Below are 72,089 nucleotides of genomic sequence, written 5' to 3'. Positions count from 1 at the left end.
AAAGGAATACATATATATCTGTCAACATGAACACTAGAAGACTGGAGCATTTGAATAGCTTAGAACAGAATGTGGTAACACTAGTTACGTCCTGTTAGACTTGACATGGCATTAGCTTATACAACAGCAAACCATTTGAAGTACACGTTAAATCGCTTTATTTAGGGTGCAATTCCTATTTCTCATGTCCAAAAATTGATATATCCCTACAGTAGATATTTCGAAGTGGAACTATGCCCTACTAAGTATGTGGAGCTGGGCTTTCCTAATGAAGGCCAGCATGGGGGAGAGTACTGAGGATCAGAAGTCTTCAACGTCACAGCCCTGCATGACATTCAAGAGCTGCAGCTTCTGTTGAAAGTTAGTTAGCCCTCTATTCCTTTCCCTTTCTAGTTGCAAAATAATTTAATCTGGCTTTATTGTGCTGTGTCTTTACTAAAGGTCTTTTGTCACCCATTTGGACAGAATGGAAGCATAAAAACACATTCCTACCAGATAGATTAATGGGTTTTTTTCTTACTAACGAAAGTGGGAAATCCGTTCTGTGGCAAGTTGCTGCTTGAAAAGGCAAATATCTCCTTCTCCCAAACAAAACCAAAAATGGACCATTCTCAGGCTATATTTCTAAAAGAAGTCCATTCTCAGGCTATTTTTCACTACAAGTTCAATTTTTTACAGTGTTTTTTCCTGGTGCTGAGGATTCCCCCATTACTTTTTCTACTCCTTCACTTGGAGAGAGCCAACCATTTAAAAATCCCTCAGTCCTGGGACTTTGTCTTGTTTCTGCCTGATCAGATGTGCCTTCTGAGTTCTAGACATATCAGACCTTATATGCACTAACACTTCACAAGTGTAGTGTAAGCCACACACTGTCTTCAAAAAGGCACAAGTAGGTAAGCCAGATGTGCTGAAAGCACAGTATTAATATTAAAACAGTTAAATAAAATTACTATATGTTGAAAGCGCCGAAGGGATTTCAAATAGCTGACAGCTCTATCTGAAGACAAGAACTTGCTAGGAGGAATTCTTTTTGCTTGCTGAGAGACTTTGCTTGCTGAGTTATTATGTTGAGTCAAGTCTAGTACAGATTATACTGAGAAATCTGTTGGATGCACAGGAAGATTAGTACAGTATGGTCTTACGATAGAAATAAAGTCTGCGTGCCCTGTTGCTTCCAATGAAATATCAAATTTCAAAAGATTCTAAATGTAACTTTAAAAAAATTCTTGTTTTCATGGTTGTTGGTAGAATCAGAATCAAGCCCTATGTCATCTTTGTACATTGTTCTTACATTAGTTGTTAAAGTTTTATTTTATTTTAAAAGTTTAAAAAAATTATTAAAGTTTTATTTTATTTTATTTGTTGGGATCCAGGATTCTTCTTTGACAGTATTGGTCAGGCCTGTAAAAAAGAGATTCATGGAGTAAGACTGCAGGAAAACATGAAGTGGAAATTCAGATTGGAACTGGAAGACAGCAAAGTGAATGCAGATGCAAAAGGACAGAGTAAACACTGCGGGAGGAGGAGGAAGAGAAGATGAAATAATTAATGCAGCTAGCTGTGTCCTCCGTTGTGTTGGGAAAAGGTAAGATACATAGGAGCCATTCATAGACGTTATATACAATTTACTACCTAAACATAGTGTCAACACGGACTAAAACAACCTTAAAGATCACAGGAGAATCAGACCTCCAGCTTCTTTCTCTGTTTTTCCTCTGTGCCAAAGTGCTGTTGAGGCAAGGTGATACAGGGGTGCTACAGTAGCTTTCAGCCATTTGAGGTAGTCCTTCCAGGGTATTTCTCAGCTGCTTGGGTGCACCTCATCAGGAGTCTGTGTTGGCAAAAAGGTTCGAAACTTGGGTATGATGCAAAAATTGACCCATGTTTGACCCATATCCACTTGATCTCTTTGGCATGACACTACATCTTACTAACACAAATGGAATTATATTTGTCAGTAATTATCACTGCTTGGCATATAATATAGATCAGGCCAGCCAATACAAACCTGAGAAGGTCCTGGTTAAAATTACACTTTAAAGGTATTCAAAAGTTTAGATATAGGAGGGCACATTCTGTCAGTCAGACATAGATGTGTCCTATAGTGATGTTCTATTCGTCCTGTGTGATTGGGGCACTTTCGTTTTCATGATCTCATTTCCAATTACACCAACTCTCAAAAAGCCTTTAAGCATTCTTTTTTTTCTTCTTTTTTTCACTCATGGTGTCAGTACAGGCCAAATCTGATATATCCTCATGCATCTACATACACAAGCCTTACCATACTGGAATTTATATTTGTGCTTGATTTGTTTTCCATGACCTGTTGCAGGGGGTAAAAAAAATGGATAATTGTTGGATGGCCATAAATTAGTGTGCATAAGTTTGAGTAGCTATACAGTTTGGAGGCTTCTTTTTCTAGAAAGTTCTTATTTGTGCCTCTGGAAAGTGCTTATTTTCAATATGCAAGAAGACAAGTCTCAGAGTCAGCAGTTTTTCTGGGCAGCAAATGTATCAGAAGGGCTTTATAGGGTGAGATATGTTACTGAAATTTTAGTATAAATATTTGTATAAACAGGTGGAGGTCAACTGCAAAGGCAACCTTATTATCTGGCTTAAAATTATTACCTGTAAAATGTTGCAAAAAGGTTCTCACATTCAGGCCTAATCTCTTATTGCTCACCATTAGGATATAGTTCATTGAAAGTGCTAAGAAATGTATGATTCAAACATAATTTCATTATGCAGAAGTAATTTCATTTAGTGCAAAAAGAAGAGCAGAGCAATTGGCAGTATTTATTTATGAGAGTGTACGTGACCTCCATTCCAGCTATTTATGTCATAGGCTGGCATTTCATCTGTGTACTTCCAAAGTAGATCTGCTGTAAAAAGATGACCTCTGTCTTATTCATGGGGGGAACAGAGGTGATAATGGTGATAATGCTGAGATTCTGATTTCCTAACGTTTTTATCAACCCCAGTAATGCATTTCATCTGGAAAAAGCTGAAGTTATCAACACACAGTTTTTGGATAGTGTGTTCCTCTCTGATTTTCTGAAATTCAGCATTTATAATTGTTGATTTTATTTATAAGGAAGCCTGTTAACACCACATATACTGCCTCAGCCATTCCCATACAAGGATGTAATTCATCCATTTAATTTTCAAGAATCTTACTATCTTTTCATTAAATGGTAATTTCGTGTATCAGAAACTTACTGTCCTCTCTAATTGTAAGGTGGTATTTCAAGAACAGAAAATTATTTATTTTTTATATGCTAAGTGGATATTGAAGTTTGGCATTCAGGTAGAATACACAACTCAAGACGTTTCTTATTGCTCTTAAATTTTTACTTGAAGTTGCTTGCAAATTAATACTTTGACATTTTCATCACAAAATGACACATTAAACCTACTCCTTCAGCTGTGGAGAAAAACATTATTAAGATTACAATGTTGAGCTCTCAGAAGCTAGGGGGAAAAATGGCATAGTGTCTAAATTGCGCATGGCTAACTTAGCCTTTACCTTAGTTGAATGCATTACAATATTACCTTTAATTATATGAAAAAGTCTATTTTCCCTTCATCTTATTTAATATCCAAAGTAGATCTGTTTTGTAGATTAATTAGAATTGAGTAATGAAGAACTACTCAGTTGTATCACAGAAGTTGGAAGGTATTTAGCAAAGTTGGTTGGGGATTACAGGAAGAAAAAGTTTGTCTGTGTTACGACCATTGCAGTTTGCCTTGGAGAGATGGATTCCTCTCTTTCACCTACTACAGTATTTCGGGACAAGTTAATGGAATCAAACTTTTAATAGATGGTCACTAGTTTCCTTGTTGCTCACAATCATTACAAATATTCTGAACACTCAGATTTGAAAGCCAGGGCAATGGGATCTGGGCTTTGAGTGCATAAAATGTTACACAATAATTTCACAAATGGGATGCCCAAAGCGAGTGTGCATATTTGACCTCAGTTTCTTTGAGCCTACATTTCAAGATGTGCCTCATATCTCAGGATATTTTGAAAGTAAATTATACTGTAACTTTCAAGGATAACAAAATATGCATGCAGTAATTTTGTTCTCAGAGCAGTGTTTGAACTATGCACAGCAAGAAAGCTAGAGATACCTACTGAACAATGAGGGCAAAAGAAATAGTTACTCATTATATGAAAAGAATCCTCTTCCACTGCAGCGTGCAGGTGCTATACAATCAAACAGAAAGTTAAAACTCATTGAAAAAACCCATAAGGATACCCATACTGACAGCTACATAATCAGACCAGAAATACTTAAAATGAGAGTTCTCAGGCTATAGTATGTGTATCACTAGTGCTATGAAAACTATTTCAAAGTGGTCTTTAAATAAAATCTGAACATCTGAGAAGAACAATGTCTCCCCCTTTGTGTGAACTCCTTTTATTGCCTTCCCACAGGAAACCCTGATGAAGATCTGGAAGTATGCATATAGTTTAATACATGCCACGTTTCCACCACCATCACTAATTTGGTAGCATGCAATTCTTTCTCCAGAGCAAACTTAAAATGGTTATTCCAGACTTAAAGTATGTCTTGTTCAACGATAGGTCACAGTAGCTCAAAAATGTGCCATGTTAAATACTTACTGCCCTCCTCCAGCTCTTATTTAGCAGGGAAGATGAAGTCAAGTGGCTTTGTGTCCTTCCAGGAGTATCCTTAGGTGCACTTCACAAGCTTTTGCCAGGTAATGGAACCAATGAGAACAAACAGGAGTAGCTGCTTGTCTTGTATAATTTCAAAGTAATTTGCTGACAGCTAAAGAATGTGTGTACTAAATTCCGTCTCAGGCTTTCTAGTACATAAACTATAGCAGAGACTTTTCCTACCTGGTACTCTTCAAATCTGCCCTTGACTATACTTATCACTAGCTTTCATTCTCATCTGTTTATTATTGTCTGGCATTCACAGTTTGTATTCCTCGGGCTTCTCACAGCTCCTGCCTCAGCATGTCTAAGGTCCTTGTCCTAATCCCAGTTATCTCCATCGTTTCCTCATCCCAGTCTCCCCATTCATTCAGCCACAAATCCCATCTTCCCTCATCTTAGTCCAAGTCTCAAGTTTTGTCTGCATGTTAAGGCTCTTCATGACTAAGGCATAGCAGAGTCTTTAGGGTTTTACTACTCAAATATACATTTTCAGTGAGAAAATATTTCAAAGTAAGTTTTTCTGAAAGTGTCTAACTTAACTGGGTGTTTTCACTGTAATGCTTGTGATCCTTTCCTAATCCAAAGCTCCTGTTACAATGAGTTTGCTGGATAGGAAATCCCATTTAAAAACTATATTTGAGTACTTTATATCATGGTATAGCCTTTAGCTATGCAAGCAACCATATATGTACATAAGACTATATAAACTAAAAGTATGGATGTAAGCTTAAGAAATGTTGTGTAGGTGACATCTGAAAAATGAAAATTTCTTAATTTCATTATACCCAAATAGTAGTAAACTCGTAATTAGTCATGCTGTCGTGAAATAATCATTTAATTAGGTTAATTAATATGTGACCACGCATTTAAGAACAAAATTTGAACTAAAAAACATTTTAATGATAATATTGCAATACTATTTCACTTGGAATATTTATTCATCTCAACTTTTTTTCAAACAGAAGCAAGTATCCACTTAGCATCTGAAGATACATCATTATGTATGAAGGTACAGTGATTTTTAGATGGATACAATGCATCAGAGTTAATAGTGCCAAGTGGGTCCTAACCAACGTATTAAATTGAGTAAAATAACTCAGTATTTTCAAAAGAATGGGAGGTGACAATTAGTCATTCACAACCAATAAAGGAAAAATGTGTTAATGCTTCCTACTCAATATCATATAAAAGTAAATTATATGGGTGTACATGTTTGAATATATAGTTACAAATACACATACATGTGTATTAATTTGAATCTCATAGAACAGTAGTATTACAGTGATTGATTAACACAGTACAATTTAAAAACAATTTTATTGGGCAGTCAGTGCTAATGGATTTACTCTCATACCAAGTAATCTATAAACTAGTCATTGACTAGTAGAATTATTAAAACTAGTATTCATTCTTATAATTTCAAATCTAATACACTAAGGTAATCATCATTGGTGATCACTGGCTTTCATAAGTAAGCTCTTTTGCCATCTTGGAACATATATGGATGTTCAAAACTGTACAATATATATTAATACATTGTATCTTGACAGAGTCCCAAGCTGCCTGCAAAGTTATTGCACTTCAAATATTTTCTAGTACTTACAGATGTATCTGAATGCTTCACTTTGCTGCTGCTTTTGAGAAGAGAAGAAAAAAGAATTGGGGAAAGCCTGTTGAATATTTAGGAAAATATTCTGCTGCATAACTGAAGTAGTAGGAGATCCATAAAAACAGTCCAAATAAATGCTGTGTGGTTTATCAGCCTGTAGTGAAGGTGAAAACTTCCCCATGGTTAAATCACTGTTTTCGTTCCATTTTTGGTATTCATGCATAAGCTGCAGTCTGTCAGCATACATCATCTTCCACAAAGGATCCAGAAAATAATGTGTTTGGTAAAGCCAATTCGGTGCAGGATAGGAAGGACAGTGTCCCCATGGCATGAAATAATTCACAGCAAGGCAGTGCTCTAGCTGCTTTTGATGCCCTCGCTTTCGTGACCTTCGATGTTGCCTGAAGTCACCGTGAAGAAAGTCATTTAAGTTTGATGGGTGGATACTCCAGTAGTTTCCTTTGCCATCCTCACATCTTCCCACCTTGATGAAGCAATCATTTAGCGAAAGGTTGTGTCTTACACTGTTCCTCCAGCCTCGACCTTTGTTCCTGTAGAAAGGAAAATTATCTTCAATATATTTGTAGATAGCAGCTAAATTCAGTTTATTTGCAGGGGAAGAAAGAATTGCCTTTGCAATTAAGGCTATGTAAGATAGGGGTGGTTTTTCCAGAAATCTTGCTTCATCCACAGTCACAGAAAGACCCTTCTTGGCATGTATGGGAGAGCTGAGAATTCGATGTGGAATTGTGTGAAACAGTTTTCCTTCCTCTTCTGCTGCTGTACAGGTGTTTAGACTTCCTTTATTGTTTTCAGAAAAGTCTTCAGTCATTATAGCAGGACAAAGTCTAGCATTTATTTTAAATGTCTTGATATTTTACTGCAAGTAGTCAGTTGAATAATTGGTCGTCTGAAGAAACGAAAGTTAGACTTCAAATGTGCTGCTCTCACCTACCCAGATTACTGTTTTATACTCTGTTAAGTCAACACCCTTAACAATGAGAACTAAACTGCCTATATTTACAAAAGTCAAAGTGCAAGTCCTAGTTGAACGAAAAAAAATACTAAATAATTATAGTATGTTAAGTATGAAGATAAACAGACCATGACGTTAGCTTCTCACTTCATTACAATCTAAGAAAACACCCTTCAGTGTTTCCCATTGAAACATAATGATTAATGAAAAGTTGATGGTGGCTAGATAGAGTTGTGAAAGGATTAGACCCTCCAGTGATATGCAGAACAAATTGAAACCCACATGTTGGTTCCTGTGTCCTACACTTAGTCAAGTGTGTTGTATTTAGTACAATAAACATTTATTTTACGCCCTAAAAGAATACTGTGTGAAATGAAACTTCCTATCAAATATGGTAGCTGCAGTGTATCTATTCTTGGTGAAACTGAATCAAAGCACAAAAAAATTTGCCACAAATTTCTCCTTGTTTTTATTCTTAATTCTCTGATCCCAATTGTGCAACTAGTTTTCATACAGAGTATTCATGTGACTGGTCTTGCTGACCCAGGAAACCACTTGAGGGAGCAAGTACCACTCAGAGCAAGTGAGCACTGTGCTCTGGGACCCTCAAAGCATGAACTGTCTTTGACATTGCCCTCAGCCTCCTGAGGTCTTAAGGATAAGATAATAATCTCATGTGACTAGTCAAAGAAAGTAATTAAGTGTTCAATAAAATGGTAGAAGCTTTAAGAGATGTTGTCTTCTTTTGGGTCACTTTTGATGTTCAAAATATATAATCCCAAATGAGATGCATGTTTCTCAGCATCAACAAAAGCTTTGAGGATTCAACCTTATGAGACTGAAGTTGTTGTTCAGGCTCTGGTGGATTATGAAAGCAACCCTTGGTTGCATCCTTCAGATGGTAATTCTGTTAAAAAGAGAGAGAGAGGGAGTAGGGCACCCATTGAACTGATCTCTTTCCCTCTGAGCTTCAAGTTCACATTCCAGGTAATTATCTTGATTTTACACTTGAAAGCATTTTCTCGGTCTTTCAAATCCACCAGTCTACATTTTGGTTGGTAGCCGCAATGTTTTTAGGTCAAGAAATAAGATTCATAAGGTAGTGCCTTAGTTCACATGGTTAGATTGTTAGCAATGCAGCCTTCCTTTGACAGACAGAATTGCCACCTACTTGCTTGCAAGATTTAAAGGAGGAATTTTCCAGTAACCATTGTGAATGAGATGTACCTGATGTTATAATAACCTTGGCTGTTGAAAAATTCTAGTGATGACATAATAAGCTACTTTTTTTCCTGAATCTTAAGTCTCAGCAATGATGTGCTTTGAAGGCATTCATTTGACCTGTTCCATCCTTACCAGAAATTCTCTGACTAGCACATACCAAAACTGCTATAATCTTTCTGGTAGCTTTTCATAACCTTCTGATGACTGATTTACCCAGTTTGTTCTCTTCCTTTCTTATTTGCAGCAGAACAGTTGCCATATCATAGCACAAATTGTTGAGGTTAACTCTGAAGTGTGTGATCAGGCACATCAGACTCTTTATTGAAAAGTATTTCCATTTCTGTTGCTGCAACTGTAAGTAGGCTATGCATAAAGAGGTTCCTAAAATAATAACCTCGAAAGTTTGATTTCAATTCAAAGTACCATATTTACTCTAGATTATTAAGTTATTTCTACTGATATTTGTGCTTTTATGGAATGCTGCAGTTGCAAACTGCAACTGCTATTTTAGTAACAACTTCATGAATGGAGAGAATACTCATACACCCTCAAGGAAATATTTTTCCCCTAAGGAAAATATTAATCCCATAATCCTGGGCATCTTGTTTTCCCCTCCATTCTCCACATTATTTCTGGAATTTGATATACCCCTTAGTCCTATCTTTAAATGTGAAAGGGTGGAAATCTCTCTCTTTCCCCAAATCAAGATTCTTTCTAAAAAAATATAAGGCAATTTCCCTGTTTTATCCTAATTTTTTGTGGGAATCTCCTTGTCATTGCTTGAAATGTCTGCAAAGGTTCCAGATTAGAGGAATAACCACCTTTATCTGAATTGGAGGCAGGGAGAGCACACTATCCACTCTTTTTATACAGAATTCTATTCAACCTGGAGGGATAAGTTCTTCTTCAAATATCCACGCATACCTTATTAAAGCAGCATTTTTGTTACTGCATTTTCTACAGTGCTGCTAAAATTGTAGAATCGTAGAACAGTAGGGGTTGAAAGGGACCTTTAGAGATCATCTAGTCCAACCACCCTGCAGAAGCAGGGCCACCTAGCAGGTCACACAGGAACGTGTCCAGGTCGGTCTTGAAGACCTCCAAGGAAGGAGACTCCACAACCCCTCTGGGCAGCCTGTGCCACTGCTCCCTCACCCTCACAGTGAAATAGTTTTTTCTTATGTTTAAATGGAAGTTTTTGTGTTCCAGCTTCATCCCATTACCCCTTGTCCTGTTGCTAGACACCATTGAAAAAAGGGATGCCCCAACCTCCTGACACCCACCATTTATATACTTGTAAATATTAATAAGATCTCCCCTCAATCTCCTCTTCTCCAGACTAAACAGCCCCAGTTCCCGCAGCCTTTCCTCATATGAAAGATATTCCAGTCCCCGATCATCTCGATGGCCTTGCACTGGACTCTCTCCAGGAGTTCAAGAGTGCCCTCTTGAGCTGAGGAGCCCAAAATTGGAAGAAGAGGCTAGTGTTATCAACCAGACTAGTTAAATTGGTTTTATTTTTGATTTTTCGGTAAATTAAATGTTCTTGAATAGAGATGAATGGGGAGACTTGAATATTTGGAAATTCTGTTACAGCAGTGTATTCTGTTCTGAATTTTCACTGTGCAAAAATTGTCTTTACCTCTGTCAACTTTTGTCTAAACTTAGATTAAAGAGAGTTTTTTCAACAACTTAGCTCTAATGGAGTGAATGTGGGCTATCTTCTTAAAACAGTACTAATGTTTCTCTTTTTTTATTATTTATAGATTGCAGTTTTTCCACTTGGCACTGTGAAAACAGCATGAATTTTAAAGAGTGGTCTGAGTCACAGAGCAGACCAGTTGCAGTCATAGGACAGAGCTTTGTGGAAAAATTCTCATGGTGCATACAATCTTTAACTAAAAGGAGAAAACAATAGAAGGTAGTTTTTGTCCTCACTCAGTATTACTTACTGATATTTGACTTTAATCATGTGTAAGATATGTCTTCCATAAGTGAAACAGTATGCTTTCTTCCTTATCTCTACATACTTTAAGAATGAACCAGTGTTTCAAAAAACCCCTCACAACATGCCGGCAATGTTTTGTTTTGGTTTTTTTCTAAAGGATGAAACCTTTAAAATCTTTCGTCTGCCTCTTGTTCAGCACTTTTGAGCATTCAACAACTAGAATAGTGTTCTCTAATTTTATGTCTTATCCTAATGGATTTATTTAATAGCAGTGAAGTTAGTAATACATCTCATGCTCTCAGCTGAAGAAGTGCTGTTTTCTAGGGCAGTAGGGAATATACTGTTAGGAAACCAAGTGGAAGCGGATTTTATACTTCTCATCTTTAGTCCACGCTTAAGACATAATTGTTTTTCAGACTTGCAGTTAAGGCCAAGAAAGATCATCTGGCCAGTGCTAATAACAGATATGCTAAAAACATAGGTAAGTGCAAGTATTTCTAAATTGAAGGCCTAGTTGGCTATTGCTTTTTTTTTTTTTTTGCTTTACTCTGTGTTTTAAGTCCCAAGGCTACTATTTCTGTGACATTCTTGTCTGTAATGTTTCCTGTGCTGGTCAATAGACAAGCTGTCCCATATAGAGGTGTCATACGTTCTACACCCTGTTCCTTTATTTTACTGATTGTTTCCCCTGTCATTTAAACAGCATTTAAGAATACCTGGAAACCATTTATCTTGATTCAATATTTGAATTTTATATGTTCAAAATCAGTAAAGATGATGAAGCTTTAGACAAGAAGTGATCAGAGTAGTCTCCCTATTAAAATGTCCCAAAATTACCTGTTACAATCTGAAAGGAAATAGTTTCTTATCTTTCATTACATCATTGTCATGGTGTTCATGCAGTTCTTATTTGTATAACTATGCTTGCTTTGTTGCAACCGTCTGTATATTTTTGGGAAAATACTTGCACTGTCATCAAAAGTTTACCTAGTACAAACTGTCCAGGACAAACAAGTCCTAAATCAAGTGGAGAGACCTCTACCTTTCTGTGTTGACGATGAAACATACAGATAGGAAATTGCTTTTCAAAAGAGTGTGATCTTCCTCCATTCTCAGCTATGCTTGTTGATCTCCACCCTTATAATCACTGGTATTTCCTTCTTGTTCAAAGACAGAATATTTTCCATCTTTTATACTTTTTATTTCTTATACATTTTTCTATTTCTTGTTTTAACTGATCTTACTAAGTATATGCTACTTCTCTCTAGATAATGGCATGAGACAGTAGACTTTGTCACTCAGTGGTATCACTTAGGCTAAACTGATAAATAACTTTTTGATTCTCAGCTCCAAGGTTTCTTGACATCCAGGACAGAAGTAAAGGATTTGAACTCAATGAATATCATGACAGTTGCACAGGGTAATCTGTGTCAATGAGAATGATTGATATTGCTTGATTTAAAAAAATAAAAATTTTTATACACCTTAGTTTTAAGAATGTCCTGCAACATTTTTCATGGTATATAGAGATTTATTTGATGGATGAGGCAGAATATTTAACATAGTACCTGCTGCAGCCAATGGAAAAGGTCTTCTTGACAGAACTGGTGCAGAACTGGGTTAGGAGAAAGCATTGTTTGCTTTTAGCAATCATTAAGAAAGCAAAAATTACAACAAAAAATAATCAACAGATCAAAATTCTCTTTAACTGAACTTTATTTTTGTACAGTCTAGCAGCAATACTAGTTTCTATGTTTTTCCTTTTTTCTGCTCTTCTCCTCAGCTAGAAATGAACCCATTCTTAAAGTGCTCCTCAGTCTGAGATACACCCTTCCTTTCCCTGAGTGCAGCTGATGGGCAGTGCTCCTCCTTCCTGCACTTCTTACTTCCATGACCCACCAGAGTCCACCTGGGATATTAGTCCACCTGGGATATTACTTCTCCATTAGCATTTGTCTACATAGCTTTTTGTGAAGAAACATACAGAATGAAAAAGAGAAAATGGCTGTCATGGTTTTGCTCAGCCAGCAATGAAGCACCACAACACTCTCTTGCTCACTGCCCCCCATCCACCCCACCCTCCTTAGGATGGGAGGAAAAAAAATAACCAAGAACCTTGTAGATCGAGACGAGGACAGAGAGGACTCACTGACAATTATAGTTTCGGGTAAAACAGACTCCACTACTCGACTTAGAGAGGAAAGTAGGAAAGTTTATTCTACTACCTACAAGAAACAGAACAGAACAAAAAGCAAAACCAGAACAGGATGATGAGAAAATGACAACTAGTACTTTAAGATCTCCCTCCCCCATTCTTCCTTTCTTCCTGGGCCCAGCTCCCGATATCTCTACCTCCTCCCTCTTCAGTGGCTCAGGGGGGCAGGGAATGGAGGATGTGATCAGTCTCTCACAGATGGGCTCTGCTTCTTCTCTCTTTTCAGAGGTGGACGACTCCTCATATTCTTCCCCTGCTCCAATACAGGGTCCTTCTCACGGGACACAGTCCCCAACAAACTTGTGTGGATTCTTCCCAACGGCTATGGCTTCTGGCAATACAGGGTCCCTCACATGGGACATGGCATTATACTCTGGGCATAGTCATAACCACTGGTGTGGAGTCTTTTACAAACTGCAAACAAATCTCAGCTTCACCAGTCCTCTCCATAGGATGGTGGGGAGTCTCTGCTCCAGCACACCTCCCCCTCCTCCTCACTGACCTTGGAGTCCGCATGGTCACTTCTCTCTCCTCCAACTCCTTTCACCACCACCAGGAACAGGAAGAACCTGCCTCTTCTGGTTTCTTATTCTAAAAAAGTTATCTTGGAGGCACTCAGTTGGCTCAGCCCCAGAAGTGAGCCTGACTCAGAGTTGGGTAGAGTTTTGAGGAACTTCTTACAGGAATCATCTTTACAGCCCCTTTCCCCTTACAGAAACAGCTCCACACAAAACTATAACAAAGGCTTTTCACATAAATAGGTGTAACTATTAGGGTAACAGTGTAAAAAATAAGTTGTACTTGCTTATATAATAACTACACTAATATTTTCTTACATTATATTGTCAGAAGAAACTGTCATAAAAGTAAAAGCCAAATGCTAACTGATTAAATTGATTGAGAAGACATGGTTTCATTTCATACCATGGGAAAATGTCCCACACAAAGATTGAAAACCCTTTAAATAGTTCAGTGTTTTTTTTCCACCTGTTTGTAGCTGTTTGGCACAGGGTTTGTGTTTTAGGGTCAGCTGCACAAGTTAATTCTGCAAGTTGCTTCTCTCTCCATTCATCTGGATGATGCTAAATGCAGTCTAGCACTAGATGATTTAATATACTAATTAGTGGTGAATTCAGTTATTTTTACAATGGTGCATTACAAGTGCGTCTCCACTATACTCACATCAATGTAGCATTACTGGTTCATTTCAGTAGTGATGGCTAATCTTTACCTAGAAAATGCTGACACAGTCCTAGGATTTGGCCCACTGAGTTATCATGGTTATAAAGTCAGGGCAGAGTGTGACATTGTACTTTTAAATCTGAAAACATTGTAAAAAAAAAAAAAAAAAGTCATGAAAATACATGCAGGAATAGTTTACAATATGGAAACTATTTGCTGTTCATCAGACTATTTACTATTATTTATGAAGTGTATGTCCTGTAAGAGGTGAATAGCTCTTCTTTTGTGCAATGTAATGAACTAATTGTGCAACATAAGCTGATCATCTAAAAATACCTCCATTTGTGCAGTGTAACAATGCAAAGAAGTTAGCGTTTGAATGCTATTTTTCTTGGAGCCACATAAAATATAGGGAATGCAAAATTTGAAATATATATCATTGAAATTGTAATGCCCAATATTGTCAGATGGACAACAGGACAACATAGCTTACGCACCATAACATCTATTAATAGACCTGACTCCCTTTTGCAATGTCAACTGTAACATTAATCCTTGTTTAAAATCACAGAGTCTCAAATATCAGCTGCTACTAGTTGTAGAGTTCTCTTTCAGTTTATATCAGAGAGCCCAATGGAGTCTTTTGAAGGACCTAGTCGGAGTAGCAGGGCTAACTTTTTAGAAGTCCCCACGGTAAATGATTTCTCTTCAGAGGATGAAGATGTTAAACTTGACATTAAGCTTCGTTTCTCTCCACTTCCCCGAAGGCGGAATTCTGATTCTTCAGATGAAGAGGTGCCAGACACCCTCACCACCGGTTCAAGAAAAGTTTCATTTGCTGATGCATTTGGGCTTGACCTTGTGTCCATTAAAGAGTTTGATACCTGGGAAGTTCCGAGTACAGGACAAAATGATGACATAGAAAATGAAGTTTTCCCTCAGGAGGAATATTTTTTCACTCAACTGTTTACGGTACCTGCTTCGCAAGAAGAACTTTTGCAAAAAGTGAGAGAGCAGAAAGTAGCATTGGAATCAGTTGTGCTCCTGCCGGGGATTACCTGCATGAACGGCATTATACGAGTCCTCAACGTGTCCTTCGAAAAAGTGGTGTATGTTAGAATGACACTGAATAACTGGTTGAGTTATTATGATATCTTTGCAGACTTCATGCCTAATTCTTGTGGTAGTGAAACTGATCAGTTCTGCTTCAAGATTTCTTTAGTACCTCCTTACCAGAGAGATGGAGCTAAGGTGGATTTCTGTATACGCTATGAGACACCGGTCGGCACCTTCTGGGCAAACAATGATGACAAAAATTACACACTGATTTGTCACAAGAAAGAAACTGTGCCCAAGGTGGAAAATAAACCACAGAAAGAGGTTGCTGATAGACATCTTAAAGGCTGCTTAAAGATGACAAAAACCAGGTGAGGTTACAACTTAACTTTTCCTAATTTCCTAATTCTAACTTTACAGGTGTGCTTACTGAAGCTAAGATTGCCCAAGCTGTTTTCTTCTGTTGTGGGGTTTTTTTTCAGTGATAAATTAGATCAAGACTTGTTTTCAGTAAATCTCTTGTGTATATCAACCAATAGTTTTCTGCAGAGAGATTGGTTGTAATATATATAATATATGGCCTCCATGCCACTCATTTGAAATATAGTGTGGGAGTCTGTAAATTATGGGCTGCATATCGGTTTTCATCTCTGTAGTTTATAAAGTGAGCTGACATCAGTGAGACCTTTGGTCCAGACAGGTAGCTTTACAGTTAAACAGTTCACATTCACTTCCTTTGTAAGTCAACAAAAATATTAGAGAAAAACAAATCCTGAATTTTCACATTCTTTATTTCATGATGCATGATCCACATGCAATTATTAAAACACAAATGTCACTGGTGATTCAGGAAGCTGGTAACTCAGGGAAGGATCCTATTGCAGTTAGAATAGCTGGTATAAACTTTTCTGCAGGTGGTTGGGCTATCCCCCAAGTTGTATATTGGTGTAATAGTTCCTTTTCTTGCCACTGGTTAATGTTTATGTTTCACAAATGGTGAAATTAATGATGATTTATAAGGTAGAATTGGTAATATCTTTAAAAAAATATATGGAACTTATATATAAATTTCTAATTACATACATAAAAGTACTATGCTAATTATAAAGTGGTAGTGGGTAACTTATAACTTAATATCACTTTAAGAGATACACTCAGGAATAGTAACTTTTGGCTTCCTGTTCTGTTTTTAACTTCTTTCTGTAGGCAAAACAATATTTCTCATGAAAATCTATTTCTCAAATTTTTTCTCATCAAATTTGCTATAAATCAGTTGGAGTTCTGCAGAACTGAATGTTATTTTACCTGCAGTGTGCTTTGCAATCCTTAGATCCCAGAACTGAATTTGTAATTAAGTTTTAATTTCTATACTTTTTCCAAGTAAGTCGGTGCTCTTTGATTTCCTTGGTGCTCTTCCACTGGACTGAACTGATAGAGAAAAAGAAACAAAACTGTAGCGGTGGTGAGAGCTTAAGAAGAGAGACAGTCAGGGCTTCCCCTATGCAAACCCTACCTTCGTAAAACCCAGACTTGCTGTGCTGAGAGCCTGTGTGAATGTCAGCCCTGTTAGAAGTGCACAATGTGGCTTAGTATCTGCATCAACATTGTGATGCACCTCAGGGTTAACCTGTGGCCCAATCCATAACCAGTTAACAAATCTCTCCTGGTTAAGTGTCCCTTGGCCCAGCTCTTCAGCTAGCTTGATGATGCTTTTGTGGCCCAACATACTGGTATGTCAAAGCAAAGGGAACAATGCCTTTACCTACCCTGTGGTCAGATCCTGACATTTGTGCCTGGTTCTGTACATAGTTTGTGTCCTTCAAGAAGTGTCATATGACACATTCTGGGTAAATAAGATAGCCTGAAATGTCCCTGCAGAAGAACCATAATATCAAATACCACAGACACACGCAGGCAATGTGACTTCAGCCTGAGTTGAGGTAGCCCACATGGAGCACTTGATGGACATGGAGAGCTGAGTCTTAATTTAGTGAGCCTTGGGCTTCCAGATGCTTTCAGGACTGACCTGCAAATTTAGATGCAATTGGGCTTCTGAGGCCAAGTTTAATTCCTTGAAGTGTCCTGTGACATACCTAGTGCTAGCATAAGTTGTAGAAGTGTTTCTTCTGGGGAATTATTTTATACTTGGATATGCTAAATGTATTGTATGTAAATCAGACAGAAAAGTATTTTTAAAAATGGGAAAGGAGATAAAATATCTACTCCTTGACATAAAACTACCATGCCTCTAATCTGTGTGTAAAGTTATCTCCCTCTATTTCAGGCTGCAGAGGAATATATGTATATATGTCTATATGTATATGTACATATGTATACACATATATGCATAATTTTTTGTATCTATGTACCACATGTATATCTGTGATATTAAAACCAAAATGGACAGATTCTTGTTTACATTAAGATCTGTTATACATTTTTGTCAAAGTTAACTGATGCATGTTTCCAAGATGTTCTTTAGTGGCATAAGGATGTAAGGAGACCTTTCAGTAAATGCAGAAATAAGTGGAAATTATTTTTGGAATACAGTTTCAGTGGTCGCCAGGGTTTCTGAAAGACAGTTCTGGCAGATTGTAATCCAGGACCAATTTTATGCTACAGGGACTTCATTGACTTCACAGGAGTTACAGCTTTCACCAGTGTAAATGAGGTCAGCATTAGGGCCTTTCGTTTCAAAAGAACTAAGATGCCAACCTCCATTGCTCACTTGTTTTTCAAAGTGTCTTTGTACATGTTGCCCCTTTGAGTGAGGAGGAACACCCTGCAGACATCTTGCAGAAGTACCTCATTATTCTCCTTCAGACTCTCATTAAAAATCCTCTGCTTTGATGTCTAGAAAAAAGTGCAAGAAAAACAAACCCTCCAAAATTGGCAAAGTGAGGCAGCTGATGTGCTATGACTCCTTCATATCATGTAGAACAGTGCTGCCTATTTCCTGGCTCTCCTCCACCAGCCCATCTCTCTCTCACCTCTTATTTCATGTTCTGATGATAAACTCTGCAGCATTTATAAATGCTGTGCTGGATGTTTACAGAACATTAAGCAAAGTAGGGGTCCTGGACCATAGCTAGCTTGTCTTAGGTGCAGCAATGCAAACAGATATACACAGAAATAACATCAGCTTTATCTACTGTTCACGCAATAAATATAAAGGTAAGATTATTGCTATCCATGACCACAAGCTGGATCTTAAATTAAATATTTCTATATAGTAATCTGAATAGAAGGATGTTTTAACAGGATATTTGTTTAAGCCTCTTTATTTCAAATTTAGAAACCTGTTACAATTTTTTTTTCCCAAAAAAATCTTGGCTCTGCGATATGCTTTCTCTTAAAATGTGCAATGTACCTCTCCAGTTAAAAATTAGGACTGTTAAAGAATTATACTTTTTAAGCAGAGAGTCTGATCCACTCCAGGGCATACTTGCATGGCTCATTAAATGTCATTAGTGAGGATTAGTTGTGTTAGTTAAGTGAAAGGAATAATATGCGCTTTCAGAGGAAGTTACTGAGGAAACACAATATGATTGTGTTATGTTGCTCATAAGAATATGAGCCAGGACAAAGTTGTGTGAACAAAGGCAAAACAGTGTCTTCTGACAGCATTATTGAGAGAGAAAATAAAAATGGACTTAACTCTCAAAGTTACACCTGGAAAAAAATTATAGTGAAAAGCAGAACTGTGTGGAATAAACAATGCTGAAAACTGTCCAGATTTAAAATCTAAGTTAGATTTAAAGTCTAATTTTAAATCTTGCCTATTCATTCCATGTTTCATTTGCTTTTGCTTCTGTGTCTAGGCATGAACAAATAATATTCTCTTAAAGTTTCATAAAATATTTGTTTCTAATAGTGTTTTTCCAAATAAAAACCCTTTCTAACATATATTTGAATAATTTTCATGTTTCTAAAAAATCTTTGGAGGGATTCATAGGCACAAAATATAGTTTGAAAAAATGACATTCAAATTAATTTATTTATGTTTTAGCCTGTCCGAAAATTTGCATCTAACTTATATGTTTCGATAAATATACCTTGGGGGAAAAAAATGGCTCCTAAAATTTTAAGACTGTCACTGGAAAAGAGACAGATTCTGTCAGTGGACAGCCAGGATTTCTATCACATACGCGAACGTATATCTAAATATTCAGGAAAATGTAAATTAATTCTATCGGCTCCACTCTTTTCTCATTTTGTTGACTCTCTTGCTTTTGGGACATGCATGCATAATAACTCTGGACACAGATTCCTCCTGGTCCTCAGGTTTGGGCCACATGATCTTGTAGACCCCAGGGTCCTGCATTGGTCTGATCAGACAGGGACTGGTTGTATGTTGTGTGAGGCAAACATGTAGACTATGCTGCATGACACAGTGATAATGACCTGCAAACCATTTCCCTCATCTCTGGTGAGGCTGCACCCCATTTCTGTGCTTGGTCCTGATTTGCCATCTGTCGAGAGAGCAGTGAAAGCAAGAGTGCAAGGAAAACAGCTGACGAGCTTGAGACTTGTTTTATGAGAGGGTAAAATATGTATTTGGACTCCTGTCTTCTGACAAGGAAGGAGGAGACTAGTATTTTTATCATAAGTGTCAGTTATCCCCCTTTTAGTTCTCTGAGCATACAAGTATCTCACTCTGAACTGTTGGTCCTGTGCTTTTTCTTCATAATTGCCAGACTCTACCTTTCATTGAATGGTGGTGCATCAATTCACTTTGTGATGCTGCTTTAAAACTGAACACAAAATCTGGTGATGTCTTGTATAAGAGCTGCACTATGTACAATGTGTGATGAGAAAGAAGAGATTAAAACCCCTTAGTCTGTGGGCCATCAATGCCAACTTCAGCAGTATAAATACTGAATGGTCTCAAAGCAATTGCAAGTAAGAAAATTTCTTCTCTCTCTGAGTACTCTCCTCTCTTCAGCTGCTGTCTCATGACCTTTATGACGGAGGGCAAAGGAAGTAAGTTGCTGAAGATGCAGCCTGTCAGGACTGCACTGTGCTCAGTCAGTCTTCCCCAGGCAGATGGCAGAGCAGGGCCTAGGTGATCCCTAGAAATGCAGTTCTGTGTCATATCCTCCCAGCTTTTCCCACAAACTCATGAAGTGATTAAAAAAATAAAAGACTTCTGAGGAAGATTCTTGGAAATAGCTTCTCATGTACTTTGCTGTGAGGAACAACTACATTATTCCCAGCTGGTCCATTTAAAATATGGCATTTAAATTACCTTTTTAATTCTCCTTCTTTTGATTATTGCACATCATAATCAGAACAGGAAAAGGAGAGCAGAGAAGGTGTTAAAACACATCTTTGTATACTGCTATTTAATCTGCTATTTAATTTAATGTTTCTGTCATCTCAAGTCACAAGTTACACCTTGATCAGCATACAGATATGGGATTTGACTAAAGTTTATTACTATTATTAGGAAGTGACTGCAGTCACTTTTTTTACCAGGAGAGCAGCTGCTAAATAAGCTAGCCATTCACAGGGAGCCAGCTAAAAGCAGCACTCCTCCACTGTTCAATACAACCTAGTATTCCCAGCCCTGGCCATTACAAGTCTTTGTCAGTTGTAGAAGTTGATAGCATTGGCACCAAAATAAGACTTCTCCAGGTAGCTGAAGTCCGTGATTAACAGTATATATATATATAGATATATATGTCAGACTCAGAATAGTTATATAAGATGATCTAAAATGTATTATTCAGACAAGTGGGGTAAAAGCAAGTTGTGAAACTGAGGCTGAGTATTAGGAGTACTTCCTTATAGTGACTCTAGCACTACCTTGTAAGGAAATTGCTTCAGTCTTACTCTCCAAGGACATTTAAAATAAGCTGAGAAACCACTTGAAAAAAATTCTACAGGGAACAATCCCACTTGACCAAGAACTACACTCAGTGGTCTTTTTTAATATATGCCTAATCATAGTATTTAAAAATTTGGTCATACTTGCTATTTGAAACATGAAATATACTAAATCCACTAAAGATAGACTTCTAAGTTGATGACATAAGGCTTTGAATGTTATTACAGAAACGTCAAAGAAACACGAGGAAGATATAGATGAGAATGACATGCACAGAGCAATCAGATATCTGCTAACCATAGTCCTAAATGGAGAGTACTTAAAGACTGAAAAACTGTCTTATTTTTGCTTTCAGTGATTATGAACTGTGCTATTCTTGTCCTGTCTGTTTATTGCACTGGAAATATTAAAAGAAACTTCTAAACTTTTAGATAACAACATATTAAAAGATCATGTTGCTTCTATGGCAAACTTAGCATATCATTTACTCTGGGTCTTATTAGTATTGGTGGTTGCTCATTCACTTCCATGATCTGCCTTAGAAACTGCTCTTACCAATTTTATGGGACAGAAATTTGTGCTCTAATGTGTGGGAAATGTTGGCTACTACAAAGCTTTTTCACTTGTTTGCATTAAACTGTATAAAACTGATACTTTGCAATCTGAGTATCCTTTCCCGACCACATGATAAGCATTTGTAATTATATGTGCATTGCTTGTTTTTATGCCTGTAAGATATATCTTTTTTTGCCATTACTGCAATTTCATCAGTTTATTTCAATATTCCAATACTGTAATGCTATTACAATTGACTCTTAGAGCTTTTTAATGCAGCAACTGTCTTGATCCTGCAAAAGGAACAAGAAATCATTTTATGAGCATCGGAAGTCTCACCAAACTTTATAGAACTCTGCATGTGTAAAACTATCCTTGAATATTAATTTACAGGATCAAGAACCGATCAAGAACTTTCAGACAAATAGAAATACATTGCTAAATGAACTCCTGCATTTCATTGCTTAATGTTTTGTTTAGGGAAATATCTGTTTTGCAAATTGAAACAGGCTGTAAATGACAATTCCAACACTCTGTCTCCTATCCACTATTCAGGTATTGCAGTTCATAAATGCTCAGTTAGAAAAAAAATTATTCCATTACACTCACTGTGACTTAGCTAAATGTTAGTCTTGAAAAGACTTCTAAAGTCAGTGAAACATTAACTGAGAACATTGGAGTCATATTTAATCAATGCATTCACTACCAGTGTCATTTGATCTGTTTATTCTGATTATGAACTTTAAACCATAATCCAGTCACAACATTGTAGCTCTGAAATTAAAGCAATTGATTCAGCTACAGTGTAAGTCCAAGGAACCAACTGCCCATCATATTTCAAAGTTGAAATAGGGATTATCTCTCAGTTAGGAAAGGTAGAAAAAATAGTCCAAACAAATACTTTGCAAGTTAAATGCAGTCCCTGCCTTAGGGCAAAATAAGACATAAGACCTTTTAAGCAACACAGGAACATGTCAGAAGTGGCTATTTGATCCCTAGACCTTCAGTGACACACAAGAAAATTCAAGTTGATATGCCAAAGCCTAATGGGGGACTTGGTTTTCTAACTATCTCTCTACTCTCTTCCTGATCTATGAAACCAACTGATACTCTGACACTAAACCCAAAGATTTATTATTGCTGTTTACTAATAACAGTCCTAAAGAGCTCTGACGAACACTGAGCTACACACTTGAATGTGAGTTAGGTTAAGCTGGCAGATTTTTCTTACCTTGCACTTAGGTGCGCCAGGTGACTTGCATTTACATTTTACTTTAATGCATAATTATTGTCTGTGCAATAATGTTTATGGTGGCTGGACAGTAAGATGTTCAAGTCTGGATCACTTAATATTGTGATAGAGGATTGGTGAGTTTGTCGGTTGTTCTGTCTTCCCGTATACCCTAGTAACTCTGCACCAGCATCTCTTAGATTTTATTTCAGGTCTTCTTGATATAAGTATTGATATCTATCACACAGATACCTTCTTGCTGTGTGGAAGTAAGGTAGGATGTGAAAAGTTTATAAAAATATCTTCTTGTTATGATAACACCTGGGGATTGTATCCTTATGAGATACTTACTGAATTTACAACTGCTTCCAAGTTTTAAATCATAGTTGTCCTCTCTCAAGAATGACTGACTAAGGCTTTTTGTGGTCAACCATTCTGTTTCTCCCCCCAGGAGTGTGTCTTAGTCTCACCTGACTTCCATCTAGCTATCCACAGTCTCTCCACTCCCCATATGAGATCCAGGGAAAGACCAGGTACCACATAGGCTAAGGGTTTTTTTTCCCCCCTAAGTTTTTTTTTTTTCCTCTCAGATATATGCAAAATAGACACAACTTGAGAGAAGTGCAAGTCTTGCTTTTCTCTTCTTCCATCTTTTAAAACAGTGGGGGAAATAAACAAGAGAAGAACAGAGGGGCTCTACCCTCAATTCCTGCCTGTAACACCATTTTTATATTTGATCATGCCCCTTCCAGACAAAATAGCAATTTAAGAAGCTTATACTTTGACATAAGGCCAAGCCTAGCCCTCAGGAAACCTGACTCCTGACTCACCTTTTCCTCTTTTTGACCCTAGAGATAGGGATGCCAACAATAACGTCCTGAATTGCTAATTCATGATGGAGCTGTCAATAGATCTTTTAGTCCTGTCCAGAGGAATCTTTCCTAAAGAAATTATCTGTTTCTGAAGTGGTTAGCATATTCTGTCAAAGGAATATGCCATTTTCTGATCAATCTGTGTGTAAAAAAGCTGTGTAACAAGACTTTTGAACTGGTTTCTTTTCAACATTGTTATGTCACTATCGTAACAAGACATGACAATTGTGATAGAGATGTAAAATTATCTGAAAAAAGTTGCAATCTTCCTGTTCATAACTGCTGTAGCTTAATTGAGGTGTAACTGACTTACTATGCATGGGTTTTTCCACAGCCTTCACAGCTATAATCATGGGATTTGGGGTTAGGCAGGGCTATATTAAAGTTTGAGGCTGAGACTAAATTGGTATCAAGCTCCTGCTTCAGACTGTATGTTGCTAAATTTTCAAATGGACAGATGCACGTGTATATTTTTTAAAAGCATTGTACGAATGTTTTACCATTAAAACTCAAGGTCTTTTTTAATGAGCTAGAAATAAAGACTAATTTCTTGGGACTCTGTTTGCTTGGAGGCTATGATTATTCTCATCCCAAACCAGGCCAGTGCGTTTTGTTCTGTGCCACCTATGTCCCTGCTTCAATCATAAACTAAGACAGAAAAATGAAAATATTAGTAATTGGAAAATATAATCCTCTGGATAGCACCAATCCAATAATATTAATAAAAATAGGTTTATTACAAACATTGCCTGAATCCTGCTGGGAATTGTCTTTTCAGGAAAAAAACACTCAAATTCCCTCACAGCTGCTCTCTTGATCAATTGTCCCCCTTGATACTGCTAATCATCATACTATATACCGCTTATTCTGAACATCTTTTTTCACTTTGCTTTTCAAACTTTCTTTCCAATTTCTCCTTGTTTAGAAGCTACTGAAATTCCTTTACAGTCCTTTTGCAGGCCCACTTTTTCTCTTCTTCTTATATCAGCCCCTTTTCTTAGATATGATGACCAAAACTAGGGTAAATTTCCTCAAGGTAGGGAATATTCTCTTCCTCAGATTTCAGACATTTAAATAGAGGTATCTTGTGGCTCTAATTTAATGCAAAATGTTTGTGAGGTTGCTAGACTGACTCTCCTGATAATGCAGTCTTCTATTCACAGTGTAGTTTCAAAATGGTAGCTGCAGTGCAAGCCTCCATTGCTATGCCAGAGTGCAAATATCCTCACTACCGCTCTAATGATGAGCACGTCACTCCATCTCCTTGCCTCTGTCCTCTATTCTGACTATCAACAAGGGAGCTAATTAGTGTCAGTCCTGTTTGTTTGGTGACACCTATTTACTAAGAACTGGATTGAGATTTCTTTAACACTGCTGGTAGTGGAAGGTCATATAAGAAAATTAGTCTTGCCTTGATTTGTAATAAGGGCTCTAATTTTACTTACAGCTTCATTCCAATAGGATCACTTGCAATGGCACAATATTTTAAAATATTATTCAGTAATTTCTGCTTCACACAGCTAGTCATTTATGGCTATTGATTTTCTTTGCAGTTTCTGGTTTAATTTCAGATTTTTTTCCTGGGTAATCTCAATCAGTTTGGAATCTAATAATTCAATTTCTTTTTTACTGAATCATTTAAATTATTTTTCTGTTGTGCTTCTGTTTTTTAAATACCTCTCAAAAATAATAAACATGTAAATAGAAGGCAATGATACTGACACACGTTATTTGCTAGCAACTTCGTAGTTCAGGCATATGTGATGTGACAACTCCACAAGGATGGATCATTTGAAGCCAAAATGCTCCTAGGTAGGAGGTGGCTATCTTTTCAGCTAAAGCCCTCTGGCAAGTAGAAATTCAGGTATACATGTTAGGTGCTCAGATCTGAGGAGGATAGTAGTTGTTGAGCTTCAGTCACTCTCTGCTTTGTTGTCAGCATGGGCAGTGGTTCTCCACACTGTGCTCATGCTGCCCTTTATAGTCTTGGTCTGTCCATAGTTTGTGTAGCTATTGGTTTCTGCTGTACCTAAGCTGTACTTCCAAGGACTGTACCTCAAGTTCTCATAGTTGGCAGTTATTTCAGCCCAAGGACACAGCCAGCTGCCTAGGCTCACAGCCCAGCCACCTCCCGAACTCTGCTCCCCAGCACCTCCCTGAACTTCATCCTGGCATCATGAATTTCCAACACAGGTCTGAGACTCCTACCTCACATTAAGTTCAGCTTCTCTTAACAGTATGTAAAAGCTTGAAAATGACTCAGAGCATTTCCCTGAAAGGTGGTACAGCTGAGTACTTAGTTTCCTTACAACTTTCTTTCCGAACCACTTTACTGCTTCCCCCCCACTCTTGCTAATGGATTTGGTACTTCAGAGTTCACACATGCTGCAGTGTTGACACCGATCGCCTTTGGCTGGTTGCAGTCTTTGCTCTGCTACTCACTTTATCCACTCCTTCAAACCCTGGGAAAACTCCCTCCAGTTCTGAATTTATGTGCCCTTCTCAATCAGTTATAATTCTATGTCCAGTTGTTTAGTGCTCTCTCCAGGGTCTAATATTTGACTTTTATTTAATTGGGTTTTATCTCTGTGGCCTATCTTAAAAGAGGAGAGAACCATTTAATTTTCTCATGCAGTAATGTAGTTTTTTATTTTATTTTCTTCATCTCCACCATAGAGTTTGACGACATGTCTTTTTGTAGGGTGCACATCTTCTTTTATGCACCCTAATAATCCTATGCTGCAAATCTGGTTTGAATGTTTGAAGTTCTTGAGCAATTCTAAAAAAGCCTTAGTCTGTATCTAGATGATTCTCAAGAAAAAAAAAAATTGCATTCCCTTAATTTCCAGCAAATTCTTATCAATACCTTTATACACAAATTGTTACAAAGATAAGCTATTCTTATCTAATGGTTTCTAGGAGTTTAAGACTGTCTCAGCAGGAGTTGCTGAGGGATGAAACTTCTAATGATGATTTAAAGCAGTGAAGTGTGTAGGCTGAAACTGAAATAATTATTGCTGTAACCCTCTAAGCACTCTAAGTTCCTCAAGAGAAAATACTTTGTTCAGAACAGACATTGAACAACAAAATGCTAAAAAAGTAAAATAATAATAATAAAAAAACCCAACCCTGGGAGCAGGATGATAATTTAGAACTAGAATCACTATAATGTGAGAATGTTCTCAACAACTGCTCGCAAATGCATCAGACATCACAATTAAAAAGGAATAATAATTATGGCCCCGTTCTAAAGTATGTAATATTCTATTCCATTCAATAAGCCATGAACACTTTAAAACCATCAGTGTAATCCACAAACCTATATTTACAACATTAAACTGGATGTTCTGCCTTTTCAATAACTGTCATCTCATCTCTATTATTTTCACCTCAGACTCTAATTGTTTCTTTTATAGGAGCTAACCTACCAGTGTCCTTGGCAGTACAGTTTATGGCTCGTGCATTTACAGTAATTGTTTGGGCAATTTGCCACACAGTATAACAATCTTCACATCACAATCAGTTTTTATAATAAACAGCATTAGTTGCAAAAAATCCAAGTGATGCATGATTCTTATGGTAGATAAAGGACACTGAAGATGCCCTTTAGAAAAATAAAGGAAAATCTTCAAGCCTTGAACTGCTTGGGAAAAATACTGATGTCACAATAGAGCTAATTAATTTGATGGTACAAACAAGAGAGGGAAAGGGTCTTGCATTCATTAGTGTCAATTCTAAATGAGAGCATACCGTTCATAAAAATAATATTCTTCCTTCGTTTAGACCAAATGCATAGGTAAACAAATCAGAAATAAGCAATAACAATGATTTTGTTCCTTAGCTTTCTCTCCTTTAGCTGCAGTGAGCTCAAAGCCTGAGCATGTAAATTTTGCAGGCAGACCTCCGGACAAGGCCAGACGCTGCTGCTCACCAGCCTGGCTGTCTGAGGCACTGCCGCGAGCTGGAGTCTGTGCATAGTACCTGTCTAGTCCCAGAAAGCTGAGCGCTGCTTAATGGCTTCTCTCTGCAACACACAGGAGGCTGCACATACAGGTTTGCCACCACACGTGGCTCTGCTGAAGACATTTTGTAGTCTGTTTATAAATGCCCAGAAATAAGAAGTCAAGCATTACTTGGTGAGGAGGCTGACATGCCTCCATCAGTTACAATCTCCCATGTTATAAATTCTCCAGAGGAGAAATAAAGTATATGTCCTTTTACTCCAGTGCACAGACAGGTAATATTCAGCCTCCCTGTCATCTCCACGACACCTTACAGGTCCTCTCTTGTGCTTAGGCACAGTGAGGTGAGGCCCTGGAAATCACAAAGGTGGCTTCAAGCTAAGCTTGTAACTTCTCTTCCTGAGCTAGGCTGTGAATTATCCGTTAGCGCCAGGGCTTGAGACTAATATTTATAGGGTGCTGGAATCGTGTGTGATTGAAAATCATTAAGTGATTGTATTATAAGACTATAACTCTAACAGTCAATAACATGGGCATCAGTGTAAAACATTGGGAGACTTGTCCCTATAGCGAGTTTTGGACTGAGCCTTATAGAGGCAAATAATGAGTTTGTCTTTGCTCATTAAATATTTATTTCATATATTCAGTGAGGAAGACAGTATAAAATAGAACTAAGGAGATCCTACCATAAGAGAACTCAAAGGCTGCACTTTGCAGATCCATACACCAGGATCCTTGGCAGATCCTGAACCCTTTTCACAAGTTGTTGTATAAAGACAGAGAGGTCAGGACATGATTTGGATCTAGATCCTAGATCCTAGGGTGGGATGTGTCTTCACTGGAGGTCTCATCATGATAATGAGACTAGAATCAAGCTTTTCACCTTTTTTTTTTTTTTAATAGTACCAGTTGTTTTTTTTTAACCTTCTTACATTTTCTTCTGTCAGTGAATTGGTTTTGCTGGTTATTTCCCTCCTTATGTCACAGCTATTTTAAGACCAGAATAAATAGAGCAATATTTTAAATGTGATTTTCCAGTGAGCCAACTGTTCAGGGAAGATTGTGTTAGTTTAAAAAGTGTGTTGAATTCTTACTCTACCATGTCTTACAAACAATTTAATGGAACTTTAAAGCTCTGCTTAGAACTTTGTACATATGTAGTCTTTCTTACTACTTTCTGTAGTTCTTTCTTCCTTGGAAATTTATTTTTGTCATACATTCATGGGTTTTGAATGACATTGCATACACTACTACTGAAGTTCAGAACTATGTGTGGGAAATCCTTTATGTAGTTGCTCATCAATGTTCTTCTAACCCAACTTCTCCAAATGCTTTGCAGGCTTTCTGCTTGCAATGTACACTCAGTTTTTAAAAAATGACTTGTTATTGTTTCGATTTTCTTAAGGATATGTTACTATTTCCTCCTCTTTTTCCTTTTGACGTGACATCTGCTACTAATGATGAAAAAATAATTACAAGTTGCCAGCCTTTTCCTCCCCATGCTCCTCTTCTCTTCCCAGGCAAAAATAATGACAAGTTGCCAGCCTTTTCCTCCCCATGATCCTCTCCTCTTCCCGGCTTGGTGGTGTTAGAGTTTTGTGCTAGGTGCCTGTTTGGCTCAAGAGCCACTTCAAACCTGAACACTTACCTGCACTCCTTTACTTTTTGCTCTTCTACTTCTCAGTAAAACTTTGCTGACACAATTAACTAATTCTTTTCAAGGATCTTGTAAGTTGTTTACATCCCAGTGGCATCATTTTGCAGCAAGGCTGTCTATTTTTGGCACTAGATCCAAAACCACTAGTTGTATTGAAGGTTGTCACTCTCTTAGGCTCCTCTTAGTTTAGAAATCTGACCTGAAATTAAAATAGAATTACTGTTTGGTTCTCAGCTTCAGCTTTTCCAGATCCATAGGGTATTCTAGCTTTACCTCCTCTTCAGAGTAGAAGTGAATTGTTTTGCTTTTGAATCCATCTTTAAGTAAAAAACAGAACCATGAAAGATTCTGTGTTCTTAAGCCTACCCAGATTTTTAAATAAAATTATATTGAAAACTTTTTTCCTACTTACATGTGTTTAACTACGCATTTGAAAAATATATCATTGAATTCTTTGGCATTCCTGTACTTCTCAAAATTTCAGACTAAATAATATATTCCCATGTTTCTTTTAAATATGAGGTTGATAGTATAAAATTGCTCAGAATGCATTAATTTCAAGAGTTTTACAGGTATGTTTTCATTTTTCCATACTCTATACTCCAACAAATTTAGCCCTTTCCCATATTCTGTAAAATGAAAATCTTGTGATTTAAGTAGTAAGATCTAGCATAAGAATATATACATAGTAAAAGGTGCTGTGGGTTACACAAACATATAGACACAATTTTTATAAAATATTGGTGTGTGAATTAAAACTACTGCAGCCTATAAAAACCTCACACATTATGAAGAGATTAGTAGCTCCTGGCTATAGTCTCAAACCTATTTCATACCAGAGCAAAGCACCTGCTGTTCCATAGTGAAATGCATGCTCCTTAAAGCATAGCTCTCGGGGCATGTAGCTGCATAGGAGCATTTGAAATAGGGTTGGACTAACACTATGGGACTATACTCCTTGGGAAGTGTGTTGCATAATCCTGTTCACAAAAATATATCTATGTTTCCATACTGAGACCTTCTCAGTTTCTTGTGTCTGGTACTTGCATTGAAAAATTACAGGATATCCTTTTCTAATGCTAACAGATCTTTTAAGTTTCCACAACAAATGTTTTTGTGAACTCTTTCTATTAATACATTAACAGCAACTTGGTGCTTAACATCTTTTCTGCCTTCTCAGTATTTGCCCCTTTGCTATATTAATAGAGGACATTTATTTGTCCTCTTGGACTTTATTTTACTAGGCTGAAAATAGAAATACTCAATTTGTCTCTTTGGTTAATATAGATTTTTCAACATGACAGTTTTCGCGTAGTCCTCTTTTGCCCCTTTCCAATTTGAAATAATCTCTCTTTAATACCATATACAAATGTTCCAGAGGAGTTCTTCTTAGTTCCTGGTGCTGCAACATGAATATTTCTTGGAGACCTTTCATTGCTGGCAATACCTTCTCCAACACATTATTGCAAAACTCCCCCTTTTGCCATGGCCATCTCACAATGGTAACTTGGAAACATTTCCTGACCAAAAAAACCCTCAGATTTTATTTGTTTGCCTGTTTTTTTTCCAGTTTCCAACCCCTCATTTTGTGGCAGAAACTCTTTCTAGTCCCTAAATGTATAACCTGGCACTTTATAATTTTGAATTTCATTCCTTATCTATTATTCTAATCCTCCAGGCATCCCGTTTCCGTCAATCCTCCTCTGTGTTGGTGATGTCTCTCACCTTCCTCTCTGCCACAGATTTAATTTAACTTTGACTTTTTGTGCCTCGGTCCATAATAACATAACCGAGTGAGTCTGATTACACAACTGGTCCTCTCCAATTCCCCGGCGATGTCTATGAGCTCTGTGCAGCCCAGCTCATGGGGCCCTGCTTGGCACCAGGCCCCTCTCCCACCACCCAGCTCTTGTACTCAAATCCCTCTTCTCCAGTTTAATTAATAAATTTCCCATGTGGCTGCACAACAAATGCTATAATGAAGTCCAGATAGACTAGATAACTGATTTTTAGACAAGGGAAATACAGTAATCTTAGCAAAGATAGATATTATCAGATGAGTCTGGTATTTTTATGCCACTTTCTATTCATATGTATTTCTTCTCTCATTTAATCTTTGTTCTAAATCTATTTGGAAAAATTCAAAGACATCTGGGCCCGTTGTTGACCTGACAATACTTCTTTTTTTTCCCTCCTAAAAATAGCTACTACTTTTCCCACTCTTCTGATAGTGTTACAGTAGTATCAAGACCATTTTGAATAGATTTGAATGGAAAGGATTTTAAACCAATATGCAATTTCCTCTGTTGGGTGTTTCAGTACTTTGAGTTGGGGATTATCTGCTTCTCTTAATTGGGGCATATTTAAATACTGAATTCTGCTCTCAGACTGGATGAAATGTAATTTTCTATATTTCTCTTCCTGTCCATGTGCCCTGTAAGATCTCTGTTCCTATAAGATTATGCTCCACTACTAGCACTGTAGTAGACAAGTTTGGAAGTCTTCTGATTGTGAGGTTATACATAGATTATCTGAAGTCTTGATATCCTGAGTTATCAACCTCAGTTCTAGAAAAAAATCCTTTTTAACTTAGTAAGAGTAATTCCAAAGCCTTGACATGTCTTATTTTATCCTAAGCCTTTCTGAAGTCAAAGAAATATTGTTTCTTGACTATTTTTTTTCTCTCATCACTTATCTTTTTCTATCTACTCCTCACATTTCTATGGTTCAAGTTTAACATTTATTTTCTCTCTTTGAGATGCCAATTCCACATAACTTTGGTACTTCTGAATGCCTTCAAGTGATGTCCAGTAAATTTTTAGTCTTCTCGATCCTACCAAGCAGTCACTGAACTTTCCATTTGTTCTTTCTAAATGGAAAATTTTAGTGATAACCTGTTTTCATTCCTGCTTTCTTTTATCACTCAGTCTAAGGCAATGATAATTCCATCAAGAATTAATCATATGAATCACAGAATCTTCAGGATTAGAAGGGACCTTGAAAGATCATCTAGTCCAACTCCCCTGCCAGAGCAGACCACCTAGAGTAGGTCACACAGGAACTCGTCCAGGTGGGTTTTGAATGTCTCCAGAGGAGGAGACTCAACAACCCATCTGGGCAGCCTGTTCCAGTGCTCTCTCACCCTCACAGTGAAGAAATTCTTCCTTATATTTCTTTGGAACCTCTTATGTTCCAGCTTGTACCCATTGCCCCTTGTCCTATCATTGGACATCACTGAGAACAGCCTGGCTCTGTCCTCCTGAGGTCTGTCCTCCTTTGTGGCCCCTTGCCACTAAGTATTTTTTTTTAAACTGGTTGAAATTCTTAAGTTCCTGATATATGTGCCCCACTCAGCTGAAGGAGAAAATGCAGATAAGCTTCTGCAGCTATAGAGGTACTTAAACTGGTGGGGAACTGCATACACTGATATATTTTTCTAGCTGGCATTGTTGTCAGAATGCTTGGATCACTTAGAAATAAAAGTAAACACATCACAAATTTTGTGTCTCTCTCTACACAATGTAGACACATTTAGACCACCCTCCACAAGACACAAATTAGATAATTAATATATAAGACAAAAATTAATACTATAAATAAAATTCTGCTTATAAAATACTGGTAGTGAGCTAGGAACTTCTCAGAGAAATATGAAGAAAAAAACCCAATCAGTCAAAAAACCTACTAACTAGACAATCACCTTCTAATTGCTAGTGTTTGATGAGGGGGCTAATATTGGCTTTTAGGAAGTATTTCTGACTTTAAGATGTACATACATGTTTGACACCTTTCTGTAGTTCATGCATCAGTAGTGTCAGTATCTTCACATCACAGCAATCTATTCTTTATGATCTTAGTGATCCTAAAAGACTGCAGTATCAGTATCCTTACTTTAGGTTAATTTTAGATTTCCTACTAGAATAATGAGGACAGATATTTATGATGTAAAAGTAAAATAAGGAAAATAGCTGTTACATTGAATTTCCCTGTACTTGGGTGTTTGAAGGACAGATGTGGATAAATAGTGGACTATAAACCAGCAATCTTTATAAAAGTTCACATGGAAGAAGTTATATTACAGGCTCTGCACTGTGGATCCAGGCTGTGAGGCTGTATTATCATTGCTATCTATTGCCTATTTTGTGTTTGTGAAAAGAAACTTGTGCAGTAGAGCTCTAGATATTACTAAAACAAGAGTTAAGGACAAATTTAACTCTAATCACAACAGAAGTCAAACTGAGGGGCTCAGGCCACACACTGTTAGAGCTCCAGCCACTAAAACTCAGTATCTACATTCCAGTTTGAATTTAGAGTTACAAGGTGAGATTAACCCATCTAATTTAAGTTATGGTTCTAGCCTAAGATAGTCCCTGTAGGTTCCCTTTATGGTAAGTCAGGCAGAGAAGCTCCTTTGAAGGATATGTCACTCCATCTCACTTGTGATGTCCATGACAGAGGGAACAAATCTCCCTTAGGAAGCACCAGTCTCTGTCCACTGATGACAAGGATAATCTACACAACTGTCTGAACACATACGCTTAGAAAATTATGGCTAGATAAGGTAAACCCCATCCTGGCACATTCCCATAGACATCTAGCTTGATACATCTCTGTACTTGTTCATTTAATGATTCCTAAAACTAGTACTCCTCAGCATCCTTATTCAAAGACTACGCTTACATTTTACACTGAAAAGGTGGTAGTCACAACCAAAAAATAATCACTGAGTAGGGAACACAGGGGACAGAATCCGGTTTTGTTTTTCTCCAGATAGAGTAAGGGTCCTATTTGTACATCCATCTTCAAGAGCAGTAGGAAAATCTGCTCTCCTGTTTCTCCTAAAATGGTCTGAATTCTAGTAATTTGGGTACTTACTCGGTGTGTGTGCAGTGTGGTTTTTAATCTCACCAGGATGTGATAGAAGTTAGAAGTGTCACATCATCTTTGATGAGAGGTCTAGCTGCCAGTGCACTATTACTTTAGACATGGATATCAACATCTCCCCTTCTTCCAGGAATGCTTCTTGACAGAAAAAAATATGTTAATCTCCATTCCTCTAAGAAGTAGATGAGGGCTCCTTCTAGCAGCAAAAGGTGCTATCCCACTTTCCCAAGAGTTGCACCCACCTGATGAAACCCTGCAGGTAGCCATCTACATTCAAATAAAAGCTTTGAGACACTTTTTTTTTTTCTCCCACTGGGTAGTAGTAGAAGGTTCCCTGCTGTACCCATGTGGCTTTGGGATCATTACTTTGGGGTGACTAACTCAGCACATACACTATACGTGTCATGACTACTACTCTGGGGCTTTTGCAGACACGCTATTAGCACCCAAAAGCTTTAATGTGTCTTTTTCATGGCTAAGCCCCTACCTACATAGTGTCTAGGCTTATGGAAGCAGGAGGGGGAAAAAATGCAAAAGGGCAGAAGAAAATTTGGAACAAGATGTAACACTAAGTCAAATCTTCAAACAGTAATAAAATACTATTTGAAGCAGTAAAGATTTACCTTAAAAACCCCATAGATTTACTGAAAACAAGGACCTGGCTCTAGCAACATTTTCAGGATGAAATGCAGGTTTTAGCAACTGCTGACAGGGGAAAGTATAACTCGGTGTGAGTAGAAGAGTGAGAAGTATGCAGAGGCTATGCATGTACCAGAATTCAAGAGTGACATGACATTTATACAGATAGCAAGAATATTCAGCATTTTTGCAATTAACAGTGAAAAAGAACTGTTGGGGGACCGTTAAACCTTGTTCTTCAAGGACAGCTTCTAACAACAAAAAGCTAAGAGGAAATTTAATAGGGCAGTGTAAATTACCACGAGTATTTTCCTAGAAGAACTTTACATTTTTCGCTGAAGTATATAATGCTGGCCAGTGTCAGAGATCAGATGCTAGACCAGCAGGATCTTCTGTCTGGTTTAGTCTGACAATCCCAATAAAGACTGAATTTTAAAAAGTTGGTGACAGTTGATGTCGAGGTTCTTTTAACAGAGTATAAATTTAGCATCCTCCTTCTGAATTAAGCATTTAGGCGGCAGAGATAATGTTATATCAATTCAAATGAAAGGCACGGGAAAAAATAGAAGGGGAAAAGATTAATATTTAAAAATGAGAAGGCAATTTGCAGTAACAGAGGTGGACGACTGGTTCAAAAACGCGTAAATTAAGACCTACAGAAAAAAATTGCTCCTTATAGAGAAGTCATTAGAAGTGATATAATAATTCACATTTTAAGTAAGTGACATTCTTTTTAGATTTTTCCTGTCTTCCCCACTAAAGGCTATAAGCACGCAATTCAAACTACTATCAGCTTGCATTGATATGGATGAGATCTGTGGGCACTCATTGTTTCTCTGCAGGTGTTTGTTGTGTTGGACCTGGCCTTTGTTTTCACAGCCAGTAAAGCGACAGCAAAAATTGCACTGGCTACAGGGAAGCAAAGTTGCTTCCTGACAGCTAGGCATAGCTTAGCAACAGGATTTATGTTGTACACACAGAGGGAGAATCATTTGATTTATGACGGGTAACAAAGATGCCTCTTTCCAGCAATCTCTGTATACATACAAATATTTGAAAAATATAAGCAAGAGAAATGCCCAGTCTCCTGAACACATATAGCCTTCCAGACCCTTGTCTGACCCCAAAGTTACACTCTCCTGTCACTGACCCACCTAATCACCTTTGTGCCGCTTTCTCAGAAGAGGCCTGGGAAAACTCATCAGCTTTGCAATGTAGTTTGAAGGTCAACACATTTTCATTTTCTTCGACAATTCTTTCTTTGACCAAAACTTAGTATCAGGTCACTCAAAAAAAGCTACATTTTATAAAGCTGCTGTTTCCAGAATTTCAGTGTACAAAATTTCTGTCATTTACCAGAGCTCTTTATATCAGAGTATAAGAAGAATTATAACAATAATTTTTGGAGAATAACACAGGAACTTTCTTTGTGTTTAACAGCAAAGAAGAAACATCGACAACGTCTGATGATGACACATGGAACAATTCAAGGACTCCAGGTACAACATCCGGTTTAATTAGTTCTTTACTGCATATGTTAATTAAAAAACAGTATCACGAACAATGTCATGGAAATTACTCAAGTACGTTTTTATTAACTCTTCAGACACAAACATCCCAGAGATTGTTTATTCAGAAGTAGAAGACAAAAGCAGCAAACCAGCTAATGAAAATATGGAAGACAAAAATACAGAATATAACCAGAGTGATCATGAAGATGATGAAAAAGAATTAGCGTTACTGGTAAGTGTTACACAATTATATCTACAGTATTAAGTGATTTGAATCCATTTATGCTTCAAAGCTGATGAAATGCCCCCTTTTAACAGAGCTGACTGATGTACTAATTTACAAATGTAAAGCCTTGGTCTGTACTTTCATTGAATCTCTAACTGATTCAACAATAGAAGGTGCTTTGATTTCAGTACAGTGCATCAACTTTTTCTGGTCTTAAATTAATGAATTCTCCCTTTTACTTCTTTACCGGAGGCTCTGAGTGACAGTTTTAAGGAATTAGAAGAGTAGCATTAAAAATTCTCCTCTCATGGTCTCTCGGATGGGAATATTCTTAAATAAATGCTTTATATTTGGTAAAATTCTTGTATTTATGGCACTTTTGAGGTTTTCAAAGGAAAACTATGTAGCATGCTCTATGAGAAAAATGAATATATGTATTTAAATTCACAGATTTTTCTATATCACTATTTGACATTAATTTTTTTTATCATAAATTTCACACACAGTAGACATTCAATCTATTTGAATTTGTGTGTGTGCATGTGTGTGTGAGGTTTGACTTGTATTTTTCCGTATGAAAGAAAAAGTGGCAATAAATGAGACATGTACAGCAATTTATTGTTCCCAGTGTCTGTTCTCAGCTCATATCATTTGGGTGCATAGATTCATAATCATAGATTATAATAGCTATCACCTGTGAAAACGTGAATGATGAATCAGACAGGAGAGGAAGATGAGAACCATTCTCTTTTTTTTCTTGTTGACAGAGAACAAATAAATTCCTTTTATTAGAATATCAATTTTTCTTGCCTTTTACTTAGGAAAGTTGCAAATTGTTGCCTATTGTGGTACCTTTCACTGCCTGAAAGTCAGTGTCTCTTTTTTTTTTTTTTTTAATTCTAATGGTGAAACAGAAAAAGGAAGACCTCTGAAATGCCTTGTTGTTCTCAGTCCACCCTGCTCCAAAAAGCAAGATCAAATGTAACCGTTTGTTTATCAATTGCCAGGATTGTCCGTACAATAAATGAAGGGGGAACTATAATTTAGATGTTAATTTACACTATGCGCTCTTTAATGAATTAAACAATGAAGGCTTATAATAGATGGAAATACAACCAAATCTTTGAAACACACAGGCATTGGCTCACAAGACAGCTGTGCAGTTGACAAGTAACATGAGCCTTATGTGAGAAGAAGGGGAAATCGTAAGATTTGCATATAATTATTGAGATCATGCAAATGTCAGTTATGAGGAGGGGAAAAAAACACAGGCATCTCACTGTTAAATCCTGACAGTTGGCATCACCGAAGAACTCAAATACACTTGAGCATTGGTTGGCAGAGGGTCATTAAAACAGAATTTGCAGAGACATTAGCTCCCTCACTTTTCTTTGAGTGACGTTTTACTATTAATAGTTTGCAGAGGCTTTGCAGAAAACATATTAATAAGAGAAACTGTAATGGAGGTATCTACAGCAAGTGCAAGTGCATAAAGGGCTGCCCAAGAAGCTAGCCTCTAATTGATCAGCCAGTGCTATCAGTGTGACTATACTGAAGTGAGAAGGGAGTGCAATGACAAGCAGGCATAGCTGAATAATACAATATGATATTTGGGAGCTAGGAGAGAGTGATTAGTTTCTGGTCTTTTACTTCACTAATCTCATTTCCAACTCATGTCTTACCAGATTGTCTAAAAACAGTCTGGTTTGAAGCCTGTAAAATGGTCCCTGAGAGAAATGAAGCACAGATAATCCTTACAGTATTTGTCAGTGTGAAATGTGTCTTTGTTTTACTGGACAATACTGTACATTACCAGGCTTTGATGTACTGTATCAATGCCTCCATTTAAGCACCAGTCCTCCCCCCTCACCCCGTGCCTCCTTCTCTCCAAACCTAGAACTGGATGTATAGAGAATGAATTAGCCTGCCTTTAAGAGAATATTCTCCTCAGATTTAATTTGTGTAAAATGCACTAGCAGCTTACTGAACTCATGAATAAAGAGAGAGGGTTCTGAATGCTATTTTATTTCCCACTCCTTTCAGCACCAACATAAAGCTCATTACTTATGTTAAAAAATACATACAATGCAAATTTTACAAATAGTTTGGAATATGTTTCCTTAAAAGCTTTGTTACTGAAAATAAAACTTCCCATAACAAATTTCTGCTTCCTTCATTTGGCATATTTTTGCAAAGTACTTTTTGATCATTCTTTTCTTTTCTATTGTTTCAGCTAAATCAGCACTTCACGGGAGCTAGAGGTACCTCTTCCAGAGATGAAAGTAATTTATGCACAACAGAACCAGTAAATTTTCTAAGTGAAACTGAAAGACTGGAGAAAAATCTAACCTGTATAGAAAGAAGCAGTGCCTTGCACCCTGTGCCTATCAGTTCCTCATCTGAAAATGTTTCACAAGAGCTAGGAGGAAAATGTAAAGATAAAGTTAAGTATTCCTTAGGTGATTATAATAATCCACCATCAGAGAAGAAACACACTGATGGCTTGGTAAACAGTGATGAGCAGTCTTTGGGATGTACTGGTATCAGTGAAAGCCTTTTATCAGCAAAACCTTTTCCTGGGACAAAGCAAAATGAGGCTATTGATATTACGGCTACTGTCTCAAGTCGACAAGGAGAGAGCCACACAGATATTTCAAAAGGCGATAGTGCCTCGGGAAGTAAGATGACTGAGAGGTTATTCATCAGTAAGGATACTGCTAATATCTCAAAGGAGGCCTGTGAAACACAACCAGAAACAATTTCTCCAGACCATGATGAATCTATGCAATTAAATGCATGCATTGCAGGGACGCTGGATGGCAATGCTAATCCAGCTCCAGAACACCAGGCACTGCAAACGTCTCACCAAACCTGGGATTCATTGTTGTCAGATGCTGACAAAAATGAAGGAAAAATCAAGATGATTGAAAGTCAAGTTCAGATACATTTAAGAGGAGATTTATATGCCGACACTTTCGCACACGCTGATGTCTCAATAGATTCCACAAAAAGCCAATATACACCAAGAGAAGGAATTGGTGAAGTGTCAGGAAAGAACTATAACACTGATGTAGAGAAGGAGAAGAAAGTCATAGAAGTAGCAGACTTAGCACTAATAGGTGAGGAGGAAGCACCCAAGTCTTTCAAGTCATACAGAAAACACACCGCCAAAGTGTTGAACACAACACCTCTGTCAGCTGAAGACAACAAACAGACACCCAGGCCCGCAGACGCAGGTCCCCTGGCATCCTCTCCAAGGGATGAAAGGATTGCTGAAGATACTTTGGAACAGCGAGGATTCATGAGATTAAAAGACAGAGCAAAGTCAGACAACACAAATAAAGAGAGATGGATAGGAAAGGAAAGCGAAGCAAACCCCACACAGCAGATGTGGCAAGAAAAGGGTAGTGAGGTTCGGTGGGGAGCTAGTGGGAGCACAGGGCCTTGGAGTACAGCTTCCACAGAGGAGTTATTTACTTGCCAGGAGGCAGAGAGTTGTAAAAAGTCTTCTGTCTCTGAGCAGCGTATTACAGAAAAAGCAGAGGCAGGTACAGCTTATATAATTAAAACAACATCAGAAAGTGCTCCAGAAAAAACGTCTGCCAGTGAAAAAGCAGTAATTGCTAAGCTACCTCAAGAGACCGCACTAAGTGACAGGCCCACAGAGGAAAAGGAAACAGCGTTTGATACACATGAAGGGAGAAATGATGGTTCACATTATGCTCTTTGTCAACTCAACACAGTGGGTGTATTATATGACACTGAATTTGAAAAGGAATCAGTTGTAGGTATTTATAATGCAAGCATACATGAAACATTGCAAAGAGGAGCAACGTCTGTATGCAGTAGCTGGGAAAAATGTGCCAGCACACAACCAGACAGTGGCAATATTCGGCCTGTAGGAGAAGAAGTAAATGCATCTGCTACAGGAAAGAAGGAAGCTTGGCAGCAGGGCTTATGTTCAGAAGCATCTAAATGTCCCTTGAGCAGCCTACGCAAGGAGGAAGGAGAAAAGCTCTACAGGGAAGAAAGCCATGTTGGTACACTTTCCTATTTACATGCTACAGCTGAAACAAAAATGCCACATTCTGGTACAAATGCTGCGCCCAGTTACCACTATAAAAGCTCTTCAGTGGCATCTTCTGAAGAGTCCACCATGGCAGGAGACATAGAGCATCTGTATAGACAATCTGAATTCAAAGTCATTGACAAGGTTGCTGCTGAGTCAGGGTATGATTTCAGTCTACCGAATGAAACGACATTTATTAATAAAAATCTCTCTCCTGAAGCTGGAGAAAAAGAAAGACCTTCCACTTCAGACAGAGCAATTTCTAGAGAAGGAAGAGGAAGGAATGTGGGTCAATGTTTCCATCAAGCAGAGTTCAAACAAGAGGAGTCAACAAGCCCAGGGGCTTTAATTAGTAAGCCTACTGAAGCAGTTGGAGGGACAGGCTCTCACGCTGACCATTTAATAACTGAGGGGAAAACACTAAACTGGCCTGACGATTCACAGAAGGAAAGATGGCACATTTCTGATCCTGCAGATATATCTAACCACAAGAGCGAAACACTTAAGTTATCTAGTGCATCTCCAGGTTTAAAACATATTGCTTGCAAAGTCATTTATTTCTTCTTCTTTCTTCTATTTGCTGCAACACTTTACCACTATGATTTGATGTGTTGTCTTGCACTCTACCTGTTCTCCTTGTATTGGCTATACTATGAAGGAGGAAGAAACAAGGAGTCTGTCAAGAAGGAATAACATTATTTGATTGTCAACTGTGCTCAAGATCCACAGTCAATAGTCTTCAAACCCTCCAAAGCATTTTCACTGTTAAAGAGCTTATTCATTGTTAAAACCAAAGCAAGTTTTCCACTGAAGCATCTTTTTAAAAGATTGCATATGAAGCTGAGTCTTCATATAAGTAATTATATTATATAGGACCATTATGTTTGGATCATTAAATGCCTATATGAATACGAGTTCCGAAGCACATCTAGGTTAAATGAAGTACAGCTGTTGCTCCTTAGCAGGATATGAAGAAGCAGCACTTCATATCTCTTTAGTAGTTAAAAACACCACTTTCTTGCCTTAATTTCATTTGCAGTAAAGCTTCATATTTTTCTGGGGGTCTTTTTCTAAGATTTTAAGTAGTATATAATAACACAAGGGATGATATACAAGCTAACTCAGTATTTTGGTACTGATTTTGCAGTTGAGAATCTGCTAGTGTAATTGCCAAATGCTCTAATAAATATGATATCCATTGATAGGTCATTTTTTTTTTTCAAAATTTTTATTCATAATTTTAACTTAAAGCTCCAGTGCTACCCTCGTTTGAAAAATGAGAGGCTTTGACTTCAACAACATCATGCAACTTTTGGGATGTAACTGCAAAGCAGAATAGATGTGCAGTTTCCACCCTGAAGAGACTGAAGGCCACAGCAACAGGCCTTTTACCATTCACTCATGTGCACAAACGTTTTTGTTTTTTGTAGTGCGGACTGTGTAACGTGGCTGGGAATTTCACTGAGCTGAGTGTTATTCCAAACAAAGCCTTCAAATGTTATTTTTTTCATCAGTGTTGCTTAAGCATATCTACAAAGCATTAAATAAATTTTACAAAGGAGTGCTATGACTGTGCTGAGCATGTCTGAATTAGTTTTACTGCTTTTTCTATGGCTTATTACATAGAGCTAATCAAATACCATGAGAAAACACAGAACATAGCCCCGGCATTCAATGAAGCTGCTTTGTGTGGTTTGGTTGAAGCAGAAAAGCCTGATATTTGCCCTAAGGTGATCCCAAACAGCAGGAGTCCTTCAGGGCAGGCACATTGGTGAATCCGCTGCTCCAACGTCATGAGTCTCACACATAGGGTCATGCCTCAACTCTGTGTGTCTGCAAAAAAAGGGATGGACGGATGAATTGTGTTGCACTTCGGCTGTTTTTCAGGTGATGGTCACAAATGGTACCATAGGCATTTTATTAAAAGAAGCACCAAGACTACCTAATGTACTGGAGCCTAAAGCTGAAGAGGAAAAAGAATTGTTTTTAAACTGAGTTGTTTCTCTCTCCTCACTGCCACTTCGAAATACCACATCAATCATAAAAGACTTGGTCACAATCTATGGCTGAAGCTACATAATACTGAAATTATTTAGTTGTTAGCTTAGCTCTGAAATAAAATCTTTTACAGTCCATATAAAACTTCTTCACATGTTTCAGGATGTTAGGAGACTCTGCTAGAGGAAGCACCTTGGCATTTCTGTTCTCCATGGGAACAAAACTTTGGAGCATTTGGGGAGCAGTGCATTCAGTGAGGTGAGCAATTGTGTGAGTGATCTGCTGATGTGTGTGCTGCTGGCTGGATACCTTCAGGACTTTCAAAAGCAATCCCTGAATGAGTTACAGTGTTGGGCTAGAGGCAATGAGTGACATGGAAGGCTGTGCCCAGATGTTCAAAGGTGTATTCAGGAGCAAAATGTTCATTGAGATAAATAAATTCATTCAATAGGCATTAGGAGCCAGATCCAATAAAAAGCTTAGGCTTACACTTAAAGTAGGATTGAGCTTGAATCTTTGTAATTCCAGTGATCACAAGCTCTTTTTTACCTGGAGCCCACAAATGCTGAAAGAAGCTAGCCCTTTCGTGATGTCTATAGGCACTTTTTAAAGCAGCATGTCATTCTCTTACCTTTGGTGGTTTACTCTCTGTAGTCTGACAAGGCCCAGGTCTAAGTGGTTCAGAATCTCAGCCTCACTGGGACAGCAACAGGTATTGCTTTGCTTCCCAGTACAGTGGAAGCTCTCTAATGAAAGCTTTCACAGTAGAAGTGTCTAATATATTTTGACAGGATTGTGGTCTTCAGAGGACTAAAAAGGTGAAGAAAGCAACTTATATCTATCCTGCTGAAACTGTAACTGTACAATGAAGTATCAAGTCCCTGAGGTGAAAGAGAGCAAACACATAAGACACCTTTTGGTCTCATAAATGACCATGACAGAAAGAAGACTGTTTAGATTCAGTTCCCAGTTCAAAGCTGTCTTCAATCTATTTTACCCTTTAACTTTTAAAGCAAAATTCATAAAATTCAGGCTTCTGTCCTGTAAGGTGAATGCTGTATTCACCAAACCACAGTATCCAAACCCATATTTGAATATCTTCAGCTTTATCAAACCTGAGCCTTCCATCCAGCAATTTGTACGTTAAACATTGGACTACTACTATTGTCAGGAGGATTATATTTCTCAGGGTTTGGAGGTACCTCTGTGCATAACTGGGTTTCTACATTCTCAACTGAATGAAGCTGAAAATGGTTCTCTGCTCAAAATAATAGCTACTTTACATTTCATTTCAGGATAGAGACTTTCTTTTGCAGCTCACATCCCAGGAGAGTTTTCTTCTCCCAGAGCTTTGGTTCTAAAAGAGATAAGTAATGTCTGTTTCTCAAAGAAATCTAAATCAGACATAGTCCAAGTGCTTAAGCATCTGAGACAGCTAAATAGCTCAAAATATCTTGGATACAGGCCTCATTGCAAGCAGAGATGAGCAGTTCAGCCACCACAGAACTGAGAAAGGCTGGTTGCATAGTCTATCAAACCTAGAGGACTTCAAGATTGTCCTGTGTATGTAATGTGCAAGTTGAGAGTGGTTTCCCTCATTTGTTTCAGCTCAAAATATTTAGTCAGTTGTCAAAGATTCAATTCAGCTGACTGGACAGTAAGAAAAGGAGTCAGGGATAATTGATGGGCCCAGAACTATGGGTGGAAGAAAGCCATTGGATTGAGTCAGTCTCTGGAGAACATCAGAAAAATGTTACGGAGAGCCCAGGAGAGTCAATATGACCTGCAAAAAGAATGCAGGGGATAAATAGAGAGAATCTATTAATACAGACATTCATTAAAAATTAGTGGGCTTTTAGTATTTGTCAAAATCTATTTAAATCAGCTGCTAAATATCAGCTAAAAATTAGCTAAATTACTTCAATCTCTACAGAAAACTTGCTTCAAACAACTGTATTCCTGTGTCCAACAGGTTAAACATCTGGGTCTGCCATTTTAACATGAACAGTCATTCAGAGGTGGAATTTAGGGTAAATATTTGAATGTTAGAATAAGTGCATTTCATCTACAAACAAGTGGAATACTGTTAGCATTTCTCAGATTTTGAATTAGATTTTACATTCTATATTTAAGATATTTAGTCAGTATATCGTACCTTATGATTGCAAAACGGGACTCTAGACTGATATGTGAACACAGGTGCCCAAACTTTTAAGTACTTATGTACTTAAAACAGCAAAGTTAGTAATTTTATCCTTTTTTATTTATCATTTGATAAGCTACCTTTTAAAAATCCTCTTACTTTTGTTTGTAGTATGGAAACAACACTTTTATAACGTTGGAAAAATATTTGGCTTTTACTTATTTCAGGGAATAGTGATGTGTTGTATTTTTGCAATGATTCATATTTAGCTTGCCTACTAGGCCTCAGTAACATATTTCTAGTTAGTACTTCCATTTCTAGTAGCTTCTAGCTATTTCTTCAGGCTACACAACAGAAAGAAGGTATGATCCTATGTGGCAGGCCTGTGGTCATGAACGGCTCAACTCTGATATAATACAGAGATTAAAAATACTATAATGGAAAAAGTCTTGCTTGCATTAGTGCATATATACGAGGGATATGCATCCCATACCATAGGATGTTACTGTCTGAACTGTACACATAAAAAATAAATTAATTTTTCCTATTGCAGCACCTATAATCTGTTGAATTTACTTAAATCCACATTCAGAGCAGCAGGGAGAGGGGTGGATATCCAGATACCTGGCTAGGACATAATGAGAACAAGCTACACCATTAGTGCCCCAAAAATTTGTTGCTGCTAATTCCTTACTGATTATCCACCAATGACTTTTGGCTCAACAGTAGAGAGGCTATGGAAACAGGATACAGCCCTTAAAGGCCTATTTAATACTGACAGATTGTGAACAACATCGCTAAAGGAAGGTTAATATTGAAATGTTCAAAGTCACTATACTAAATATTAGGTGGTAGCTACACTGCTGAATAAAGCACCTAAGCTCTCTAGTCATTGAATCTATGAATAGGAATCAAAACAGATAATGTGTTAAGTATGGAGCTGCCAAAGTCATTCAATAAAATCTCTGATGACCAAGTTGGGTTTTACACCCTTGCCTTGTCAGAGGGATCAAATATTTAATGTTGGGTTGCAGGGACACATTTTTATCAGATCAGGTTTCATATCCTGCTGCCCCCTTGTACACTGAGGTACCTAAGCTGCTGCGTTCAGAATCAGAACACTTTACAGAAAACAATCCCAGAGTTTTGGGACTGGAGAAAAGAAAATGTTTAACCTCTTAAAGAATAGGTTGGGATATTCATATAAGAGGGGATATCTGGATATAATCCCTGTTCCAAGAACAACTTGAGTATTTAATATGAAATCCTATTCAGATAGAATACAGAACTGACAGCTCCATGCCTCCTCAGTGAGGTAAACTTCTTCCTTAGTCCTTAGCCTATGAAGTCAGTCTTCCAGGCCTGTACCTGTGCGTCATGAGCAAGGACTGGAGAATTTTTCTAGCCATGAAGGTATCATAGGAAAAGGGGTAACATCTCCAATAGCTAAGCCTATTGTGCTTTTTGAAGAGCGTAATCTTGTAACTGTACTTTGAGGTCAGTACATTCCTGATTGAGCACAGTCAGTCTCTTTCTGCTCAGTTACGTAGACTGGATCAAGGAACTGGACTGGTAAGGTGTCTAAATGTCTATAGACAGGTAGAATTTGCGGATTTTTGTCTTAGATCTACAATGGTGCTTAAATCCCAGCAAAGTCCCAATCCAGGTGATCATGCCCTCAGATGAGATTCCTAAGACCCGTAACTCTTCTGAGAGCACTGTCTGCAAAGGAGACCATAGAGGTACATAGATAGGGACGGGACTCAGCATGCTTCACTGATCTAGGAGATCTTGATACTGTTGAGGTTACAGAGTTGAGATGGTAATCCAGAGATCTGGTCTTCTTTGGCTATCAAGGGAGATTTTTTTTTACCAAAACTCCATATGCCTAAGCAAAGACAATATTTGTGAAACAGGGTAGGTAGGTTGAAAGGATTTATAATTTCTGCATTCTGAGCAGGCATGAATTAGGTGAGCTTAGTCATTTAACAAGTGAGGTGTGTATGACTTGGTGGTACAGATGAGATATGTGTGTGCATATATGTGTGGGCGGCACTAGGACAAGTGGGTGGAAAGGTGAGAACTAGATTTCGTAGGTGAAAGGAGAGGAAATAATAAACAGAATGTGTAATTGAAAAGTTTCGGCATAGCCTTCTCTAGAGACATGAAAGTTTAATAAGTTCTGAGTAGGTTGGACAGATAACACAAATACGGTATTAGCTATATAAAGTAGTAAAAATTAAAGTATATGCTAACTTCTTTCTGTAACTTATCAATTAACCACATAATAGAATTATAATGGAGAATATCTTGCCCTTGACCTTAATTTTCGATGATTCAAGATCAGAGCACAGCTCTGAGGACCAAAAACACAGGCTCCTCAGGATGCTATAGCCCTCCAGGGAGGGACAGCCTCCAGCTGGAACCACAAACCTGCCTTGTAGCCACTTATATGGGTCATTCCCCAATGGTATGAAGCAATTTGAATCAGGAGAAAACAAAATTATGTGTCAGCCTGTGGTTATTAGTGCAGAAATATAGAACTATCTGTAAATAGTTAATTGCAAATTAATTTCCTGCAATCCCTGTATTGTCTAGTATAGTTCAGATACACCTAGGAGCTTCTTTAATTTCTTTTTGGTATACATGGCTGCAGGAAGACATTCAGTTTCACAGGGACCACAGGGCATTAGTGTACCTCACATGTATGTGATGACAGGGAGAACATAGGACATATAGACTCATATGAACCACCATATTGGTTGTACTTATATGGAAATTTCTTCACTCCACTAAAGGATCTTTCTGGGGCTGGGTCTGGCAGCTGCTTGTGCTCCTGGTAATGCCTTCTCCTGGGGAGGACAGAAAATAGTTCCATAGTGCCGTACTTCCCTCATGTTTCTGAAGGGAGGATGAAAGCTGCCAAGGGATAGACAGTGAAAGAGACAGCTTACTAATTAAGGCCCCTTTATTGATGAAGAATACTGTCTGCTCCCAGGGTAATCAAGGACAATTAGGAGCAGACTGAGCTCTTTAAATACAACAATAGTGACCTGTTTGGGGGAAGGTGCTGATCAAGATGCTCAGAAATTCCATATTGCTTCATATGAGCTACGTGCCTGTCTGTCCCTCTGTGTTATGGGTGAGCCACAATCCGATCCATAGCTGATAGATGAGTAGGGTAGGAGGCCTCTTGTGTAGATTTCTTAGCTTCTTCAATGATCTAAGCTGTGAAATATCTTTAGTAGTTAGACACACTAAGCAATGCCTTGACCATCCTCAGAATTAAGCAAACCTGTGAGACACAGGGGCCCTTGGTTCGTATCCATAATAATTTCACGTTATCAGAAACAAAAGTCAGGATTTTGTAACAGATAATGTGTGAAAGAGAAATGCTGGTTGATAAACCACTGCTCTACCCATACCAAAGTTTTCACCTAATAAAAGGACCTCCAAGTGCTAATTGGAACTCTTTTACACAGCTTTGTGCTGTAATTTTAGCATCTAATCCTTTCATATAATACAATATTTTTGTAGAATTACAGCAGAATTACTAATAAAACTTACAAAGTAGAGGTAAGAAAGGAAGGAAAAGAGAGAGAGCTGGAAAGGAGGGAGAAAAGGCAGGCAAGAGTGTATCTGCATGGTTCCATAGAAGGCAAGAGATTCTGAAATAGAGTTAAGTTTAGGTTGAGCTCATGATCAACACATCACTATTCTCTAAGATATGCTACACTTCAGGAAGGGTTACAAACTGAGACAAGCTTTTTCACTCATATATCAGTAATAAAAAGCCACTTAATGAAGGCTTTATTCCTGGGGCAAAGGCGATGCCTCTGGTACCCTTGCAGGTGAGATGGACAGGCCACTGTTTGGATGGTGTGCCTGGGGTGTGCTAACAGCCCACTCTGTTGGGAATCTGCTTCCATGTTTCACATCCACTCGTGTGACCATTATCAATCACTGAAGCCACCTATGTCTTGGAGCACAGACACTTGCCTTCAATCTTACGCTAATGTGCATGGTAAACTCCATGAGCAGTAATGTACTCTTCAATTAATTACATTATATATAATTTGGTATAAATCATAAAAAGGTAGGGGTTGGAAGGGACCTTTATAGATCATCTAATCCAACTCCCCTGCAGAAGCAGGTTCACCTGGATCAGGTGACACAGGAACACGTCCAGGTTGGTCTTGAAGACCTTCAAGGAAAGAGACTCCACATCCTCCCTGGGCAGCCTGTGCCAGGACTCCTTCACCCTCACAGTGAAATAGTTTTTTCTTATGTTTAAATGGAACTTTTTTTGGTTCCAGCTTCATCTCATTACCCCTTGTCCTGTTGCTAGATACCATCAAAAAAAGGGATGTCTCAACTTCCTGACACCCACTGTTTAGATACTTGTAAGTATTAAAAAGAGATGTTTAAATAAGTTATTACCTTAAAATTATGAAACATTGCAAGACATACAGTGCAAGAAACTCAACACTAGCAACTGCAGCTGTGACCTTTTAGACTAGCTGATCTGGACAGACTTACACCTGTAGCTGTACATCATCTTTTAGTATAGACGTATCAAGTGAGAAGCAAACATTATGTTTTTTTAAGTGTGTCTTCTGGTACTGCATAAGGTAATAGCATGACTTGCCACATACTTTCCTTTTAGTTATACTAAAGTCTGGAACTCACACATTCAATAAACATTGATTATAAATTAGATTCAAGACAGTTGTAATCTCATTAATTGTATATTTAATAAACCAGTGCTAAACCATATTCTGTTGTGTGGATACAAATCTACATTTTTTTGGTATACACTAGGCATCACAACATTCATGTTTATTTATTCTATGGGATATTTAAGCCAGTCATACTGTTGTGGGCAAGTTTTCCTCACAGTCCACGGGGTCTGACCCAGTGAAGGGCTCAGGTGTTCACTGGCTGGCAGTGAAACCCAAAGCCCCCAAGTAAGCCTTCTGTGCCCTCACCACTCCTCTGTATATCTACTTTTCCTTCTTCAAGGTCACTGAGAAGAAGGCATAGCAGGTACATGTCAGGTGTCCTGATGAGTATGAACAGAAAACTGTATTTCGGTGCACACTGTGGATTCTGCCTTACAATGAAAAGCCATCATGAAATACTGAATTGCAACTTTGGTTTTATGCAATTCATGTCCACCTAATTCCCGTTTTAAGCACCCAATACCTTTACTGAATATAGGCTAAAACTATCCAACCTCAGCACATGAGAAGAGACAGTGTTTTGAAACAGAATTTAATGCTACCCTTAATTAGATTAGTGATAAACATTTGCAGATCCCCATCAATATCTACCTTGTTTTTTTCTTGACAATATTTTTCCTCCTGTCTGGCATCACAGCTATAGTTAATAGAACTTCCTTTTCAGATGCCCAATTCATTAATACTTATGTCCTTTTAAATGTTCATATTCCATGAGTGCTCCCATTCAATTTGACGTTATGGAGACTGCATTTGGCATTTCTTACTTCTGCTTAACACAGAGATGTATTTATCCAAAGATGTAGCAGATGCACTACTCATATGCAAGTAAAAAATGTAGGATTATTTAATTTATTACTATTACACTAGTGGGAAGCAAATCCAGTCCCAAATGCAAGATAGCCTGATGCTGGCAATCAAGCAGGTAGAGTTCTGCTATGGCGAGTCTACAGAGACCTGACTGCAAAAACAAAGTCAACCTCACAACCCTTCAATGTCTACTGAATGGCTTCTTTTCCAAAGGAGCAAGAGCTCATCCAGTAATACAGATGCAGATTTCAGGGAGAACCTCTCTAACCACAACATTAAAATTTGTGACCCCCTCCCTTCAAATACCTACTTTGCTGTGTTCACAATATTTTTTTTCTCCTATTTGGCATCAAAGGCAAGGCTGTTTATCAATAATGAGGTAATTCCCCCGTCTGGCATGAAGGCTCCTGTAAAAGCTGTGCTGTGGCTGTAGTTTTATCTAAATGGTACATAGTAGGCAGGTGAAGGCTTGATCAGCTCATACTTCGGGTCAGCATGGGGCTGCTCTCCTAATGGGCAAAAGTGGGTAAGAGTGGGCCCTCCCCTGGGATGAACTACTCTGAACTCTTCAGATGGGAAAGTTGTCTTTGGCTGGCTCAGAGTATGGCACAATGAACCCACGTCTGCTTAGAGGAAAGGAAGAAATAGCTCATGTTATTGACTAATACTGATGTTGCTGAGGAACTGAATGTGACTGGAGAGGATTAAAGTCATCTCAAGCAAATTATTTCACAGATCCCAATCTGAAATATATGAACCTTAGACAATTTCTTCACCTAGTTTTGTTCATAACGTCTGATGAATAAAGAGTATAAATTGTAAGTTTCCTTGTGGCATTTTGCAATGCCATAAGAGCAATTTAAAGCAACTGATGAAAATTTTGCATTGATACTTAGAATTAATTCACTCAAGGTATTAGTGGAAAGCAGTATTAGTGCAGCAGGGGTGGGAAATACTGAGGGTAGGAATAATAAAAATTCTGAGTTGGAGTGGAATTTGGCTCACTACTTTGCAGCAGGTATTTAAGCTATTCATGTCTGGAGAGCATTCAGTTTGGTATTTGAACATCTCTTGGCACAAGGTCCAGTTTTTTAAGTCTAAGAAGTAATAACTGTGTTTTTAAAGGTAATACAGTAGTGAAATCAATTTAAGGTAGTTAAAACATCTCTTATTTAAGCTCTTGCATCTTAATAAAACATGCAGGATAACTTTTTCTTTTGAAAAACATTTTCAGATCAATTATGATATTATTTTAATTCTAATAAGTAAATAGATCTCAAGGTCAGGTGAAGAAGGGTAATAAGGGCAATGTGAGGGATAGAGACCAAGGGGGTACAGATATCTCTAAAACTTGCTGTCTGTTTCATCTGCAGGAATGAGAGATTGCAGGCTTATGGTAGCTGACAGGAGCCAGAGCTCAGGGATGTGGTATATGAGTGTCCTGGGAGCCAAAATGTTCTTTGACATCTGTGGCAAAAAAGGACCATCATTATTATGGTCTCCTGCATAGCACAGATTGTGCAACTTCAAATAACGATCCCAGGATAAGACTTGCTGGCTTTTAAAAACAGACCTACTTTTGATTTAAAGAGGGTGAACAAGAATTCCTTATATCCTTTGATAGGCTATTCCAGTGGTTAATTATTCTCACTGTCAAAAAAAGATGTCTTTTTTCTTGTTTGGATGTAAGCTAATTTCAAACAGGTGTTTGGTTTTGATTGTGCAATTAAAACACTGTGGAGAAATCTACAAGGCATTTTAGACAAATGGAAATTCTGAATTTCTTCTTTATTATAAAACTTCACAATTATATAATTATGATAAAATTGTTTTTCACCTCTCTTTTTAGATGGCTTGTAAAGATTTTAGAAACAATTTTGCACTTTAAAGCTATAATTAGGAAGTAAAGATGTAAGACATTTTCATTTCTAGAAAATAAATGTAGATTTTAATTGGGGAAAAACACTTTAAGTCAGTATTTTGTTACCAGCTTAACTTTTATAAGGCCACAGCTTTTGACAATCAAAATAGGACCACATGAAGTGTGAGATAAGCCCTTCCCAGCCAGCCCCAAAATAAAGCTAGTCACAGAGTATCACTACTCAGATAATAAAAAGGAGAAAAAAAGAGTTATAACAAGTTAATTTCCCTGTGCTGTTGCTGCACAGAATAGAGTCATGGCGCTGTCTAACTTATCTCTCTATGGCTTATGATACCCTTTCTCCACATCTGTGATTCTTTAGGACATTTTTGGCCATCTGGGAATGTGTTCTGTGAGCTCTTGGCACTGATGCTGCTGCCTGCCAGCACACACCACACACAACCCTTTGCACTGCCTACAGCTGCATCCAGCTCTAGGAAAAGCAGCAGCTGACAGGAACCCTGCTTAAGGGTCTGAAGTAATTGTGAAGATCAGTCATGTGTTGGTGGTGAGGGTAGTGATTCAAATTAGAGCCTGTACATAGCTGGAGTAAATACAGAATTGCAGAATCTTAAGGTCCGGAAAGGACCTCTAAAGATCATCTGGTTCAACTCCCCTGCCAGAGCATGACCACCTAGAGCAGGTCACACAGGAACTCATCCAGGTGGGTTTTGAATGTCTCCAGAGAAGAAGACTCAACAACTCATCTGGGCAGCCTGTTCCAGTGCACCCTCAGCCTTGAACATGGCACGGGAGGGAAGCACTGCGACATCAGTCCTTGCCTTCTGTGGGCTGGAGCTGGGGATATGCTGAAGCTCAGTGTGCTGTTTGATGACTTTATTATCACGGCTTCTCTCAACAAAGGCCAGCCTTATGTCGTCAAGTGTATATCCTAGTATATCACACATTAAAGGTCTGTATATATTTCCTTTGCTCTTCACACACTTTATTAGCACTGAGATCTCACAGCATCTCAGAGCAGAATAGAGCTCTGTGAATCTGGCAGAATCTTCCTCTCTGTATTAAAACCCGATCTGTACATATAGAACATGTAGTTTGGGCTAAATATAGTTTGTACTGCTTACCTCTTTCCTTGCAGTTGCTCAAGACGTAGCAGAGAAACAATAAGTAGAATGAAAAAAAAATCTGCTTGGCTGGATGTGTTTCCTTAGTTTCTTGTGGCAGTTTTCCTGTGGCAGCTTAGATGTACTGCAGCACAAGCTTTTCCAGCAAGCCATCAGGGCAAGATGTGACTTTAAGCTGACCAGTGGAAAAAAATGATAGGGGAGCTCACAAGCGAAATGTCATGAAAGAGGCATAACATTTGGCACATTTGCAAAGGTGCCTTGTGATTTTGGGTGCTTGGCTGAAATAGATAGGGGACAGGCATCTTTGATGGGTGCAGGAATCGCTTTTGGAAATATTAGCTGCTAGTGTCCCACAAATGATGTAGTCATGCCATAGTCAACAGGGCACTGTGGGTCATGACATAGCACAGGATTTGCAACTGCAGTGTTCACACAGAAGAGTTGTTCCCACACCTGATTAAATCAAGATCCTTTCTAACAGTTAGGATGTTGATTTGTATAAAATTAGGACAAATAAGATCATATAGTGATTTGTAATTGTAAAATTCTTGAATTCTTACAGTTTGCATTAAGAATTGACAGTATGAATATAAGTTTGCATCACTGTTTTACAGGCAGTTTGATTTTAGGTATTGTAATTGCTACTAATTCCACAGTAAGCCAAGCTAGATGAGAAGGAGTTACACAGATTGATTGTCTAAATGTTAATTTTTCATTTATTATTTTTATTTCACAAATTATTGTTACATCTTGAAGTGCTCAAACTTATTTTATGAAAGTATATTCTTGTTACTGTGAGATATGCTTGTGGGTCACACCACAGTGAGAAAAACAATACTATATTTGTCAGCGCAGGAGCACTGAGGGAGCACTAGAACAGAGCTGTGTCCCAGGCAGTGCATGAATCTTTAACAAGGTTCTCAATACTCCACCTAGATGCTATAGTTATGGTCACATTAGGAATAACAGCTAAAAGTGTACAGATACGTGGCTTCCAAATCATTATTGCTGATGCTTATGTACTAGATTTGTCAGAAAGAACACAAATTGAATTTTAAATGTCTAACACAGTCAAGCTGAGTTGTCAGTGGAAAAAAGAAAATTGCTTTTGACCTTGTAAAGCAAGCACATAATGTTCTTGTGTGAATTTATTGAAAGAGTGCATTTTGAAATAGCATGTGTGCACCTGAAGCTGCAAACTATGAGAGTAAGAATGTAAAAGGAAACTAAGATTGCCTACTATGTTAAATGACAAGATTCTTAGGTCTCATGTATTACTTTCACAGCCTCACTACTATTAGCCTAAATCTTTTTCAGTCTACCACACCAGAGAAGTGAGCTAGACAAAGTCAGTAAGTGAATTCTCCATCATTCACTTCTTTATGTTATTGTGAGGATCAATAAATGCCTTTTCAAAGGAAGTGAGGTTAAGCCACTCATTAATCCTGCCTCCCAGAGATTCTAAAATATGACTTTCTTTTCTTTGTCATCACCTTTATAGCATGCAAAATACAGTTTATGGAAAGTGGGAATAATGCAGAAAAGAACTTGATGGAAGATTAAGAAAGAATTTGTATGAGGAAAACTCACTGCTCATTGAACAGATTCTCCTATCATCCATGGTTAGGCCACTTGTAGCACTTTTTTTTTTCTTTCCCCAAAGACTTGAGTTTCTTCACATACCAAAAAAAAAAAAAGCATCTGCTTGAATGTAAATGGCATTTGACAACACTTTTGAAATAATAAACTTGGAATATAGACAAAGGAATGTTCAGTGCATCAGACCACATTCAATAAATCTGCTCAGAACAACTCAGAATGGCTTAGTTTACACACCTCAATATTCTTTCACTTTATAATTTTTCTCTTCTTTTAGCTGTGTTTTCAGTAAACTCTAAAGTCCTTGAAACATTGAGGCATAGAGTGATTGCTGAAAATTTCCATCACCTGTAACCAACTCTGTGGTGCATGTTGCAATCCATTTATGCTTTCCCACCCAGACTTTCAGTGTTGGAACTTGCAGCACCAGGTGCTCCAGCTGTTTGAACAGTACTGTACAGATTGGCTATCAGGAAGGTCTGCTTCTGTTTGATTTTGTGTTTATTTTGGCAAAACCCCTAGAGTTAATGTTTGTCACTCTAAAACAACTTTAAAACTTGCTTGGTAGCTAACTATTTAAGGTATGTACAAACATACAGATATTAGTTCTTGTATACAGCTCTGGCTTGGAAACAGGGTAACTGCATAGAGCTAATAACCTGCCTTGGAGTATGAATAAAATAAACTTGATTTGGTTTGCACCCATCTACTCAGATGTGACATAAATTGTCACTCTGACCAGGGTCCACCTAGAAAGCCAGAAAAATAAATAAGTTTGTGAGTGAACTCAGCAAATGGCACAGAAGGATGCTCTGGTATGAAGAGAGGAACAATGCATGCATTTGGGGCTGCAGGGAGAAGACAACCTGCATTTCCAGCAGAAATTTGCTCAAAAATCATCTGTCAGCATGCATCCCAACAATCTAACACAAAATGAGAGACTTAATGTAACGTTATAAACTAACTTTTCAAAATAAATGCATGAAAGGCTTTAATGAAAAAATTATTTTTTTTCCTGGGAATAGGTATTTTTAAAACCTTCAGGATTCCAGAGAAATTTCCTAGAGAAAGAATTTACATGAATAACCATATTTTACATTTTATTTCTGTGGAAAGTTGGTGAATGTGTAGGAAAGTCTAGTCACATATCTTGCATGAGTGATTGCAGAAGTATGTATAGAGCTTCTTGTCTAGATAATTCATTGCAGTACCAATCCTATTCTGTAATGTTAATGGGATACTGTAAAAGACTACCACTGTATAGGAAACCACTCTTAAATCCATTCATCTCCTTTCCACCTCAGCCACAGGAAGAAAAAGACAATGGCAGGATGGATTTTATGTCTGTTCAGTTACATTTTGTACACAAAGAGAATACAAATATATTGTTAGTCTTGCACTTTATTAATTGGCTCACTGGCTATTGACTCCAGCTCAGGTGGTAGATTTTTCAAAAGCATTAATAATCTCTTTGTGTTCTAGGCAAGTCTTCCTCAGCCTTTTCAGGATGATGATTCCCTATTTCAAGTCAATATTACAACCAACCTTCCAACATTTATTGTAGAGTAAGACTAACAAATGTTTACGCATGGTAATATCAATGATCTGGTTTAATCCAGAGTGTTTTGAAACAATGACTTCATCTATGTTTAAAATTCAATCATAAATGACGTGCCTGCCTTCATCTGGGACATGACCTACTTATAACCTAGGAGGCGGCCAGCTTCCCTAACCACATACGAGGCCAAGACTGATGATATGCACTCATCTCTTGTCCCAGTTGAGATAAAAAAGAGGATTTGCACTCAGATTGGAGAGTTAAGAATTGCTACATAGTCCAGTATTTTAGTTTTAGACAAAAAACTTTGGTCTTTTAAAGCTGAAGTCCTATGAGGACTGAAATAGCAAGTAAGAGTCACCTGTGGTGGTTGAGCAGAGCAGATCTCAGGTACCTTGGTGGTTTGACATCCTGAGAGTTATTCTGGTACTTCTTTTCTTTGACACGGATTCTACCCATACTTACAGCTCTTTGCAAACTCACTAATTTTGAAGTCATAAAGCATCACAGAGTAGTGATGATACAGTACTGCTGCTCCAGACAGATAGTGGCTGTTGGCTGAAGAGATGTCTGATGTTCAGTTCTGCAGTTCTCCCCATACTCACTGGGCTCAATATTTTCTTTGGAAACCACACATACATGCAGGTTCAGTCACGTCTGCAGTGTTTCATTTCTTTGCACCTTTTCAACTGGCCTTTTCATTTTGTGGAACCTCATAAATTCTCTTCCTCCAGGCCAATACTTCTGGCACTAAGTCACCACAGTCACCTGAACAAGCCAAAATCTATTTCTGCACTTTAATCTTTCTCTCCTTGAAGCCATTACAAGGGCAGTTCAGTCACCTGCCAGCCTTTCAAAAGTACAACAGTATTTATTCAATGCAAAAGCATATAGGAGAAGTAATAGCTTTCCATATCTGAAATAAAGGGCATCCAGTGCTCATGGTTGTATTAAAACTCAGATAAAATAGTTGAAGAGGCTACAGATACTGTGCTATCTCTTCAAGAAGGCATTTGAGTGCAGCTGGGCTTACTGGCTTAATGTTTCAGGACCTTCTCTGGTTCCCACAGAGCTAGGAAGGAGCCCTGTGCTGTCATTGTGCATTCAGCAAAACTTGCCAGGCTGACAAAACTGTTGATCCTAATATAATTCCTGTATCCTAATAGTACTGGGCTCAAATTAAAAATATTCTTGCAGAGTAACTAGAACGTAATGTGGAACATGAGAAAAGGTAGTGAAACAACATGGAATGGGCTCAAGTCCTACATGGCCGAAGCAAATAAACGTGGTAGGAGTCAGCTTGATTCCAGGGGGGTGAGCTGGGTGTTGCTGTGATGTTTCTGTGTTTCCAGCTCTGAAAGTGACTTGTGGATTTTCATGAACTCATTCTTCATGCAGCCAGCTGGGTTTGTTCATTTGGTCTCATGGGAAGTCACATGGGAAGCAGTCAAAACTTTCCTGGACTCACAAATCAAGGCTGGGAAGGGATGACTCTCTGGCACCTGCCAGATCTAAACTCTCACCTGCATCTTGGGCAAAGACAATCCATAGTCCAAATCATATCATCATGGATACTAATTTATAAAAACTCAAATTTATTAATCTATTTTTTATATTTTATGCCCTGAGAGGTACAAATGGCTTCAAGTATGACTGCATGGTCTGTTTGTCTCAGTATCATGTTTGCTAGTTTTAGACAGCATATCTGTACAGCAAAACACAATTTAATGTCTCTAGGTCTTCAACTTGGTAAATGTAGGTACTTCCTCTTCAGGATGATGAGTTCTTGCGACCTTTCAAAACACTCTACTATTATCCATCTTTAGCAGCCCTTTATTTACCTCCTGATGCCTTTAGAAATGGCAGTAAATGCTCCTTCATGTGGCCACTCAAGACAGCAGTGTTAGAATTTGTGAGCCTCTAAAGGTACATTTTTAATTCTGTGTTCATGGTGTGTTTACATAGTCTTGGATTCTGTAACACAGGTTTCACGTGTTCAGGAACATTTCATCCAGGCATCCGCATAGTTTAAATATCTGCTTTCAACTGGAAATACAACTCATACAACTGTGGTTTTGGAGGTAATTCCAGTATTTATCAAGTCAGATGTTTAGTTAGCACTGTATTGCCCTCTGTAAGGGAAACCTAATATGGCACTGTGTTAAAACAAATTCAGATGTGGTGGAAAAGCATATCAATGTTCTGAAGATAAGAAGTACAGTTTCACATGCAGTATTTGTACTCAGACTTTATTTCTGCCCATGAAATAGTAGTGGGTCAAAAGACGGATAAAATCACTTGAAGCAGATAAGTCACAGTTCCCTCTTGATTGTTATCATTGGTATGGAAACACCACCTAAGGTTCATGGTATAACTTCACATTATTATGATGGGTTTGCATGAATAAAAATACTGAAAATATCCCTTATTAAATTTATTGCTCACTGTAACTTGTACCTACTGAAGAATAGAGTACCAAAAAATAATTGTATGCTACAGAAAATTGTTTGTCTGAAACCAGTTTACTACTATAAAATGTATTATACCAACAGAGTTTGCATAGTTGCCATGTCACAGAATGACACATTTTTGAAAACATCAACCAAGCTGGAGTTTGCAGTGTGTCTCTGGGGGATTTTAGAAAATGGAAATAAAAGTAGATATATAGGAGAGAGAAGCATGTTTCTATTTGATAAACTTCTTCAGATTAGCTGATTGAAGCACACGGAAGTAAAGGTGAAGAAACTAAAAAATTTATTTGTATTTGTCAGTAATCTGTAGGTATCTTTGTCTTATTAGGCTAGCAGAGGCTTTATCATGACATATTTTCTGTATCCAAAAGGCCTTCATGTTTTTTAAAGTCACAATGCAAAAAAATAAAGAACTGAACCATAATACATAAATACAGTATGTCCAGGTGAAACAGTAATATACATGAATAGAGTGGACATAAAATTTGCCATAAAATATCATTGACTCAGTTCCAAGGTAAGACTCACAACTACTTATTTCATTAATGAGTTATGGGGGTTTCCATATGAGTGAGGAAATAATGTATAATGTATAATGGTATAATGGCTCATTACATACACTATTTATGCAAAGGCATCTTTAGAAAAATTTTTGTTCTCAATGAGGTTGGGAGTAGTAAAATATCATTAAAATATGACAAATAGATGATCCCCTAAACCTTCAATTTCTTGGATTGTATTTTCAACGAAATGACAGTTTGTCAATGCAAAAGGAAGAAAACAAATCAACAACAGAAATATCTAAATCTCAAACTCTGGTCCTGTCCAACATTTAAATAGAGCAGAAGTATACTGATTTTAAAAGTTATTTGGTATGAACAATATGCGTCTTAAATAGATTTTTCCACCCCTAGGTTTCTTGGGAATATTTACAAACAAAAAGGTGAATATTGATTTTTTTCCTTTAAATTTCCATTTCACGGCATTTTTTGTGCCATGAAAAGTGCTGAATGAAAATAGTTCAATGTGAAAGTCTTAAAATAGAATAAAAATGGAATTAGCATTTTTGATACAATTCAGAGCAAGAGATAATTGAAGGAAAAGGAGATTCTTTTTGGAAACACAGTTTTGAACATAGCCAATGCTTCACGTTTCACTGTTCTAAAAATTGCTAAAAAATGTCAGAGTACACTTTTAATATATTCTGGGGCATTTTTGTCTCCAAATACAGTTTTCCTTTTATTAAAAAAGTCTGTAAAATTAACATTTTCAAACAATTTTCACTGCATTAATATTTTGTTTTCCCTCAGCATGAGGTCTAACAAAATCTACAGTGTTTTGATAATGTTGTTTAAACTTGAAATACAGAGAAATCTTTCATAATAAATCTCACATTATACCCTCAGACAGCAGACAGGATACAGTTCGGGCTAGCTTGCGCTACTCCTGATGGAGGGAAACACTTTCTCTGTCTAGTTCTAATTCTCACATATCTGACTTAAATATAGCAGCAATAAAGACATGATATACCAGTAATACTCATTAGGCCAGACCTGGAGCAATTCATATTGTGGATTAAATTTCTAGATGTTGAAAATGAATCTAAAATTATAACACTAAGTAGCACTCACAGTAGCATCATAATATTTGTGTCTGAAACGTCCCAACTGAAGAAGCCACTTGATTCACTGGCTGATCCCCATCCTGATGGACAACGTGTTAGCCATTCTGGTCAGTGAAACAGGCACCTCAGATTCCTGCTTCAGGGACTGTGGCTGGCTGCTTGCATTTCACATTTTCCAGGCATGGAAAGCCAAGGTATTAATGAAGAAATTCATTCCTAAATGAAAAAACTAAGAAGGTGTCTGCTTTCTGCATACCACTTTATGCGAACAGTCTGGCACGGTTTTTAAATTTTAGTGACACTTTCTGCAATACAGCATGTACTACAGGGAAAGTAACAGCCTTTTTTATATATAATCGATACTGTACCAATCTGGTTCAAAGACAAGTCAGACTAACAATACTTTGAGATGGTTGGCACATTATGCATTCTGGAAATTCTAATTTTATGTAAATTTGGGAAATGTATGCATGTGCCAGAGTTGCTCTTTGTTCATGCACTGTTTTAGCATGTCTAAGTAGGAGAGGCTGCCATACAACATGGGTTGCAAAACAGCAGATGGGGGCGATTTAGTCTCTGAGGAACTCTAATTTCCTCTGAAAAAGTACTCAGGTTTGTTATTTTATTACTATGGGGAAATATATTTTTAAAAATATCTTAACAGTTAGTGCTTGTCTGGTTGGAAAATATCTCAGAATACCTTTAAGAAGTAGTTCTCTGTGTGGACGCTAATTCCTCTCTAGGAGTCCACTGTGAAAATGGATTAAGTTAAACTGAAAAAACCCCCAGAGCCTTAGTGCTTAAGAGCATCTACATAGAGACTTAGAGCGCAGTAGTTATTGTGCTTGAGATTCATACCCTGACATATTTTGTTGTAACTTCCCCATACAGACAGACCCACAGTTTATTACCTCCAGATGGAGTTATGAAATGCTACTATTTATTTCTGTGTTCACTGATAAAATTCTACATGGAAGACTGATTAGAGGTGACAAAACTTTGCAGTCAGAGGTTGAATAGTGCATCCCCGAATTACTCATTTTATGCAGATTTAGAAAATAAATACATTTACAATGGTTTCCTCTTTGTTCTGCAACTGTTCTGGCATGTCAGATTAGTGGTAGATGCCACACAGCAGGAGCTAGGAAATTCTGTCTGTAAAAGAGATGAGGTTTAGAGTCATTTTAGTCCCTGTCAAGGCAAGACTTCCCAAGTAAAGGGACACAGATTTAATACTGTTGTAATCAGGATATTTTAAACATTTAAAGGGTTCATGTTTGTGTTGTCAGATTATTTGCTGGAGTTTCATAGCCAAGCAATTGTGCATGTGTGTCAGGGACATAGTAAGGCAGAAAGCTTGTATTCACTGTGCATTTTTACATTACTTCAGCCTCAAAAAAAAATTGTGGCTAACACAGCTTTGATATAGAATGTCAAATTGATATTCCTGAAAGTCTCAGTTTGGTTATCAACTTTCAGATATAAAATGCAAAGGTGCCCCCGCGTCTTGTTGGTTGTAGGATGAGGTCAGCGTACACAGTGCTTGATCCCCTGGTCATCTGAGTTTGTGCAAAAGTTCACACAGATTGTAACTGTACAAAATTGAGATACTTACAGCCAAATTATGGCATTTGGGAAAAATGTAGTTTCATTATGGTGTGTACAACCCTATGACTTTTCTAGAATGTCAAGATATATTTTCCTGTAGAAATACCATGTTCAACTGAAAATCTATTATTTGTCTGTATTCAATTTAGATCATTTGAATATATAATTAGGTGGCAAGAATCGGTTTCATTTTTTATAAAAATATGGGTTGTGGTGAAAAAAATTGACGAAATACCGTCTTTGGAGCAATCATAAAATTCTCTATGGTGATGAACCTGCAGTGGTTAACAGGCTGGCATGCATTTGCAACATCCCCCCACTAAGTATGTATCACTTCCAAATTTGAATCCATGTATTCACTTGAACACTTTTTAGCTGTATGTGCTCAGGACAGTCTTATTGGCTAGTACCTGAGCTTAGAATGTCTACAAGGTACATCGTCTTCAAAGTGAAACCCAAACATGCAACTGTTGGAGGCCCCAGAAAGAAGCTTGCCAAGTTTCCTGGGTGACAAAAGCATTTCTTCCTTAGAATAACTCTTCGATGGAGATTTAAGTAAATTAATTTTAAGGAAATTCATTTTACTTTGTAGACCCCTAGGAACACACATATGGAGTTGACAACCACATTTCAAACAAGCCAGGACATTTCAAAAGAGAGTGTTACATTTAGCAACTATGGAAATATACAGAACAACTTTTATCTTTCTTTTCATAAACATAATTGATTTGGCAAGATCCCAATCTTGGATTTTTCATTCTGGTGGATGCAAGGACTCAACTACCCTTATTCTGTTCAACTATGAAGAAGTAAGTAGCCATACATTGGATAAGAGAGAGAGAGATTCAGCATGCAGGCTGTGATATGAAGTCTCTTCATTTTTAGTTTTCGTTGGAGAGGATTCTGTTTCATCCTATCTGTCACTCCTTATAAATCATATCACAAATTTGAAATCTGAAGCTTGCTGTTCTTGGCATTTGAGTCTAATGTCAAATTCTTTTGCTGCTTTACCTGTGAAGTAGGCAATCTATATTGAATGCCCTTGAAATAGTAATTTTGATACACTCTGACCTTTTTCATGCACAGTAATCTTGGTTTAGAACCACAGATAAACCAAATATTGTCAACATTCACCGGGCCACTATCTCAGTCATGAAGTAGGAGTTACAAGAATTAGCTGCTAAATTACATGTGGCAGAAAAATGAAACAGCCTGACTGTTCTTTCACAATCCAGCATTCTTGGGCCTGCAAAGAAAGAGGTGCAGCAGTTTTACTTGTCGAGTAGCAGCACTGACAATCCCTACACCTGCCCCATATGGAAGAGTAACACCTGTCTGTTTCACTAACTGCATCTTCCATGACACTTGTAATGCTAGTTTTATATAGTAAATTATATTTTCATATTTTCATAGTTGAAATGGTCCTGGATCCAGTCTTGGGTCTAAACCTGATAAGTTTACCCATGCCTAACTTCACTGTGTAGCTTTGCAGGCTAAATGTTTTCAATATGTTCCATGGGTCTGTGCTCCACATTAATTCAGGAACATGCATGATCTAAGTAGGCCCTGGAGAGCATGACCTCTGACTTCCCAGAATATACAAATTATATAAAAATCCTAACTACATCCTGGAGCATAGATGTAAGCTAAGAAGCTAATATATTGATATGACTGAAGCCATGCAAGTATATGTAAATAATCTTCCAATTTTAATAAAATATTTATTTTTGTTCAAATGAACAATAAATATTGCCATAGTGGAACAGTGATTATAAAATACTTATAATTTTATCTTGCCATATGTACTTATTTACATCTTGCATTACTCATACATTCTTCGATTCCTTTGCATTTCTCTTAACCGATGTATTACACTTACATTCTAGCACTTCTTTCAGGCTACCACTCACCTCTTTCCTGGATCCATTTATGAAGGGTGTATCCTTCACTGACCATACTCATTGTTATTTTATCTTTCATATTTCAGCTCTTTTACCTATATCCAGCTTCAAAGATTGACACAATGATTGCATGTCCTATTGATGCAGCAGAAGGTACACTTTTAAAAATATTTGTATTTAAAATTGCAGTGTATGTTAGGGCTCAGTTGATGTTTTAAGTTGTGTTTGTACACATAAAGACTTAGATCTGGAGGATGGGGACTGTGTGAGAGATTTTGCACCCAACACCAAAACATGCTGTATGCCAGCTCTGCTTGTCTCCTCAGAGGAAAATTGCAAAGAAAGGGTGACGGGGTGTGTGGGTGTAATTGTATAATTAAGGCGCACATTGCTGTATTTTATCACATACTGTCCCCTGCTGGGAATAATCGTATTACTGGTAAAAGTAATCTTTAGGTGCAGGCATGTGTTAATTCTTCTGTCTACCATTCAAAAAGGTAGGCTGGTAAGGCCTTCTTTCCCCTTCCCTCTCAGACAAAGGTATGGCTTCCCTGTCCCATCCCTTGATCCCCTCAATGCCAAGAAATGTAAGCATTTCTATTTGCTGAGGATTTCACCTCATCAGATGGGGTTGTCATGTGCAGGATGCAGTTGAAGGCATTGCAGAGGCTCCCACAGTAACAGAATGGCATAGTTATTCCTTCCCCTGTGATGGGCTGCCATGTGTCTTATGTCTAGATTGATTTAACTTGGGAAAATCTCATGGTGCTAGTGATTGCCTGCTGGCTGCCCTACACAGACTTCACTGAGCATCAGAACCATGTTATTTTTCCAAAAGATGTCAAATGGAAAGGAGTACTCTTTGCAACAATTACCTGGTTTATTGCAGGAATGAGAGATGAGCATTTACCTTCCTCTCTTCTTCTTCAGAGAGGTCAACACCTTTCCTCCTAACTACAATGCAGAGTAGCAGGTAGTCAGTGGAAAGCAAAGGTCTAGAGCATGAGGGCAGCCTGGCTGCTATGGCCTGAAAAACATAACAAGGTTTCTGGTCTGACTGTGACTCTGTGCCCATCTCTAGGTAGCTGGACCTTCCTGGCCAATGGTCTCCAAGGTTATTTGGGTGCCCATGCTCTCAGCAACTGCACACCAATGCAATCCTTCTGTGAAAAGAAAGGAGTACAGTCATTAATACAAAGCTGACACTGGTGAGAATCAGAGATTTTTGTTTGCTCAGAAGATAAAGTGGATATTTTGGGTGCATCTGGATATTCAGTTTAAAATACTCCACCACTCTTTCAGTGCAGCTTTGCTAAACTTCTTAAATTTGTTTATGTTCTGCTTTTCCCTCCTTAAAATTTGACTTGTTATCTCTATATACATGAGGCAAATTCTAGAACATTGACTACCTGACAGCAGTGAGATATGAAGACCCATATGTGCCTCATAATTCTTTTTTCTATTCTGAAGACTGAATTTCTGACATTCATGTGTTATGTTCTATAAAACTCAGCAATGCATCAAACATGTCAACTGTATGGGAAAACCTTAACAAGAGTATGTATATCTTGACAATTACATAGCCAATGTGGGACTTTCAGAAACCACAATTTTGTTAGCTGCATTTATGTTGATGTCCTGATGTTTATTAATTACCATTTTGTTTTATCTTTCTCAACAGATGTTTGTCTTCCCTTTTAGAGGGTAGACTGTATCGCAGACTCAACCTGTCACCAAATATTTGTTTTTCTTAGAACCTCAGAACTGAGTGTTTTGGATAAGAAAATTTTTCATTGTGAACTACTGTTCAGATTGTTTTTCATCACATTGTTTAGACAATATTAATAAAGCTATAAAATAACATGTGAGTAGGAACCTGTGGTCATTATTTGTTCCTCTATTTAATTATTCCAATTAATTTCAAAATCCAAATGATCCATTGCACATAGAGACTGATTTACAATGTCAATCATGGAATATGATGGCACATTATATGGGCCATTATATGGTCCATTATTAGAGGATACATATTCTTTTTTTTCTTGTATATTAAGAACTTTAATAACATAGACTGTAATGAAATGAGAGTTGTAGGAGAGAAAATAGTCTAACTCAGAGCAAACAACTTCTGGGACATTTTGATTGTACTGTGTTTTTTCTTTGTCCTCAATGCCTCAACTCCAACGTTTCTTTACCCTTTCCTTTTCTTTTTTTTTTTTTTTTTTTTAATTATTGGTTTCCAGTTAAACTAGAAAAAAGACAATGAAAAATAGGCAAAAAAATCCAAGTAAGTCCCATATATGTGCATGTGGAAACTGGATGCTCTATAAGACTGCCCATATAGCAAACCAATGCATTACACAAAATCTCTGTTGAAAACCAATTGATGTTCTTTAGCAATACTCCTTTAACATTGTTTTTTTCCTTTCTCTAAAATATTAAGGATTTATACAAAGGACTTCAGCACCCAGTAGTTTCACGGGAAGAACCTGAACCAGTGCTTAGCAGGACTGACAGATTCACTCCTATGTCCTTCCTTAACTTACTGGTTCTTATCCACCTGGCCTTCATCTCTCATTGTAAAGAAAAAGGTATGAGATAGAAAAATTGTTTTTCAAACAAAAAATCTAAAAATTACATTCACAACAACAACAAAAAAAAGTGGTCTTTGTGGAACACAGGGCAAATCCATACGGAAGGTGAGACTGGATTGGCCTCCTGTCTCTATGCCAAGACACTGGAATGACTCTGGATTTGGGCTGGAAGCTCTACAGCCATGCAGAGGTGACACTGTCTCCATTCTAATGTGCTGAAAGAGAGGTTATCTTGTTATGCACACTTTTGTTGTTTTTGTTGTTGTTGTTCTATGTTCTCTTGAATTTGGCTCATTCCAGGAGAAAAGGTGATTTCATTGCAAAATACCCTGGACCCTAATGCTTAAGTTTGTTCATCATTTGGGGAAGCTCTGCCTGAGGGGCTCTACTGGTGAAAGTAAGGATATCCCTAATACCTCTGAAACAGAAACCCAAGCTCTTGCATCCTCACTATCTGTCTTGCTTGGGCTTGAGTTTGGTTTTAACAGAATTTAGTAGTTTGGAGTCTAAATCTTATGTTGACTTTCATACACAGCTATCCTATATTCCTGCAATCTGAAGACATGAGACCTCATCTTTGACTTTCATCTTCCCTGGACTGGCCTCTAACATATGATATAGATCTACTCCAGGGTCCTTATGTGCTTACAAGTGTAGTGTTAACAGAGTTCAAGTGCTGAGGTTGTAAGTTTGAATTTAGGGGAAAAAAATCTGAATTCAGCATAATGGACATCTATATTATTTTCTGGTGAAAAATAAACTGCAATAATTCTATTACACTCAGGTATAAATGTCTTAGGGAAACTTAGATGTATTTTTGGTTAATAGAGAAAAAATATATTATTTCCTTCATAAACAAAATCTATTTATGATTCATTAATTTTAGAATATACTGAGTTAAAGGAATATACTTCACTGGACTTGAAAATCACTGTGAAGAAAAATGGTCTGGGAAGAAAGAAAAGATATGCATTACTGTTTCATGAAATAAAAATATTCAGAGGATTTTCAAAGATACAATTAGAAGCTCAATACTTAGTTGTCACTTGTGGCTTTAGCATCCTTCCCTTCTCATGAGGAGTTGACTGTAGGGGAGCCAAAGGACTGAGTCACCTTGCATTCTAACGAGCATGGTGGCTGCAAGTACTGAGATTTAGGCAGAGGACAGGAGAGACAGCATGAGGTGAGACACAGCTGCCTACCCTCTTTATTTTCGTTACAAATACTTTGCAAGCGAAAATGTCCAAGTGAGAAAGCTGTCACAAGCAGTGGCCAGGCCTTGGCTGGTCACTAACAACAGGAATGTTGACTCTTCTGTAACCTCAGTTTCCCCTGTTGCAGTCAAAGCTTAAAGAAAGTATGGTTTTTCACATCTATTCTTAGTGTACAGATTCTGGAAGAAAAATTGCCAACATATAATAAAAATAATAATAAAAAAGGTTACCTTTTGATTACTTTCCTTTTGATTTAAACTAGACCGGAGAGCAGGAAAAATGAGCAGCTGGTCGTAGGAGAGGTATCACACCAACACCACTCTCTTGTTGCTCTTGCTGAAGAGAATATTTTCATCCAGAAATACATGCAATGTTTAGACTTCTGCTGCAACACCTCTCAAATGTAGTGTTACCCTAAACAATAACATTGGCATCTGTTTTCCTCAGCACTGTGTGAGTTAGTACAATGACATCTATGTAATTAAATATGCTGATGGATGTTTTGAGTTTTAAAATATTTTGAGTCACAAGTTCACTATGTAAACAGTATCAAACCATCTTTACAAGATAATTACTCTGATATCAAATCAGTATATGCTGTATTTTTTGTCTCTTGCTCTTATAACAACGTGCAGCAGTAGCAATGTTAGTGCATGCATTTTAGTAGTTTTTCTCCTGTGCCATGTGTATGGCAGGGCTTGATGATATCTGGAAACTGTTGAGATTGTTGGAAAGTAGCCTTAACTTTGCTCTTGAGTTCATCATGATTTTAGCCATTAGTAATAGAAATAAATCACATTATTTGAATCAGCTTATTATATTTAAGTAGAGGTCAACATAGATTCTCAGAAGTATTGAATGGCTTGCAGAGCAACTAGAGGTTTTTTGCTGGTTTGGATAAGCATATGGTGATATAAATCACCTGAATTATCTAAACCCCTTTGTTATGCATATTAGGACAGAGACTATAAAAGTATAGCTTTCCATGGAGTAATTTACCACTTTTGCCCCTTTACAGAGCTAACTAGAAAAGATATACCAAGCTGCATGATCTGGTGGGTTAAAAGCAACACTATTATTTACCCTAATATTCAAGTCTACACTTTGTGGATGAGAAGTTATTTCAAGCTGGTCTTTTCAGTCATCTCTTGAACATATGATTCTATGATATACAGAAGTAGTTATTTGATATAAAATTAACATGTAACAAAAAAGAATGTATTTGCGTACATAGAAAAATGAAGCCTTGTAAGAATGTAATCCTTCCAGATGTTGCCAATCCTAATTATTTGTTTTAAGGAAAGTAAACTAAACTTGATCAAAGCCGGAGTCTTAATTAATATGAATAAACTGGCAGTGAATCCAGTGCTTTTTGGCTCATACTGAGCTGTCTGGTTTAGGTCCTGCAGGGTGCAGTGCTACCTTGCTTGGTGAGTTGAATAGTTATTTATATCTCAGTGAACACTAATATCACCCCTTATCTAACTTTACACAGGCTGTCAAGTTAGCAGCTCCTGAAGAGATCATACAGCTGGGCCATGTTATCCCACACAGTGGGTCAGGGTCCAGCTGCCCTTTTCTCATTCTGTAGGGATGGCTTGAAAGTGCTGGAACAATGGTTTTACACCACATTGATTTTATAATCCCTAATCTAACATCTCCAGGGGGGACTATAATTCTGTGTAACAGGCATAAAACGAAGAGATAAATGTTAAAGTTCCTAATGAAAATGGAGGCCTCAAGGACTCACAAAGGGTCTCTGTATTTATTTTCAGGCTAGTGATTCATGCTACTTAGGTAAATTATTTTTTAAAAAGCATGTTTCTTAGAATGGCACAGTACAAATAATGTATGTAGCATGATGCCAAGGTCTGTCAAGTTGCTAAATTGAACCCACATTTATTCCACATTAATCGAGTTTCTATAATTTAGTGATGTTGTACAGTAGGCCTGTATGAAAGAGTATTTATACTTAAGGTATGTACTGAGGCACTGAGGCGTGAGGCGGAATTTATGCCATTTAGCTTCAGGTACTCCTACAGATACAGTCTAGAGACTCCTACTTTGACTTGGAATGTGAAATTATCAATGATTAAGGAAATGATCTGAAGCCTCAATTCATAAAATACTCATGACTTTTATCTACAACTCCACAGTCATTTCAGGGTATGGGAATAGTACATGTTTCTGTTTTCTGCTGGAAGCATACACAACTCCAGTAAATTATCTGCTTGAGAAAAAATAAATTATCTTAATAATAATAATGAAGTTTAACAGATGGGAAAGTGGCCACTGAAATCCATAAAAAACATGAGATACCATTATTTATCTAATTTGCAAAAATACTCTTCAGTTCCTGACCCTGTTCTCTAGCATCCTTACAGCACTTCCAGTGAGGTGTGGTCTGCAGGTTTAATAAGTAACCTCTCTTTCCCATCATCCAGGTCATTAGTGAAAATACTGAAAAGCAATGGAATAAGACAGACCCCTGTGCAAATTCGCTCTATGCATCCTTCCATTCCTGACAGTGAACCACTAATAAGTACTCTCTGTGTATAGTTTTTCACTCATCACACAGTAGTTTCATGAAAGCGATGTTTTCCTATCTTGCTTTTAAGCTTTAAGTGAAGTTTCAAAAAACTCTACTGGAGTCAAGATATATGACATCCACTGTTCTCTGCTACACTGTATTATTTTATGCTGTCATACACAGCAATTAGGACTGTTTGGCTTGATTTGCTTTTGACAAATCCATACTGGTTGTTAGTGATCTTAATTATTTTTAGCTATTTGCTCATCGATGTCTGCTTATTTGTGCCTACAACTTTTTTGGTCCCTGAACAAAAAGTACCAGTTTGTGACTGATTTTCTTATTTTACAACTTCTTTTGCCCCATTTTTAGAGATGGTCACTACAGCTGTATTAATGCAGTCTTCCAGGACTTCCCTTGGGATCCAGAAGTTTCTGGAAATAGCAGCTCTACTATTGCTCCAGCTGTTTTTTTTTCCAAGTGCCTGAATTCTAATTGACTCAGCTGGTTGGAAAATATTTAATTTATCCACATACTCACTAACTTCACCTATTGTGGGAGTAAACACCCTAGCTTGCTGCTCTGTCCAGTTTAGGGAATTTACCGTCCTCACAACAGGAACGTCAAAAGTGAATGTTTGCCTGCACTTCAGACAATTCTGCATGTGGTCCAGTGTTTTAGTTCAAACCACAAAAGCAGATAAGTCTGTGCTATTATTTTGGCTTGTGACCTGCAGCAGTTGGGGTCAAGAACATTTGTCTCATTCTTTGCTAGTATGGTGTAGCAGCTTTTGGCAAAATCGCAGGCAAGCAGTTTGAGGAGGGCACAAATACAGCTGATGCAGCTGTTTGCTTCAGGGCAGAATCTCACAAAACTGAATTGCAGGATCCAAGTGGCCAGTTTATCTGAGAGCCAAACATTTCCAGATACCAACACCAGAGCCCTAGGAAAGGTGCACTTAATAAACATATTTCACAAAATATATATCTCCATACATTATATCTATGATGCTGTCAGTTTGTATGTATGTTAGTCTGAAAATGGCAAATTTAACATAAAAGGGGAACTAGTAAGATAAATCAAACACTTTCTGAAATAAAATCTGAGGAGATTTGAGAATGAAATGAAAAAAAAATCCTGAAAAAGCACTACTCCTTGAACACTTGGTGCCATTGAATCTTGTAGCTATCAAGTGTGGGACAGGGTCTTTCATCCTCACAACAGGAATGGTTATTTTAGTCATTAGCCACATGACAGAAGGATCTTCTGTGGACACACAGCTCCCTGCTGAAACCCAGCTGCAGAAGGCTCAGGAGCACATCCACACAAGTTGAGCAAGACTGACACTCTTATCTTTGGCCCATACAACAGAGTTTGGTCCTGTGGTTCATAGCACAGGGCCTGGTTTCCCTAGCTTTGTCCTCAGTGGGTGTATAAAACAGGAGTGTTTCCACTGCTTAACACAACTCTCTGAAAATTGATGCCCCAACTGAAAAAAAAAAAGCACCTGAGAACAAAGGGGCCAAAGGGACCGCGCTAATTAGTCAGGCTAGCAGCTAAATCTAAGCTTAAGAATTCTCACCCCAAAACTCCTCCATGAAGCTCGTGATTGTTCATTATCTGCAAATTTTTTGTGGATTTTAATGGCTCTTCAGAGTCAGTTTGAGGACAGCACCAAACAGACTCTGAACGGTTGAAGGGATTTTTCTACAAAGAAAGTTTCCTTCTCTGTGCCCAGAATAGGCTACAGGATCATCTAACATCACTGCTTAATGAGGAACTAACTCCTCTTGCAAGTCTAGCAGCTATGTTGGAGCTTCAGCTATTCACTCAGGAATAGCCAGTCATGCTAAAAATATTCAGTGATTGAGATTTTACTAGAGCTTCATAAGCTCTTACTCAGCATAAAGGGAACTAGAGGAAAGACAAGTACGTTTAAGAACACTGTTCCTGAT

General features: G+C 37.7%; 2 protein-coding genes across 4 annotated transcripts in view; one reads left to right on the top strand and one right to left on the bottom strand.

Annotated features, from left to right (window-relative positions):
• LOC133628717 (uncharacterized) overlaps positions 1–7,253 on the bottom strand; it is a 22,501-nt gene extending 15,248 nt beyond the window's left edge. Inside the window, exons 1-2 of one of the 3 annotated variants that reach the window (XM_062017467.1) lie at positions 6,294–7,253; positions 1–1,401 (exon numbers count right to left, since the gene is read on the bottom strand). The exon at positions 1–1,401 is cut by the window's left edge and continues 1,049 nt beyond it. In XM_062017467.1, coding sequence (XP_061873451.1) covers positions 1,346–1,401; positions 6,294–7,131 — 894 coding nt within the window. In that variant the 5' untranslated portion in view covers positions 7,132–7,253 and the 3' untranslated portion in view covers positions 1–1,345. Of the gene's footprint in view, positions 1,402–1,434; positions 1,832–6,293 lie in introns of those variants that run through there. The other 2 variants (XM_062017473.1, XM_062017481.1) reach the window with 2 other exon arrangements.
• Positions 7,254–14,477: 7,224 nt separating this feature from the next.
• On the top strand, positions 14,478–41,029 carry PPP1R3A (protein phosphatase 1 regulatory subunit 3A). Its single transcript, XM_010206164.2, has 4 exons — positions 14,478–15,271; positions 35,971–36,029; positions 36,137–36,273; positions 38,501–41,029. The coding sequence occupies exons 1-4, from the start codon at positions 14,478–14,480 to the stop codon at positions 41,027–41,029; spliced, it is 3,519 nt and encodes a 1,172-aa protein (XP_010204466.2).
• The last annotated feature ends 31,060 nt before the right edge of the window (positions 41,030–72,089 follow it).

Source organism: Colius striatus, chromosome 1, assembly GCF_028858725.1.
Source record: "Colius striatus isolate bColStr4 chromosome 1, bColStr4.1.hap1, whole genome shotgun sequence".
In the NCBI taxonomy this organism is placed as follows: domain Eukaryota; kingdom Metazoa; phylum Chordata; class Aves; order Coliiformes; family Coliidae; genus Colius; species Colius striatus.
Note: the sequence above shows the minus strand (reverse complement) of the source record. Positions and strands in the feature narration are given on the sequence as shown.

Bases quoted from the DNA above. Each gene is read 5' to 3' on its own strand.
- PPP1R3A (XM_010206164.2), top strand. From the start codon at position 14,478: ATGGAGTCTTTTGAAGGACCTAGTCGGAGTAGCAGGGCTAACTTTTTA. The intron at 15,272-35,970 runs GTGAGGTTACAA...TGTGTTTAACAG, and splicing joins TTAAAGATGACAAAAACCAG to CAAAGAAGAAACATCGACAA. The intron at 36,274-38,500 runs GTAAGTGTTACA...CTATTGTTTCAG, and splicing joins AAAAAGAATTAGCGTTACTG to CTAAATCAGCACTTCACGGG.